The 72,089-nt window shown below is 43.5% G+C and overlaps 1 long non-coding RNA gene and 1 pseudogene across 1 annotated transcript; one reads left to right on the top strand and one right to left on the bottom strand.

Annotated features, from left to right (window-relative positions):
• The first annotated feature begins 1,039 nt into the window (after positions 1–1,039).
• Positions 1,040–1,256, top strand: LOC123022132 (annotated as a pseudogene).
• Positions 1,257–43,789: 42,533 nt separating this feature from the next.
• LOC123021954 lies at positions 43,790–58,651 on the bottom strand. The gene is made up of 3 exons (XR_006414431.1): positions 58,642–58,651; positions 54,898–54,903; positions 43,790–43,845 (listed from the first exon to the last, which is right to left on the bottom strand). It is a non-coding gene; the product is annotated as an uncharacterized LOC123021954 (long non-coding RNA).
• Between the last annotated feature and the right edge of the window lie 13,438 nt (positions 58,652–72,089).

Raw genomic sequence — 72,089 nt, 5'->3', positions numbered from 1 at the left:
GCGTCACTGCATCCTCCCACACGTTACCTGAGCAGACACAACACGGTGATTTCTTGCTGGATCTACATGGAGACATTTCTCAAATGAAGTGTGCGCTGCTTCCTGGGGATGTTGTGCTTAAGCAGAGCCTTTTTCAGCATCACAGCCTGACGGCTTAAAGAGGGAGGCAGAACGGAGCCAAAGGATTGCTGATTGCTCTTCTTCCATCAAGTTCAGCAAAATGCCTTCTTCTGTTTTGAGTAAATCTCCGCATATAAACACATGCAGTTTACAGGTGATGTTCTGACAAATAGCAGTAGTAGTAAGTCAGAGTTCACTCGTATATTTAGAGAGACTTGCTGTATGCAACTCATATAAAGCTCTTGCTTCACTTCTCAGGCATGCGCGCACACATGCACACACACACACACACACACACACACACACATATCTATGCTTGCAATAAGCAATAATAAACACAACCATCTGTTTGGGAGATAAACACACACTCTACTGGGTACAATCAAGTCTCTCTAATATATGCTTTTGTACTTCATTTCCCCCAATGCATTTCTGTAGGCATTTTTTAAAATAGAGAACCGCGTTATAAAGAATTACAAAAACCAAGAGATAATTTAGTCTGGTTCTGGTATTAGTTTGGAAAGTTCAAGTTGGGTCAGTGTATATTACTATATCAACCAAGCATATTTCTTCCCATCCCGAGGGCGCAGGAGGCTGACAGAGAAAGAAAGTTTCCATGTTGCATGCAATGCACACACCCCTCCTGCATGTGGAGCACATGGGGGCTGGTACTGATGGGCACTTGCCAAGGTCCATTATGTACCGGGGGGCCTGTTGCCAGTCCCTGGAATCTCCCAATCCTTTTGCTCACTTTGACTGCGTGAGCAATGAAGAGATGAGGTGAAAGTGCAGGGACCTCCATGAGACTTCTCTGCATCTGAGAGGTAGCATGAAAGGGTTCCAGAGGGCTAGACCAGCAAGTAGGTCATGGCAAGGGGAAAAGAGGGTGTGCGTACAAAGAGAGTGGTCCTGTGGAACCACTGCTTCTCTGCCTTTTGGTGAAGATCAAGTGTAGCATCTGTTCTAATTGGTTTAATATCTGGCAAGTCCTCTGTTTGAGGACTAGATATTGAATGGATTTTTGGGACTGGGAGATGGAATAGGGACTAAAAAAAGTGAAGAATTATCATGACGGCAGCCAGTGATGAGCGGAGTCCCCCAGGGCTCAGTTCTGGGACTGATTCTGTTCAACCTTTTTATCAATGAAATGAAGGAGGGGATAAGCAGTCTGCTGACTAAATTTGTGGATGGTGCCAAAGTGGGGGCGGTGGCCACAATGGAGGAGCAGGTGATCCAGATCCAGAAGGATCTGGACAGGCTGTGGAAGTGGGCGGGGGACAACAGGATGGCATTCAAAGTGGATAAGTGCAAGGTCTTGCCCTTGGGACACAGGAATACGAGGTGTCACAGGAACAGGATGGGGGACAAGTGACTGGAGAGCAGCACTTGTGAAAAGATCTCAGGGTACTTGTTAAAAGCAGGCTGAACATAAGCTAGCAGTGTGATGCAGTGGTTACTAAAGCAAATGCCACCCGTGGAAGTATAGCCAGAAGGGTGACTTCCAGATTTAGGGAAGTGTTGATACCACTCTTAGACGACTCTGGTGCATCCACAACTGGAGTACTGCATCCAGTTCTGGGGTCCACATTATAGGAGAGACATAGCTAGGTTAGAATTGGTTCAGTGCAGGGTCACAAAAATGGTAGCCAGGTTGGGAGGAATGGGATATGAGGAGAAATTAAGGTAATTGGATCTTTTCAGTCTGGAGAAGAGGAGACTCTGAGGGGATCTTTTAGCAACTTACAGGTATGTAAGAGAATGCCATGTTGAGGAGAGCCATGACCTGTTCTTCCCTGCAGCGGAGGGCAGGACGCATTCCAATGGGGCAAAGCTCAAAGAACCAAGCTTCGGGTTGGATGTCAGAAAGTACTTCCTGATGTTTAGGACCCCTAGGACATGGAATGGGCTCAGTGAGGGTGTTCAAGGAAAGATTGGACAAGCACATGAGCAGAGCTGGCTGGAGCTGGACGTCAGACTAGATGGCAACGTGTGTGTGTGGTTGGCTCAGGTGTGATGTGCCTTCCTGTCTGAACTGTTCCGATCCCAGTGCAAATGAATTCTATGTAAATGGCCCAGTCCAACAACAAAACAGAGACATTCTCCTGGTTCTGGATTTAGAAACAACGTTGATTTACCGTTTGGCAAACTGAGGCAGATACTGGGGAGCAGCGATGGCAACTACCTTAGGCTTTTTTCCTATGTTTCTGTGTTTCATCTTTCTCATGATCTTCTGTCCAAACTAGAGTCAATTCTTGTTCCGTATTCTCTCCCTTGCTAGCCTCACGTTGTCCCAATACTTGTCCGTGGTTCTACCTCACCTCTGTTATGATCAGAACATTTCCTGTCACATTGCACAAGGGCACCATGCACCTATTTACCTTGGCTGCAAGTTGCACTGGATGAAGTCTATAGGAGCCAAGCAGCACCTGCACCTCCAAACAGCAAGCTGCACCTGGCCAGGCAACTGGTGGCAAATGCCAAGAAAATTGGAAATAAAACAGAGTTCCTGAGAAACAAAAGGAAAGTATCCCCATGCAACAGAAAACTCCAGTATTTGCACAAATACAACACACACACACATATATTTGAAGCCAATCAGGCAAAGATACCCTCTCAGTGGGCTCATTAACAATGGGATGCTGAGTCTCAATAAGGTAGAAAAAGAAAAATAGAAAACAGGAGAGGAGAAAAGAATGGAGTATCCTGGGAAGGGCATACTCACTCTAATGATGCTATAATATTTCTTGCATTTATTTTTTGCACAAATACACTTCCTAACACACACATATGGGGAAATATCTCTCAGAAATAGGTCTTATGTTTTAATGAAAAGAACTCAGGGAAAGCTATGATTTTCCTTTTGGCCAGAGCAGCTTGGACTCTCCCTGTTTTGTTGCACCTGCAACCCAAAGAATGCATAATGGAAAAGGATGTCAAATCAGCCCTCATCTTCCATTGTTCTGCAGAATTTTGTGGACATGCTTTTAAAGGGTGAAGAGGAACAGAGAATCAAAACAGCTGAAGAGTCATGCTGAATCAGACTGAGTCTAGCAAATCTAGTCTAGCAATCTGTCATGGCAGCCAGCTGTCTGTGGGAAAGCCATGAATCCACCTACCCGTATTCCACAGAAATCATATTTCACTTTCTTCCTAAAAGTGGAAGATGTGCCCCAGTTTAGTATGTATTTATTGGAAACAAACCATTTCTTAATCAGGAGGTTCTCTTCCAGGAGTGAGTGACCCAATTGCTTACATAGTCTTGGGGGTTTACTTGGAAAAACCCCAGGTTCATTGAGGCTTGTCCTCACTGAGGCAGCTTCTTTGGATCTGATGCCCTGCAGGGTTCATATCATCTACAGAGTATCTGGCTGAAGGCTATACTGAGGAGGAGTAGGGTGAGTTGGTTCGAAAGTAGCACCTACCCATGGTTTGGCAATTCGTGAATCTGTCCTGTATTTCTGTGTTGCCTCCTTCCCCTGTATAGCCTTCCACTTTATTATAGCAACCTACGTTTTGGGAAACCATAATTTATATTTGTGTCTAAACTGGCACATTAAGGTTTGTGCAGGTCTTACAAACTAGGACTGGTGAAGAAGATGAAACTCAACCATCCATTGTATGCCTGGACTTGGTTGGCAGGTGTGATGGGAGAGCCCCAGGTATCCAGAAAAGCATTTCGAAAAGAAAGCCAAGGCCATACATTGCACCAGGAAGATCTTAATTAATCCCAAAAATTCTTCCAACTGAAATAGCCTGCTGCATTTTAAGGCATAAGAGGGCTGGCCTGCGCAGGACATAACATTTCATTCCTCAAAATCTGATAGGGGCTGGAAATGGAATGAGCTTCAAGATGCAGCATGGAAAACTGGTGAGCTCAGGACTGCTGATTCAAACACCCCTGTTGTTGACTGAGCAGATAGCTCATGTGAGGAGCCCATGAAGCCAGACCATCTCATTAGTTCCCTGAGATGCTTTTTCATAGATTCAGCCCTAATTTCACTCCTAGGTCTACTCTAGACTCCATCTTAAGACCCAGAGGGCTCCATCCTTGTCACTATGCAGGTATAAAAACTTATTTCCTATGCACAAGACAAATGATGTGTGAGGAATCTGGTCTGGGGTGGGAATCCATCCGATTTCTTTGGCTTAGCAACATGCACTCTGGCTTGCTTTTCCCCCACCCTGAGCTTGTCCCACCGTGAGCATTTCCATGGGAGTCCAGCAGGAGTTCCGCTTCCACACATGTGACTTGAAGGTTTTCCATACTTTGCTCACAGAATTGCATACTTTCTATACTTTGGGAAAAGAACGGCCTCCTTTGCATACTTTACAAAGATGCAGCTAGTGTTCCTGAGCATTTGTAGACTGAATCACCCCTTGACTCACTCGCCAGTTCAAGCTGGATGCTGGCCTAATTTTCACAACCTTACCCAAGAGCATGTAGGGACTTATCCTGATTTATGGAGCCTACATGAGTGCATGCAGAGGCCTTTGAGACAAAACCGTACTTTAACAAATTGACTGAACCACTTTTGGTTTCAGCAGCATTTTGAACGAAAAGGACCTTCCTTCTTTCCCCTCACCACACAAATTGCTCATGTTATGACATTTACATTTGGAATCAATTATGCCTGTCTTTAAATAAAGCTGGTGGAGTGACTTACTCAGGAAAAGAATTTTGTGATGCTGAGAGAAGGCTAGATTGATTTCCAGCTATTAAGCCTGTTTATGCAGCTCTTCCTATTGGCAATGAACCACATTCTAATTTTCCTTGTCTAAATGGTATAAGAAAATGAATGCCTGAAGAGCAAAGGGACAAATGCAGATGGATGTGTAAACGAGCACAAACTGGACTGCTCCTAACCCACCCACCCCACATCAGCACACACAACACACACTCTCCTAGTGCCTTTGTACCTCAAGGAAGGTGTGTGTGTGTGTGTGTGTGTGTGTGTTCAGGGGCATTCTTAATCATTAGAGTGAATGGGCAGACATTCTGGTGGTGTTTTAAGTTTGAAATCCTCCTTGGCTACGGAGGACCAAACCCACATTAAAACAGATGATAGTTGATTCATGTATGGATGCATATATTTCAGAATCACCCTTTCTCCTTACAGACACTGTGGCAGTATGCAGCAGGTTCCATGAGCAATGCTCAGTTCAAAAAATGAATAGATGATGGCCCAAATTATTCATGAAAATTAAGAAATAACAAAACATAGAAAATGTCTTCTGTGCAATAATATATCTGACACTACAATTAGAACATACTAACAGTCATAACTAAAATACCATGTCTGAGTATCGTATTTTATTTTTCTTACGTTGCCATGGAACCAAAGAGCCTGCAATTTCTATACCAGCTGTAGCTCTGTGGAGAGACTTAGTCACAATCAGGGATGCCACCACAGAAAAGACCCTGCTTTTTATTGCATAATGCAGTTCCCCTAGTGGAATATGTGAAGAAGAACATCACCTAGAGCTTTTAAATCATAGGCAGGTTGACACAGGGAAAAACACCCCTCCAGTTCTTTGGAGTCCAAGGCACTGAAGGCTCCTAAATTAAGTGCCGCAGCCTTGAATGGACTCAGGAAGCAAAAGGGCAACTAGTGCAGCTCCTTCAGACTCAGACTTGCTGAAAGGTGCTCCAAGCCACTGGGGCCTCCTGTGGCACAGCTGGGTGAACTGCTTTTGGGGAGTGCAACCTCACCCAGAAGAGCATTAGGGATGCGTGAAGATTTCATTTCTCTTTGCAAATCATGCAAACGTGTCCCATTCACCATCCCAAATGTGAGCAGGAATGGAGATTTTCTACAATGCTCTCAAAATCCCAAATTGGTTGATTTATTATTTATTTAGAGTATTTGTATGCCGTCCTTTTGCATAGCCTCAGGACGGCTTACATAAATAAAATAAAACATACTACAAATAAAATCCAGATCCACCCTGGCTGCAGATTAAATTTGCATTTGTGTTTTAAGATAAGCACACTCTAAACAGAAAAATAAAGTGGCCTTGTGCTTTGTTGTATTTATAAGTGTATTTTATGCTTTATTCTGTGCAGGGAGCCGAGTGCATGTTTGCAATGTGAACTTTCCTCCAGACAACATGAAAACAGATGCAAACAGATGTGGCAAGTTGAGCTTCCAGGCAGGGCTCAGAGAAACTAGGTAATCAAGAAGATCACCCCTAAGGAACCTGCGTATGTGTTTCCCAGAGCACCTATTCAAAGTATCTCGATCGTGTTAAGAATAAGCTTCAGTTTATTGTTCCTCATCCAGTCTGTGATTACAACCAGACATGGGCACAGCACCTGCACAACCTCACAGGACTCAGTTGACAGAGAGATGCACCACTGGTTCTCAACTTCACTTCCTCTCCACTAATGGGTGTATTTCCAGTATATGTCACTTTTGTATTAGTTCACTCATGAGGTCCACTTTAACATGAGCTTTTAAAAATCTGCCTAAAAACACACCTGGCTGTGTAGATTTGTGATGATGATGCTACATTCCCATCTCACCTTTTTTCTTCTTACAAGGAATCCAGAATGGCTCTCTTCCTCTCCGTTTTATCCTCAAAACAACTCTGAGAGGCCCACAATCTCCCAGTGAGTTTTCTGGCCATATGGAGATTCAAACATGGATCTCCTGAACAGCAGTACAACATTTAACCACTAAGCCAGACTGGCAAGTAGGTAAGATTACATTTTTTAAAGTGTGCATTAAGAGAAATGCACATGAAAATGCATGTGGGTTTTCATGCAGAGTTCAGGAGAAACAGAACTCAAGACCAGGGAGAGAAACTTGGAGAAACCGAAGTAGGCAGGTTTGTCCACCTGTAGTACCAAGAAGCACAGGAACATCTGTGAGGGAGGTGATTCCTGTGATGGTCCCCCAAGCATCACCAGCCAAGATGCAGTAAGAACTCATGCATGTTCATCCAGCCAGGTTGCTGGGGGCAGCTTTTCTCCACCTTGTTCCAAAGTAGAATATCGCTGTGGGTTGCACAGACACTCATTGCGAGTTGCACTGTTGCCAACTTTCAAAACTGTCGCAGGAACATCTGTTTCACCTGTAGGATTAAGCTGAGTTGACATTTTGTCCCAGGCCATAAAGCATGTGTCTAGTAAGCACATCTCTTTTAGCAGTTTCTAGCAAAATACACACTTTGTCCCACAGACTGGTCTAGGCGGCGTGTATCCCTGGAATTCTCCATGGCAGCTCCTGAAGCGTCCCTACGTACAAATGCCTTGCGTGAGCTCTCAGCAGCAGTCCGCCCAGCCAGCAGGAAAGCACAGGAGCTGCAATGCTGCAGCGAGCCCCAGTGTGAGATGTTAATGTATACTAATGGAGCACACTGACATTGGGGTTCGTTTATCCAGTAAATCGCTCTCGCCTGACACTAGGAATCATCTAATATAATGATAAAAAGCACTTCTAAAGGCTAAAGCAATTCAACTGACAAACTGGCAATTACTCCCACAGACTCTCCAAAGCTTGTCTTTAAATAAAACATTTGTTAAAACATTCCACTGTGTGTCTTGTGTCACCTGCAGCAAGATGATGAATGCTGCGGTACACTGCAGCACATGCGTTCTGTGCGCAGAAGCTCACACTGCGGCTGGCGTCATAGAAACGCGCACACAGAAATTCGGAGCCACGACATCCTAATTTTGTGATGACTAATTAATGTTACTTAAGAAGCTGGTTTATCCCATTATATACTTTAATTCATCCGATAGATCCCACTAATTTGTAATGAAGATGCTATTAAATAAGACCCCAATTTAATATGAGGATTTGGGCTTTATTATTCAGCACAAACACATTTGCTCCATCTGCCCAAGTTATTTCCTTGGATTGGAGGACGGTAACAATTTACATCTGAGGCTCTCAAATTAACTGCTCATGGCACAATCCTCGAGATGTCTACTCAGAAATAAGCAACACTGGATGTGTGCATTTTATGTAACATATGTATTAGCCACCTTTGTCAGGAAAACGCTCCAAGTAAGTCTGCATTGGATTACAGCCTGATGCAAAACTCCCACCAGCCCTGGGAGGATGTCGCAGGAGACTGGTTCTCCTGCAACAAAGCGAGAGAGAGAGAGAGAGCCCTTCCTTTGGAAGGTGAGGCTGAACACAGATGTTCCTTTCAGCCCCTGTGGAAATGTCCAAGCCACTTGCCTCTGTGTGCCATGTGGTCCCAGCTTTCTGGTATGGCCACCCTGAACAACAGGCCAACGCTACTATTCTTTGATTCTAGGAACCTTGCTTTTCTAGGAATCCCAACTGTGTTTTTTCTGTGTGCCGCCTTGATTGTTTGTTTCACTCTGGCAGGATTTTCCTGGGAAGCAGGACCCTGAATTTCGGCACCAAGGTCCAGCCCCACCCAAACTATCATCCACCCCCATCAATGTTCTCCCAACACATGGACAAAGATGGCTATATTAGCCAGCAATCTAGTTGCCAAGCGATCGGTAGGGCTATTTGCTCATGCTGTGCTCCTTCTCTGCTGCCAATACCAACACACCCACTGCTCAGTATCTCTGTCCAAAGCAAAATACATGCTTAGAGCTACAGTACAGAAAAGTTTTCTCCAAAAATCTTGGGGTAACAGTCATTTCCAAGCCCAAGGTTGGAATGGAAGCAAAAACTGTACTGTTTTCATTTTAATGCAAACTTATCAAATCTGTATCTCCCAAAGCCATACATGAACAGTTTGGAATTCACACTTTTTCTGAGATTTCCACTGCAGTTTTCTATTAGACATGCACCCAGAAATATATATTTTAGTGAAAGTAAAATACAAAATGCATTAATTTGGTGAAATGCTTGAGCAAATGTGTCTATTAATAAATGGGATGCACACTACACAGTGCATACACAGAAAAATGCAGACAAATTTCAATGACATTTTTTAAAAAGCACTGATGTAGAAATGGGATAATGCAAACTTCTGGTTGGAAGAATTAGACACAGAGAAAATCAAACTGATAAATTGTCCATCCCCATCCAGAGATGTCATTGCACAGATGTCATTCTGTATATGTACCATTCCCTGACATTGACAAGAAAGAGGCATTTTCTGTTTACCTCAAACTCTATCAGAAAGTGTCACAGTTCAGCCATTCCCAAGGTGTACCCAAGAAATATGTAAGGGTTTTGGGTTGTGTTGTTTTGTTTTTTCATTTTTGCAAAGCAGGGCCATTTCCTTGCCTCAGGACACAAATAAATTTTAAACAACAAACAAATTAAATCTTCTGAGAGTGTTTCAATAATTCATGGAGTGGCAGGGGACAGCATTAGAGAAAAGAGAACATTTTGGAGTGGGAGATGAAAAGAAGAAGAGTTTCAATTTTAAAATCCATTAAGAGGGTAAAAATCACTGCTTTTTGCTGAAATCTACAGTTTACAGCAAACAACATCTGATGGCACTAAATCAAAGTGCAGAGGGACTTCACTGTAAAACTTCTCTGTGAACCTTTGTCAGTGACTGACCCTTTTCTACCAACAAGGCATAGAATGGAACAAGAATTTTAAGACTTCTTTTACTGGCACTTGTGTGTTGATAAAGATGCAAATGTCCTCCAATATTGATATGTACAGATATATCCAATTTGCTTTCACGTTAAAAACAATTAGGCCAGTCACTTCCATCCTGTTTATGAGGAATGTACTTCTTTTGTTCCATTCCTATGAAAAAAGGGAGGCAAATTAAGACTCTCACTGGCATCCAATGTACCACTTTATGCCTTCCTGTCTGCCATGTAGGTTTTAAGAACTTACCAACACAAGAAAAGCCACACAGTCTCAGATTGTTTTGTACAGGGAGACTATGATCTTGACAGTTTTATTTTCATTTGCTTTCCTAATTAGGCCCAACATGGGAGCTGCCTATTTCACAGCCATTGCACATGCTGGCTTGACATTTTCAGAGAGCTGTCTAGGGATGGGTGAGGAAACCATTTGGGATAGGAATCTATGTGCCAGCACTGCCCCCAATTTGCACTACCTGTGCTTGATGTGGAAGAAGATCAGTTGCACGAGGGTTGCCAGGAATGGAGACCTGCCCATCTGTTGTGCGAGCCGCTGACTCTTCCCTGGACCACCTGCAGCTGTTTGTGCTGCTGCACCTGATGCAGAAGAAGGTTGCCAGTTTCACAGTCTTCTTCTGTGAGCGTTGGCAGGCTGCCTCTCAGCTTGGCTTGCTTTGCAAGAACAAGCCGAACTCAACCCCAAAATCTCTTCCTTGATCAGTTGCCAGTAGCTCAGATCCTATCAGCATACTTTTGAACTGGGGATGTTCTGTTCCAAAATGAATCACTTTATGCATTCTCTTTTTGTTTTCAGCAGATTTCAGAGTGTGTGTGTGTGTGTGTGTGTGTGTGTGTGAGAGAGAGAGAGAGAGAGAGAGAGAGAGAGAGAGAGAGAGAGAGAGAGAGGGAGGAGTGGGGAGAAGAATCATTCTAATTCAGCACCATGGCCAAGGCATGGCGTTCTGAGGAGTCCAGGGGGCCATATTAGGACTCTGGAGAAACCAGATGTGACCCCAGGATTGAGGTTCTGCACCCTGATTTAGGGTGCACAACTTTAAACAAGGACCTGAGAGGGTGTTCATTTTTCCCTCAGTTGGACCTATTTCTATTTGCAAGAGCCTATTAATTCTTCCTGGCTTGACTACAGAATTCAAAACCTGGGAGTGGTTTTGAATGTCAAATGAATCATGCTCTCCAATTTGTGTGAAAGCTGCAGTTAAAGACAGTGGTTGCTCTGAAACGATGAAGGTGGAGATGTGGGGGATTACTCCTTGTTCCCATAGCCACTGCAGCAGGAAAGATAAATTTCTGTTAAGCTGTGAAAGTCAGATGCCTTCCTGATACTTAATTTATTCCTTGGAGATCGAGATAGGTTTTGTTTAAGATCTGGGAAAGGCAGAGAAAGCCCCTGCCTAACTCCTAGCCTTTGATGCTGGCTCCATCCGGCCACCTAAGTATAGCACAGACCACACTGCACTGGCACGAAGGTCACTGATTGTGTGAGCGAATTGGATTTGACAGGAGCTCTCTGTCTGCCTCGGGGCACCAATAACTAGAGCAGCTCAACATCAAACCGACATCAGTAATATCATTCATAATGGACTCTTCGCTGATCATTTACACGGTTTGCTCCTTGCCTTACACATTGTAATTTCCTTGGTTTTTCATTTTGGACCTTTGTTGGAGATCGCAAAAAATCAGAATGGCAGAAAATGACAGGGCTCTTAAAGAAAGTTGCAGCAATATTCCTCTAAGCAGGAAGAAAAGAGAAAATAAATGCTGAAAAGAAAACTAGTGAAACTTGCTGGCTCCAGCACCCGAAGGGCAGTATATCCACTCTTAAATTTACCCTGAATTTTAAAGGGCTAGGGTTAGGGTATCCAGGGTGTTGGACCATCCCCAAAATGGGTTCAACACCATCCCCAAAATGGGTTCAACACCACAAATAGCTCCTTAAAAGTTCAGCCTACAGCACGGAGTGGATAAACCTCCACACTGGTCAGCCTTCACAACTTCAAGCTATAAAAAAGAGACATCGTCATGCTTTACCTAAGCAATCAACTTGTTTAGAGATCATTGCGGCTTTCTTTTGTGTACTCAACCATGTGGCACTTTAAATAGGCCATGTTCAGAACCATGTGCTGAATGTACTTCTGCACTGGCATGTGTGCCCATTCTATGTGTGATGTAATATGAAAATTTAGGAAGAAGCCTTTTATGGGGCCTGATCTTTGCTCTTGCTCACCCAGTATGGCATAGAGGTTGGGGTGTTGGACTGGGAATCTGGAGACGTGGGTTCTAGTCCCTGCTCAGTCATAAAGTTCCCTGGTAGACTTCTAGTCTGTTGCTGAGCCAGCCTAAGCTACCTCACCTGGCTGTTGTGGTAAGGATAAAACAGAGTGAGGGAGGACTGCCTAAGCTACCTGGGCTTCCTCAAAGAGAAGAACGGCAGGAGATGGATGCAATAAATAAACATAAAAAACAACCATTTAATCAATAATAACTGACTGCAGCTTTCCAGCACAGTGATTTCCAACATTGCCTACCGTCTGATCTTTTATTTAACTGGAGGAGCCTGACAACGAATCTGGGCCCCTCTTCCTACACAGTGGATGCTGCACCAAGCTTGATTTTCCTCCTCCTGCACTCATTAGTTGCTTTGATGAACAAAGGCACCCGCTCATGTCCAGTCCAAAAGGCAGTGAATGAATGACACAGGCCAGGCCTTCAAGCATAAGCATAAATGCAACTGAGTTAGATTTAGCTCACACTAAACACCCAGCATTATATACAGTAAATGCTGAAAGAAAGCCGTATGGGATTAGCTGATTTATCTCCATATTAGGCAAATGGCCATAGGCTTGGCTGTGGATTTGTGTATTGTGGATTTGTGTATATTTCATGTTATTCTTGTACATGCCTGATACTTTGCATACCACTTTTTAAATAGAATTGCACCTTTCTGTCCTAACTTTATCTTTTGGATCAACCCCATTCATGGCTCTGCTTGGATTCATAGTTCTGGACATGTAGATCATGACTGGGCTTTTGGGCATCCAGCTGGAAACGTTTCATATTTGGCCGCAGATTCAGGAGTGGTGGAGGGATCTGGTTTACGCCTGTGTCCTGCTGGACCAAAGCAGTAGCAGATTTAGTAACATTCTAGTTGGTAGTGCTCCATATGTGCCATTTTTGCCACTTTGGTTTTCATGATATATGATTTTCATTAAATCTTGGCTGGATTCATCTCCAGAATAGATGCTCCCTCAGCTTGCTGTGGCATCGTGGAGCCTAAATAATGCATGGATGGTACTGTGCACCGCATGACAACCAGCATCTTTGATTTCTGAAGGTCAATGCACTGATCACTGTACAACGTGCAGTATCCCGATTTGTTTTCATTTCCTGAAAGGACCAGAAGAGCTTGCCTCCAATTTAGGAGTCTTTGAACTTGCACAGATGGGTTGCCAGGTCCTTCATTCATCTATAGCCACTCATACAGCATCACGTTCACCCTGAAGGCCCTCTGGACATCAGGATGGTAGGTCTGCAGCACATGCTTAGAATGGAAAGGAATAAACTGAATAAACTGAAGCTCAATCCAGACAAGATGGAGGTCCTGTTGGTCTGCGGATCGGGCTTCGGGGAGGGTGAATTGAACCTAGTCCTGAATGGGGTTGCACTCCCTCTTAGGGACAAGGTCCGCAGCTTGGGAGTGCTCCTCGTCCCAGAGCTTTCACTGGAAGCTCAGGTGACAGCGGTGGCGAGGAGCGCTTTCTTTCAGCTTCAGCTGATCCATCAGCTGCGCCCCTACCTAGAGTACGACTGCCTGGTGACAGTGACACGCGCACTGGTGACTTCCTGCCTTGACTTCTGCAACACGCTCTACGTGGGGCTACCCTTGAAGATGGTCCGGATACTTCAGTTGGTTCAGAATAGAGCTGCCAGACTGTTGACAGGGACTGGGCGTTATGCTCACATGACTCCAGTTCTCCATCAGCTTCACTGGCTTCCCATTGAAGTCCGGGCCCAATTCAAGGTGTTGGTGATCACTTATAAAGCCCTAAATGGCTTGGGTCCTGGCTACCTGAAGGAGCGCTTACGTCCATATATGTCCACCCGCCCCCTGAGATCAGCAGGAGAGGCCCTTCTCCGGGAACCTTCCATGAAGGAAATTAGGAGGATAGGTACTCGGAGGAGGGCCTTCTCTGCGGTGGTGCCCCACCTATGGAATGCGCTCCCCAGAGAGGTCCGCCTGGCGCCGTTGTTATTTGTTTTTCGGCACCAGGCAAAGACCTTTTTATTCAAGCGTCATTTTAATTGTTAATGTTATTTTTATTTTAAAGGTTTTTGGCCAGGGCAACTTATTTTATACAGTTATGTGTATTTTATATTGCTATTTATGTATTTTAATTTTTTTATTTGTAAGACGCCCTGAGGTTTCGGCGAATGGGGCGGCCTGGAAATTTTCTAAATACATAAATAAATGAATAAAGGAGCTGTGGGATGAGTCAACACCTGGGTGGTTGGCATGGAGTTGCGACTGGATGTGGGAGATGTCCACCTCCATTTAGAAGAATTCTGCAGAAGGTGCTCTGACAGACCTCTGCCTGAAACGCTGGAGCACTAGGGGAGCAAACCTTCTGTGATATGTAGCAGCTTTCTATGTTCCTAAGGAGGACTCTTACTTAGTACCTCTTCAAGAAGTGTAAGAACTCAGTGGTAGAACACCTACTGTCTATGCAGAAACGCCATTCCTCTGGAACTCTCAGAATCTGCTGCCAAGTGACAAAGACCAGAATTGCACAACCTGTGGCCAAATGTAACCAGTCAGAGGTCCCGATCCGAGGGTGGCCCACCCCCTTGTCCCCAGTCCCCCCTTGTCTGGTAGTCCCCAGTTTCTGAGCTTTGTCCCCTTCCAGAAGGTGATGAAGAGGCTCTCCGAAGGCTTAGTTACTGCCAGTACAGGCTTTAAAATATTTGGGATTTGGAAGGGGGGTGGACAACCCCTTTTTACCACCCAATACTGAAATGGAATTCAAAGGGGTAATTACAACTATTGTAGACAATGCAGAGCTAAAGGAACTGATGGTCGCACTTGGAGAAAGTATGCTCCTATACTGGTCGGTGAAGGTTATAACAGAGTACAAAGGGTTGTAAGCTGTCCCAAGATGCTCTGCAGGGAACGGGATAGAAAAGTTTTTAATCAATCAATCCATCAATCAATCAACGGTTGTGCTGGCAAGGGAGAGCCAAATCATGTTTGTTCATAGACAGAGCAACACATCTGACCCTTTTGACTTTCGGACCCTGTTTGGACTCTATGCCCAATAAACTTGCTGTTCAGGATATCTGAATAATAACTTTAATTGGCTTAAAAGGAAATATCAAGAGTAGGCCTGATTAGCTGAATGGCACTTGTAAATACTACAGAATTAGGCAAAAGGACACTTATCTCATCTTGTTAAGATGTTGCCCTGAGAATCCTGAGAAACAAAGGTAGCCCATAAGGACCACACACAAAGCATGTGTTCCACATTTCACTATAAAGGCAGCCAAATAATGAAGAGAAGAAATAGAATCATGCATGAAATTGTTTCAAGAAATTTAATTGTCTATACCTGCAGCTTTTAGAATTTCTTCTTGGTTTCAGCATTAGCCTTCTCTCCCTGTCTCTATTTCCCTTTTCAAAATATCTGATTAGTTTTGATGGGATCCTGATATGAAATCAATGTCTGGATCCAGCCCTATTCATTCAGAGCCACCTACTGTTCACATCAGTCCAGGGTAGCCCTGTGAAGGTTCTCATCCAAAGGGAGACACTGTTGAAGAGGGAAGGGGGCAGGCATTTTATGCTTGCTCCCTCTTTTGGTTCTTCCTCCAACCAGATGCCTTACGGCTGCCATTCAAACTTGCCTTGAGGTCTGATGGTGCTGGTGCCGAATGCCAGGCTGGTCTGGGGAGATTTCCTGAGCTCAGATCCCCAGACCCTGGACCACTTGTAGCATCCCATGTCCGACTGCCTGAGTCCGACTGCCTGGTCCACGCACGCCGTGTGCATGGGGCACTGACCAGAAATCCAGCCGCACACGTTGCACAGGCAGCACCCCTCTTCTGTGTCCAGTGCAGCTGCTGTCTGGGAGGGGTTTGCCTACTGCCCTGCATCAAGTAAAAGTGTGTACGCTGGCAACATGCATAGAAAAAATCCTAGGAAATATGGGCACACAAGGTTTGTTTGCAGACCTCTTTGTCCGGGTCAGATCGTTCAGATATGCAGACCGATGCAGAAACAAGCCAAAATGTATTTATGGTCAGCAAAATGAGAACCCAAATGCGTCCTGCGTTTGACTCGATCTTAATTTTCAGACACAAATCTAGATATATTGTTTCCACAGTTCCTTCGGCTTCATGCTAACCTATTCCCTTCGCTTGTGCTTTGGTTGCTTCATCCTTTTCCAAAGGCAATATTTGTATAGCTCTCTGTGCTAACTTTCCCTTTTCAGAGCAACTGGTGACCCCAGTGTGCTTCCACACAGAAGCTCTTAATATGAATTGGACTTCTTAAGAAGCCTCCACATGAATGGGGTGGTTGTTTAAATGTTCTCAAAATGTACTGAAGGTTCAAGAGTACCCCACATACCCTTTCAAAGGTTCACACAGTATTATTTTAGACAGTTGTTTTCCAACCTTATAATCTCCCTAATATGAACAAAGGAGCGAGGCCATATAAATTAAGGTCCCCGAATGCACACGCAGACAGCAGACACAATCCAAGTTCTTAGAATTTCCCATTGCAAATAATTCATGGAATGATTCTCTACAAGGGATGAAAGGTCTCAGCAAGGCTGACATTGTCAAGTTGTACAGAGCATCCTTTGTATGGGATCTCCCAGAGACTTTTGCCTGTGCCAAAAATGTCTTGGTTTCAAATGGAGCTAGTGTTAGTGCATCTGGCTGCACCTGAATCTTCTTGTCAGCAAAATACAGAATACGCCTGTGTCATTCAAGCATTTGTGAGGAGTTTCGCTTGCTGGGCTGTTCGCCAAGCCACTGTTTCTAAGCCCCCGTTTCTAGAAGTCCAAGCTCTGTCTTGGAAGTCCTTGTTTACCACAGGCTGCAGATAGGACTTTTCTGTCGGCAGTGTTAGTGCTGAGCCGATATGTCTCTTCCTTGACTTTGATATCCTGTTCAATGCCTGCAATGCTGAGGGCACTTTGAGGGTCTGCTCAAGGGTGCAGTACGAGGTGAACTTAGCAGGGGAGGAGAATGCTCTCTTGGCTGCTGGAGGGTGCGATTCGACGTGGATTTTTTAAACCACAGTGAGGAGACCGTTGCCTTCACTCTGAGTTGGTTTGCTAATGATGCAAGTCAAACTGGAGTGAAAGAAATGCTTTCTGTGCCTTCTTTGTCCCCTTGTGGCCAAAACGTAAAAACTCTAGCAATGATTCTTTGAGGTTCAGTCATCACTGCTGCCCAGAGGACTCTGCCAGAGGAGGCAGAAAGAAGATAAATGAAAGAAAAGAGATGAATGAAATGAAATTTAGTGGAGACTCTGGCTCCTTTTCTTTGAAGTGAACTGTCAATTTGTTTCTATTGAATGCTCAGGAACACCTTTTGCTCTGAATGGGGCCCATGTGAAGCCACCTCATCACATACAGCTGAGTTAGATGGTGTACTAAGCTCGCTTTTCTAGTCCTTTGAGATACCGGGCCTTCTCAAGCTAACACTTTTACTCGCTTGACTAAATCAGCATACCAATTGTTATGACTGAATGCGAGTTGCAATTATCAATCAGGCCTTCTGCTCTGTATGCAGTTATAAGTGAGCATATCCTTTTGGAAAATTCCCTTTTAAGCGGCATGTTAGCTCAGTGAAATATCAGGCCTTATTATGCACAGCATGGAAAGGGATGCTCAGACCATACTGCCTTGTCTGTAATGTAGATAACCAAGAGATCTCCTCACCCACTTCTGACCTATGGCTCAAGGCCACGAAATCTGATGTACTGCATCCCTTGGTGCAAACCATAATCACCACCTAAAGGCTTCTTCTGAGCACCTCCTTTCAGGGAGACCTGGAAAATAACAACACCGGAGAGGACAGAGCACAGGTTGTCCCAGAGCCCTCTTCACATGAAGGCCTGCCTGCAGCCAATGTTACCGTCTTCTCAGAAACAGGTTATGGTTGTCCTCTGCTCCCAGTCATTTGGGAGTTTTATGGTTATCTATATATTATATTGTTATTTTATTGCATTTTATGTGCTGCTGCAAAACAGCCAGAGAAGCTCAGCTATTGGGCAGTACAATGGAACCAATTACGTTGGGAGTTCATGGGCTCTCCCACACTAGAGAGACTGGATAGGAACGCTCTGAGTTCTGCATTGAGCAGAACTTTGCACCTGATGGTCTTACTGGCACCTTCCAATCTACTCTTCTTTAGAATTTCATTTTTTTTAAAAAAAATTCACCCGTCTTGGACCCCTTTTCTCGTTACAGTCACTTGCTGCAGAATCTTATTTATTGTTGTTCTGAGTTTATTATAATTGGCTTTCCTAAAACCCAAGGTGCATGTTTGTATACTCATCTTATGTATCATTTGGAATCAAGAATTCAAGTATGACATGATCACTTCCCCAGAGAGTTCCCATAATTGCCACTTTTCCCACTAAGTCATCCCTGTTGGTTAGCATCAAGTCAAGGATACAAATCCTCTACTTTCTCCACTTTCTGTAGGAAGAAGTTATCGGCTCCATGCAGGGAAATTGATATTGGTTGTTTTCTGCCTATGCTCAGATATGAAACAAAGAGGCAGTCAAGGTAACAGCTGCCATCTGCAGAAAGACACCATACAGGAGAAATTTCTGCTGCTGGCTGACCTGGCTATGTCACTTGAACATGTTGAGTACAAGCAGATGAAATGGCCTTAGGCATCCAATGCAGAGATTACTTCTTTGGAGGATGAGCTCCCCTTGGGGGTAAATTACCATTTCTGGGATCCATAAAATTACCTTTATTACTCAACCTAATCTCTGGAGCCAACTGTTCCGTCTGCCTCATGTGACAAGTTGCTGCTGTACAACACAGTCAAGTTTGAAAATCGTGTGCAGGGATTTCTTTTCATCCTGCAGGAGGAAACTTACTAGGCTGTGGCTGTTGCTTTGCTCATCTTTTGCCACACAATAAACTGCAATATGTATGTATATATGTAGATACAGCCAACAGAGATATGACAAACCGGAGAGATGAGAAATTCATTTCAATTTATTTTTCAATAGGTTGGTGCTGGTGGTGTTGGTGATGTATTTCAGTTCTATACCACCCAATAGCTGAAGCTGTCTTGGTAGTTCTCAGCAACTGGGTGGCTCACAGCAGTTTATCAAGACTTCTAGGATCGGGGCTGAATGCAGACTTGGATGTAATCTGTGATTGGAGTCTGTACATTTCTGAGCATGAAATGTAATTTGCAAACCATGCAAAATGGGTTGGCAGCAGGTGCACTTTTGGAAAACGTGCCTCGATATGTTTTAATCAGCAGGAGTAGAATGTGTGTATTTCAATGGTGTACATGATTGCTGTGTACATTTGGAGAAATAGGAAAAATGTGCATGGATTTTCATGCGAAAAGAAAATAGTGAAGCTCACAATCTGAGCTTGTGGTAGAACTTCAGGATGGAATTTGGAAAATGTTGGTGAGCTCAGGTTTTGCTGATTAGCATTTCCCTGGATTTAAGAAAGCCAATATATTAATCAAGCTGAGAGGGAATTGTATAGGCTTTTGTACCACCTAACAACTACTGATCTGGGAGCAACAGAGAGATGAGGCTTGGTCTTATAAACTGGGACCAAGTTGACCATCTGGACCTGTGAATTTGAATGGATGGATGTCTATGCCAGTTTTGTAATTCAATTCTGACCCACTCCTGGATCAATATCTGGGTTTTTTAAATGGTGCGAAGCTTGCATTATTTTAATGTATGTTTTCACAAAGTATGAATATTGATATATTTATTAGAGTTCTGTATAGCCCAGCTGGCAAATACCCTTGAGATGGTTCACAATCAAAACCAAACAGGAAACAACAAATATAATGAATACATCAAGACAAGGTCATATAGAACACTAAAATCATTTGCAAAAAATTGCTTAAAAACTTTAAGGAGCCAGGAGTAAAAGTAATAAGGAGTACAGCTGATCAAAGATTAAACACCTGATTTAAAAGAAAGGTCTTCATCTTTCTGAATGAATTTTCACCTAACATGGTCATTTGCATACACCTGTTGGTACATTTTTGAACTAAGGATTGCATTTGGAGAAGAGTGGGAGCTAAAGGAGCTTTATGCCACCAGCATGAGTGCCAGTTCTCGGTCTGGGAGGGCCCTTGGAAGAGATGCTCTCCATGAACCCTCTCCTTCTGTGGGGCAACCTTCTCATCACCACTCTCAAGAGCTGCCCTTGCTCCTCCTCTGTCTCACAGTGGCTACTCCTCGGCTCCCTGAAGGCAAAGATTCCGTCAGGGAGGGTGTGAGCGGGTGGCGGCGCCTACTGCTCCTACTTTTTTGCAACCTTCTCTACCTGGGCCTGAGCAAAAGACAGGCAAACAAGACCTTGCTCCTCACCAGCTTATTTGGCCAACAGTTGCAAAAGGCACCAGGGATGCTGATGTTAAAGGCTTTCTACTCTTTTTCACAAGAATGTCACACCTGCACGAAGGATCCCCTTTCTCTGCCCCCTCCACCGAAATGAGCAACTACAGAGCAGTGGGGCAGATTATGTGATCAGCGGCTACACTGACATTAATGGCATAGTTCATTCCCTTCCACTGAATGCCTCTGAACAGCACTAACTGGCCTGACAGAGCAATGTTATCCATGTTTAACACATCGCCCCATGTTAAAAAACTAGCATTAATGGGATTTGGGGTTATTCTTGACTGGGGGATGCCAGTTACTGTAAAATGTGGGATGAGTTAACTTGTGAGCCTCATTACATCCAATGTGTCTTAATCTCTGGTATGTGCTTACAGCCTATGTACAGTAGAAAAGGCAAGCATGTCATCGGTTCATAATTAGTGATTGCTCTCTCATTCTCTCTCTCTCTCTCCCCCTCCCGCCTCCATCCAAGCCACAAACCCTGGGTTCTGATGGATACTGACTGTGCCCATTTAATATATTAGAACCGCCTTCTAATCCAAACCCTAATAACAGCACTGCAGTGACACTCTATCCCTGGTGCTCTCTTCATTCTCTCATCCAGAGCCATCTATAAGGCAGTTGATTGAAAAACAAACTAACACATTTATTGTCTTTGGGGCAATGTGCTTTCATTAATATTGCTGACAGATTATTTGAGCTCTGTGTTAGGACTGTGAAAGCTGACAACATCTTAATACAATCCAAGAGATGAAGAAGAAAAAGAGAAGGGAACTGCAATTTTGGAACTACATGTGGCAAGAGATCCACTTCTGGGATCCAAGTCTCTGCTGAAACAAGAATTGAATTGCTGTGTGTGGGGGGGGGGGATGGTGTGGCGTGACCTGGCATGGCATGAGAACCCTCTACCTTTTGTGAAGGAGGAGGAGACAGAGGAGGAGGAGGAGGAGGCTGAATTTCCACCTACATCAAGCATGACACACCCCAGCTGGCCCCTCCTTGTCCCTGGCATTAAAGCATGATCATCTGGAGTGTTCAGTTCTACAGGTGAAGCTTCCATGGGATCTGGAACCCTGGAAAGTCTGGTTTCCAGACTGCACAGAGGCATTTGGGAAAGCCACAGGTACGACAAAGCTGATGGGTGCATTGATCCAATGACTGAGCCTTTCTGCTGAAAGTGGGGCCCTATCACTGGCAGTTGAAGTCACCTTGCAAACCACCTTGAGAAGTGCAGTGTGAAAATGTGGGCAAGGCATTCCGCTGCAGTCAACTTCTTTCCGTGTGTCAGACATTTGAAAGATGAAGCCACATATTGGCATACGTAGTTGGACTACTTATGGATATGCGAGAGCAGAAGTGAGATGTGTGGGCTTTTACGAAAATGGTTCCATCTGTCTTCAGTTCATGACATTATACATCTTCTCAAGTTTTGCCTCTAGCTACAGGGTTGCTAATTTCATACTATTTGATAAAGGCTTGCTTACATGGCTTCTCATCGCTAAAGTGCAGCAAATGAAGAATAACATAGAGAGACAATTACAAAACCACCAAAACACAGTTGAAGGCTGTAAGAAGAATGATGGGGAACACCAGCTGACAGTTTGTTAATTTGCCAGTGTAGCTGGGTGCATGGAACCAAACTTTTTTGTCTGTACCACGAGTTATCTGTTTTATTTGCAATATATATTAAAATTAATACACAAGAAGCCGATACATTGTAACGGTGGATAGAAAATCTTGGATCTATATGGTTTGGATCCAAATGTCTCTTGGGGGAAACATGCAGACTGATTAGGGGTGTGGGAAGAGTCCTGAATAGGGTTCTTCCACCCTAAAAAACGCTGGGAGAAATATTGCTTTTCAAGGAGAGTGTTTCTACTAATTTTCTGTCTGAAAACAGGGGTTTTTTTTTAATTTATTTATCATTAAAAGTCTTGAACACCACTCTGATGACTTTTTAGCAACTAAGGCAGTATATAAATAAGTAGAAGTCATTGATTTTAATGAGTCCTCTCTAAGTGTGATTCTGAATCTTGATGATGAAGATGATGATGAAAATGGCCATTAATATATATGGCACTGTACCAAGTCACATTCTTGTGAGCATAAAACCTTCATTGCAAACTACAAGTGTCTGCATGCAATATAAGGATAAAGTGGAGAGGAGAAGGATTATGTGAATTACCTTGGAATCCTTGCAGAAGAAAAAGTGCATATAAATATAATGTATGACTAAATGCATGCAATTGCAGCCATTTATGTAAGCTTTTTGGCATATCCATCACATGGCATTTATACAGACAGACAGCTTGAATGCATGCCTAAGGTCCTGGTGGGGATGCACCCATTGGCTACTCCTCTCCCGTGCTGCCATGGCTACTGGCCACAAGTGGCCAAAAATTTGCCCTCAGAGAGGAAAGTGTTATGCATGTACATAAGGCTTCTCCACCCAATCAGGAGCTTTGATTGGCTATGATGAATTTTTGGACTGGCACCTAGAATAGTGTTGGACTAGCTCTGGGATGATCTCTATTGAACTAAACCATCATCCATGACATTGCTTGGGTGTGTGGTGGTCAATTGGCTCAGAATTCCCACCTCCCTGCAGCCCACGGGGCTGTAACCTTCTCCCAGAGACTTCCTGGTTCTGTTCCCACACTAGACACTGGATTCAACACATGGGAACCCGAGTGTTTATTTATTTATTTTATTTATTAAAACATTTCTATGCCGCCCCTTGCCAAGGCCTCAGGGTGGCTTACAACATCGAATACAAAATACATTAAAACAATGACAGTTAAAATATATACAGTAAAATAAAATAAGCCGCCCTGGCCGAATAAAATTCAATAATATTAACATTTAAAATGCTGCATAAATAAAAAGGTCTTCGCCTGGCGCCGAAAAACAGGGTGTTGTGGGGTGGGGGGACGGATTTTATTTAAAAGGTTAACCCAATAGGGATGGAGGGTCTAAAACCACTAAGACACATAAGGCACAATCACACACGAGTTAGAAGGGGATTTGGAGAGCAGCATAGACACAGTAAGCAAGCAATCAAAGACCCCAGAGGCCCAAAGCCCCATTGACCAACTCTGACACAAAGCAATAAATCTTCCCCAACCTAACTCTAACACAGAATACAATACCAGACGTCCTCTCCCAAGATATAAGGTAGCACAGTTTTATTCGGCAGAGCCTCTAGCAGCAAAAAAGAACCTTTCCTTGAAGAGGATCCCCAAGCCTTCTTTGCTTCCTTCTTTTATCCCCCTTCTCTCATCAGATGACTCATGGGGTGACATCGCATGACATATTCCAGGTGAGGACCATTTTCCCTTATTGCCCCCTGTCTCCAGTTTTCTTGGGGAGTGCCAATTCTCCTGTCTTTGGTTGTAATTTACAGTCTCTCTCCTTTTTGCACTTTGAAGCCCTCCCAGCCCTCCCGCAGCCTTGGCACCTGGGCTCCCTTGAATGAATACCTGGCATTTGTAGCATTTCCCCTGAGATGTTAGTTAACCCTTCCCCAGCAAGTTAAGACTCGAGCCAACATGTTACAGGGTGGGGGAACTTTGGGGTCAGCTTTGAATTTGTCTAACAAGATTAATGCAAGAAGGAAGTGGCACAGTCGCCACGTAGTCCACCTCAGCTCCTTGCTAAATGTCAGCGTAGGACAGGGACTGTACTCACGGACATCATCTAGCAGTTTGAGAAACTGCCCTGAGTACCGCCATAAATGGCTGCCATAGAAAGCCTGGAAACTGGATGCTCAGCAGAGAAAAGAATCCACCAATAGCTGCCCACCATTTCATCTCCTTAGAATGAGTGTGTGGCCCAGAGGCCATTTAGAATAATAGAATAGTAGAGTTGGAAGGGGCCAGAGGGCCATTGGTTCCAACCCCCTGCTTGGTGCTGGACTCCAAGTTAAGCTATCCCTCTCAGAAGGCTGTCAAGTTGCATCTTGATTGCCTCCATCCGCAACCTCCCTAGATCTTTGGTTCCATTGTCATACTACTCTAACAGTCAGATACTTCCGGCTGGAACCTGGTTTCCTGCAACTTGAGCTCTTTATTCTGTGTTCTGCACTCTGGGATGATCAAAAAGAGAATCTGGCCTTCCTCTTTGTGACAGCCTTTCAAGTACTTGTAGAATGCTATCCTATCTCTCCTCAGTCTTCTGAGGCTAAAGAAGGCTAAACATGCCCGGTTCACAGGGCTTCGTTTCTAGTCCGTGGATCACCCTTGTCTGTTTCTTTCTTAAACTGGACACAATGCTCCAATGAGATCTAACCAGTGCTGAGTGAAGGGAAACTCCATGGTATTTGGAAGTAATGCTTCCATTCTAAAATAGCCCTTTTTGCAGCCATATCACAACAATTCCAAGATCCTTCTCAGTTGCAGTATTGTTAAGCCATCTTGTCACAATGCATCTGGTTTCATTTTCCTAGGTATACCGTGATCTCATCTACCAGAAGTATCTTATTTTTTTATGATAGGCAGGCAACACATCTTGGCAGATGCAAGAAAGATATCTGAGGGTGTATTGATGACTAAATCACAAGTGTTCATTTGTAATCAGGAAACATTAATATAGCATTGTTTCCAAGGACCCAGTCCTATGGCCTCCTGGCATTCTCCAAGGTGGTACACTTAGGATTTTTTTTTTTTTTTTTTGAGTCATAGTTCTGAGAAGAGAGCTGTATCCCAAAAGGATCATTTCAGCCTAAGTGCCACTGCCATCCCCTGCTCCATGCTGTTGCTGCCCAGAACCCCCCAAGTTTCGAGTCTTCCATGCATGAAGGACAGGGTCACTGGGTTGTACCCTAAGACTACTTATAAAAATTCCTCTATCTAGTTGTTAGTAATTACTTCCACATCAGCTTCAAATTTTATCCCAACCCTTTCTATGTTAATGTGTATTTCTATTACACTTTATTGCTAGAAGAACTGAATACTTTATATCATGCCCATAAAAGAAATATAAATCACACTGCTCAACAGGAAAAAAAAAGTTTAAATAATTCTCACTCTAATTCCTTCTGCAATCATTGTAACTTACTCTCTGCCAGGATTTCACTCATTCTCCATTTTAGGAAATGCCCAGCAATTTGCAAACATTAGCTAGGAGAAAGAGGGTAACATGTTCAAATAGTGCTGGCTGTAGGAAAGAAATGAACAAGCAGCTACTTTGAAAAACTTGGACGGCAATTAGGGATGTTTGATCAAATGGCAAAATGCTACAATAGGCATATATGTATTTATTTATTAAAGAATGCCAGTATCATCCTTCAATATCAGTTTTCAAGGTGGTTCACATTTGAAACTGTTTTTTTAAGGGTCAATGCAAAAATGCAGACCAAGCATGAATAGCAGTAATCAATGAACCATTAAAAAAATAAGAACTAAAAGTCATTGACAAGACTTTTAAACAGCTTGGGCAGAATCAGAATTCTTTTGTCTGGTGCTGACAATAGAAGGCTAAGTCATGCAGATCCAAACATGAGTTGCAGTTGAGAATCCGATGCATTGTGCAAAACAAAGCCGAGTGAATACATGTGCAAAACGCACACATTTGAAAAAAATGAATGCTATCCAGACATGCAGAGAAGTCCACGTCAGATGATTTGGCCTGCGAAAATGGGTCCACCGTTTAAATGGGCATCCCCAGACTTACACATCATTGTGTAAGTTTGAACAAATGCACATGGATTTCTGTATGGCTTTAAAAACCAAAACAAAACTGACAACCTGCACGAGCTTAAGTCTGATAGATGTGCTTATCCCTCATAGAGATTACATCATGTTATCTGGGCTATTTCTTTGTTTTACCTATTTTATGTTCCCAGGAGGTTCGTTCCATGTTTGAAGATTTTGCTTTGAGTACAAAGTTCCTTCTCTAGATAATAAAAAATATTTGATGGAATTTTAGCTTTGTTTAATTGGCATTGTAGGATTCATACATATCTAGAACACATATTTTCCAAGTCAACTGATTAATGTGGTTTCCAAGAAAGGCAATAATGAGGTGCAACCAACCAGACACAGCTCCCATGAATTCTCCATTGTCTTGGTGCAAGCTTCACTGAACCATGCCTGACAGTTTCCCCCCTCTATTTAAAAAAGAGGAAGGAAAATTGAGTGGGGGGGGGGGACCCAAAGTAATTCCATTTGATCAGAGCCAAACATGATTTGCTCATGTTTAAAATAACCAGTGTACTAGTCTCCTTTTCTGTAATTATGAAACTGTTGTTAGTATGACTGATTGAATTTGAATAGCACTCCCCGAGGGAATGTGCTGTGCCATCAACTTGAAATGATTATGATTATTTGGCCTTTGGCAGTCATGGGATCAAGGCAGCAGCAGGGCAGGACAGCAGCATGCCTACAGCGTCACCTAATGAAATCAAGCACATCTGCATGTCTGACAGAAGGAAAACACTGCAGGAAGAGCTAATTTAACAACGTATTGGAGAGTCCATTGCCAGGCCATGTAAGCAGAGGAAGGGGATGGAAGACTGTACATCTTCCTTCAAACGAAATCCCCTTCTTTGCCAAGGTTTCTGAATTAAAATTACATGGAGATAGGGGAATATTGAGTGAAAATAATTGCAATTTTCTTGTCATGGTGCACAGTTCCCACTGAAGAGAACTGTTCCCACTCGCCCGTACCCTGAATGGACACAAAGGACCATCAAAGCAAGGAAGATGTGCACTGCAGAAAGTTCCCCATGAAACCCAGACACAGTCCTCTTTTTCCAAGGATCATTGACACGGTATCATTGGCAAAGCATCCTGATGCAGTTAATTTTTGTGAAACGGCCACGGTGGCAGGATTTTAGGGAAGCCATAAAGGCTCATTTGTAAATCAGTTTTAAAGAGACAAAAGAGCAGAATGGACTCGCATCTATCCCTCTCAAAGTACCCCGGTAACTGATTTTTTTTAGAGTTCTGTTTTCAGAGAACCAGTGAAAAATGGGGCAGGGGGAGGGTTGCAATCTAGGCAAGATGCTGACAGCTTCCCCTGGGATGTATCAAAGTGCTAAACCCAGTATCTGATCCGAGATGTTTAGTCCTACAAATGCTGTGGTTTGAAATGCAAATTCTGTTCATTGAGCCTCTTCCTTATGTATCTAATTATGATGAGGAAAATATTGAGAATGGCTTTTGCTCACAGTCTCTCCCACCCCATGCTTGTTTCTCCCGCCCTCCTTCCCCCCACGGACTGTCTTAGAACTCCTTGAGGACACAGACCTGCCTACTTTTTATGTCTAATACTGCGAGCTTCCTTTTGGCATGGATGGTGAGATGGAAATTCATAACAACAGCAGCCCCTTTGCAAACTTCTTAAGAGCTGTGACTATCCACCTACAGTCAGTGGCAGGTGGCCCATCCATACTAACACCATCACAACATCAAAACATCCAGAAGCTACTGGAAGTGTCTAGCTCAGTTTTTCAAGGGACATATATTTTCCTGCAGAAAGCCACCATCATCATCATGTCTTAGTGGGTATAAATAAGACAGCAGGACTGGTTTCAGAGGCTGGCATGGTCAGATAATGGCAGAGGGCCTGGAGCTCAGGAGGGACCATAGCCAGCTCCTCCATGAAATTCCCATCTGGTCCTTCTACCATCGTCAGAACTGTGAGCAGCCAGTCCCACCACCAGCCACTGCTTTCATCTGCCCAGATGTCTTTACCCATCCATTCTACTTCCTATGGGAACGGAGCAGCTGCATGACTCCGTCCTGTGCTACACTCCCCAAATGCAAAACTCAAGTCGGTGAGGTTCTTGGGTACAAACAGCTCATGCAGAAGCTGTGTCAGGAATCTAATCAACAGGTTCCTCCAGGCACCTCTTCCAAGGGAAGCTTGGAGGGCGGCAATAAAGGAAAAGGCCTTTTTGGTGATGACCTCCCCCCCACACCCCAGTAATCTCCCCACAGAGCCTTCTTTGGTGGAGGGCCACAAGGATGGTAGCCGGATTGTGGGGGATGACCTATGAAATGAGATTGAGGAAACTGGGACTTTTCAACTTGAGGAGACCCAAAGGGATCTTATAGCAACTTACAGCTAGGTGAAGGGGTGTCACAAGGTAGAGGGTTGTGACCTGCTCTCCCCTGTGGTGAAGGGAAGGGCACAATCCAGTAGGGCAAAGCTAGGTAGTGGATTTTAGATGTTAGGAAGTCCTTCCTGATGTTAGAACCTCTAGGATATGGAATGGGCTTCCCTGGGAGGTGGTGGAAGCCCCATCAGTGAGGGTGTTCATGGAAAGATTGGGCACCCATATGCTGGACATTGTATGAGTGGAGCCAACTTGTGCCAGGAGTCAGACGGGCCCAGGAGGCCTCCTCTGACTTGCTCTGTTTCTAACTTTATTATCTTTTTAACACAAGGTTAAAAGACCTCTCTATACCCAAGCATTTAATGGTATGTCCTGTTAGCTGTTTCAACATATCTACTTGTGCTGAATTTGTTTTAGCTACTTATATTGTTTTGAATTTTGTATATAGAACAATTATGCTGTATTTTTACTTTGCCTGTATTTTATGCTGTATTTTAGAATTTTGAAAACTCTGAATTGCTGGAAACCTCCAGAGAGATTCAGTTGTTGGATGGCAGACAGACAGACAGACAGACAGACAGACAGACAGACAGAAATGTTCTTAGTAAAACTGCTCCTAATTCCTTCTCATCTACAATATCAGAATAACAACAATGGACAATTCTATTGAATAGTTTTAAAGCAGGGATATTCCGTATACGGTCTGCTGGCTAGATGCAGCCTGTCACTGCAGTTCCTACACATTTTTTTAAAAGAAATGTTCCAGAAATGCCATCCATTGTGGCTCCAGAGCACAATGGATGCCACTAAACATATTCCCATAAGCATACAGCCTCATTTTTTGGCACCTGTGGGGTATGAGGCCCACAGGGGGTGCTGGGAGGTTAAAAATGATTCACTGGCCTCCCAAATTTGTCCAACACAGTTGTGACGAGCGCTGGGTCCTAAATCCCCTGCTGTGAGGCAGGCAGAAGGATGTGAACTGGGATGAAGAGGTGTGAACAGATCCTGCTTACACTTGAGGCACCAGACACAGTTCACGTTATGTGCTGGTTTTATATTTTACTGTGTTTGGGCTGCAATTCCATCATCTCTGACCATTGGCCCTGCTGGTTGGAGTGGTGGGACTTGTACCCTCCAGATCTTTTGTACTACAAGGTGGAGAAGACAGCACGGATCCAGGTTGTCTGAACAGTGTCCCCTCTGAAGCTGTATAGTTGTTCAGATATACACTGGTGCCTCCACATTGTTAACTTTGGACATGGCCTTCTCAGGTGAGATGACTCACCTGTTGCACTTTTTCCCATTCATCTGGCACTCACTCATATTTTTACATGCCTTGCTATTATAATACTCCAATGGGCTTTGATCAAGGCAACTTTGCTATTGCTGTTGGGTTTTGTTCATTTATTAATGTGAGTTATTATCTGGCTGCATTCTGCAAAACCCTTAATCCTGACATCTTTTGTTTTATGACTATTCCAAATAATTGTAGTAATCTGCTTTAAGAATTACATTAAAAAGAAGGAATAAAGGTGATTATAACTATTATTCTTACAGTGACATCAATATACATTCTGCTTTACAAAGCTTTACAAACACGCACACAAACACACCCCATTTTAGGCTGGTAGTGTTACACTGGGCCTTATCACAGTTCAGAGAAATACTCTGTACTCATGGAACGGTTAGCTATGAGACACCAAAACACAGCAGCCTCTTAAATCGGTCCATTTTTCCAAGGTTCAGCCACAATTTTGCTAGCGTAACTGCTTCAAGCAGCAACTGTTGTCCGCGAAAGACTGGCCTGTTTATGATCCAAAGTCTTCCTGTCCCTGCTCTCTGATAAGCCCTTTGTTCACCACACCTCAACCAAGGGATCCGAGCAGCGGTTCATAGCAGCCTTTGCCAAGACTGAATTCCTCTCATCTCCCTATGCAAGACAGACAGATAAATGTATGTGACACACATCAGATGCTACTCAGCAGAACTTGCCTGCTGCTTATTCATTGCCTAAATTACAACCACAATGTAGCTTCCCAAAACACGCTGCTGTGGTAGAAATAAAGACCTTGCCTTTTCTTTGCTACCTAACGCATTCAAAGTGGATTCCCTAAGATAACATGTAAGTGCCGGGCATGAAATTTTTACAAGTCTCTTGTTCTTTTCTTTTTGTGAATATGCGGCATGTTCTCTAACGCTGATCTGCTTAAAAAGGATTTTGTATTTTAGTGCTGCTTTTATCTGCCAGTTCCAGGAAGCAGCTGTAAAACTGTTTATAAATGCATTTAAGTTAATAGCACAAAAGTAGAACTTATAGGAAGATTTCTGCTTCTTCTCCAGCTTCTTTAAGAGCTTATTCATCCTCAAGTTGGGTAGGAGCTCCTTCGAGAGTCTTCTGACATAAATTCTGTGTGCAAACAGCATCCAATTTGTCTTATGTGGAAGTCAATTGTTAAATGGAATGTTTTAGAAATGTTGAAGTGCTGTCTGCTGACGTGGTGTTTGGGCACATCAAACCAAGGGGTGGTTCCAGGTAAAGAGAATTGGGATGTTTTTGAAGACCTAAGGTTGGCACATGGGTCATTGGCAGAAGAGCACTTTCCTTTCCACCTTGTAGTAGGCGGGAAACAACTAAACTACCACCTACCACTCAATGCACCTGGACCAAGCAGGCCCCATAGCCCCATAGATCATCCCTCCACCCCTATGAAAGAGGGAGATCATCAACAGTGGCAGAAGAAGTAAAGATGAGGGCCTGCTCGGATTCTGCAATGCAGGTCATGCACGAAATAAAGGGTTGAATCCAAGCGCTACTTCTGCTCACAGAAGAGCTGGTGTATATGAGGCTGAATTAAAGGGGGAGTCTGTCTAGACACTTTTCACAGGCTTCAATTGCAAGCAATATGGGGGAGGGTGTATTACTGGTAGCAGTAGTAACTTGCAGTATTAGGATGGATTTTTTTTGCAACTTAATTGTCCCTAACTTGTAAATAGATGGCATACAAACTGCACTTAAAGGCTTTGAATCTATTGTATCTTTCACACAATAAAGTACCCTTTGCATTCTAAGTACATCCAAGAATATACTAGTATAAAGAATTGAGGGGTATATACATCCAGAGCAAATGCTCATGGTGACTCCAGGGAAAGATCTTGGGTCTGTGCAAGAGGTGTGTGGTTGTGATGCACATCACACACTGGCACCAACTTTCACTCCAGTTGTAAGAGAACTTTTCCCAGGTGCAGAAAACTGTGCCCCTACATCACATTCCATACTATAATTTAAACAGGAGGTGTCCTACTGACTCTTCCTTCTAGGATGTTGTCACAGAGTACATAGACTAAAGCACCCCCAGATTTCAGTCACCTGCCCTTTGCATGTTTTTAAATAAACCAAAACATGCATGGGCCACAAAAGGACACCAGAATGTCCACAGGAATACTTCTATGAAATAAGATTGTACCCCAAACAATAGTCCCCTGCAAAAGGTGCAAAGCAAGTTCCGTACAGAGAATTTGGTGGCTTTAAAAAGCTACATTCTTAGCTAACCCTCATTTTTCACAGCCTTGGGAAGGAATGAACCAAAATTACCTGTACTTGATGATAGTAGAAAGGCATTATGTCAACTGCAACCCCTGGGGGGAAATTTCAGCCAGAACAAAGATTTCTTAGATCCATTTTTCTTACCTGAGACACTTTCTACTGGGGACAAAATCAACCCCATGATGCAACCAGTGCTAAGCTTTGTGTTCTGGGGATGCGAGTTAAGATCCCTAATCTTAGGGATCCGAATGCAGTATTGTAAATATTATAGTCTATAGGTTCATTTGTTTCTTATATTTTGTAAGTGGCATGTGGCCCAGAGAATCTTGGTTATGGGGCCACTCTGAGATACAATAAATAAATAATATAAAACCTATCTATTGTTGCACTGTGTGATCTCATGCATTCGTGTTCATCTTATAGTTCTAGAGGTAGAATGGAATGGAATATCCTTTAATTAAAGTCCACCTTATTTTTGCAGCACAATAAATTGTTCCGGGTCCTGTAGCAACTCACTTGCTGCTGTTGCTTTCCTCCCTTGACCTTCTGTCATTCTTGAGCTGAGATCCTAGAAGGCAAATAAGAAACCAAAAACCAACCTACACCCCTCCCCCGAAAAAAAGAGAACTGAACTGAATTAATCATCACCACTGGAAGCAGGTATCTGTATGGCTCACTCCGAAATACAGACACAGCTGCTGACAAGCAATACAACAGTGTGGAATTTGTTCCAGGCCCCTTCATCTAGGCATGAAGCAACTGTGCTTAAGCAGCATTATGATAAGGTGGAAATAAAATAGGCAAGGCCGTAAATAAAGGCAAGAAACACAAATAAGAAGCAATAAATATGCAAATAACATTCTTTGAAGGCTGCTGGAAAATCTTCTTATGCAGAGGTATCACGCTGAGAAGGTAGCTTCATTTTGCACATTTCAGTGATGGTTTTCTCCCGGCCTTTCATCAAGCAATGGTGCTGCAGTCTAGCAAGTGACAGTGATGCACAAACACCTTGTTATTTCATTTATTGGGGCCTCGCTGCAGAATAAATACACATAATCCTAACCCAGTTTGTTTCTTTTTTTTTGTTGAGGGGGGGCAACAAAAGCAATGCCAAACTTCCAGCAAAATTTCAAGCACATTTAGGGTTCACCATGTAAATATTCATGGCCTATTACGCTGTGATGCCCAAAAGCTTATTCAGCTCAGCTTGGGCCATTTAGACAACAATAACCCTCCAGGGAGCTAAAGGCTTAGATTATTATGTCTGTCTCAGATGCAGGACCATTGATGAAACTCAAGGAACAGCTTCAAGCTGCATTCTCTCAGTTTCTTTGCATACACAAAAGAAATCAACTAAGGGGGCAGGGGGGTGGTTCTAAGATTTTGCTACATTTGAAATAACATACCTTTAAATACTGCTTGGTGGTGATCCAAAACTGATTGAGGCAACACCTTTAGAAGAGGTGGTGGAGGCCCCATCAGTGAGGGTGTTCAAGCAGAGACTGGGCAACCACATGTTGGGGATTACATGAGCGGAGCTGGCTGGAGCCAGTGGTCAATCTAGATGTTCCAGGAGTCCCCTTCTGATTCACTTCGTTTCTATGACACTTTTGTACTGGGATAATACCAACAATTGATATAGTGACTCATCGTGGAGCAGGACCAAACTCCCGTCCCTTTTGTGGCTGTGGAGAAGTAAGAATGTCAACATGGCGTACAGACAGAAGAAGCAGCCCATGAAATGTCTTGTCTCCAAAATTATGAATTTCTATGCTATGTAAATTAATTCAGAATCAAGTCCCCCTCATTCCTGACATCTTGAGTTCAACAACAATAGCTAAAGAAGCCTTCTCCAACGCAATGCCCTCCATATGCACTGGACTACAACTTGCAGCATTCACTAGTCCAGGAACCTTGAAGGAACACAAGAGTCATTCTTATATTGATTCAAGCCATTGGTATGTCTTGCCCAATCAGTGTGGCCAACCTGAGTGGCATTAGCTCACCTGGATACCTGACAGGATTTCTTTCCAGCCTTACCTCTACGGAACCCTGGGGTCTTCCATGTGCAAATCATGGGTTTTACCACTGAGCTATGACATCAAGTCAGGGTAAGCTGTGTTAAAGTCTCTGCCGGGGCAGGACCAAAGGAAACCTTTCCTCTTGAAGTGGTACCACTTCATAGCCTCTGCGAATATGTACATACAGTATAGCAAACATGAGTGCACAGATTTCAGTGTACAGATCATCATACACACTGTAACACAATCGCTGGAGCACTGGGGTTGGTGATATTTTGTACAGATTGGTCACAGCTGAAGCCTTAGGTCTCAAGCTCCATCTGGATTGTAGAAATAGAAAGCAGTCCTGTCTCAGTGCTCCATTCTTCATTTGTCTCCCCACTAGAAATTAAAGCTACTTCCAGTACATTGCATTTCTATAGCCTCAGAGTTGCTAGAATTTAACTTCACAGCTCCAGCTGCACAAGAAGGAATTGGCTCCAGGGAACAATAGACATTGACTTGTCCGTGGCATTGACACACACAATCATGTTATTCTGCTGGATTCATGACAGCATAACATAGCTTAATTGGAAGAATGTTCAGTCTCCCTTTTCATTTCTAAAAGAAATGCTGTAGAATGGATGCTGATTTTTAACTGATGGAAATCCACTGAGTTCTCTAAACACTTAGCATAGACTCCATCATGCCATTGCACAACAGGGTCGTATTTGGGAGGTTTATTCCCAAATACAAAAAAATTCTTTTAGCAAGTTCTCAATACAATTGTATGGAGAAAGAGTAACCATGGAGGGACAAATTGCATGTTTCTTTAATTGTCTAGCAGGTAACTAGCTGAGGATAAGCTTTCTCTTTTTCTGCAAAGTGTATGTGGTCCCAGTTTGAATTGGGACCATTATGCCACAGGAGTGGGTGATTAATCCTTCCCTCTCACCATTTCCCCCCCACTGTTTCTTTTTAAAATATAGGAGACAGACAGACAGACAGACAGACACCTCCACTGATGTTAATGGACACTTTTTCTTTCCTTTTTAACCCACTGTGTTCAACTTGGATTGTGTGAACTGGGTAAACCCTGATCAAAATGAACTGAGATGAATTCCTTGTGCCATTGCAACCTACTCCCTGCAAAAATGGAAATTGCTGGTGGCCTGTTATGAAGATTCGTGGAAGGGTCAGTGTGCAAACCAAGATTAATGGAGGTATCTGAATCAAGGACATTATGCAAGCAACATGATCGTTGTCTTAAATATGTAAAAGACTGCCATAAAGAAAATGGAAACAATAGCTTTCTATTGCTACTGAGGACAACAATGGTGCTTACATTAATAGCTCCCCCTTCCCTCACTTCTGTAGACATTTTTAACCTCCTTAGTGCTCCTGCATGAAGCAATTACTAGACTGAAGTGAAATGTTTATTGGAGACATTTAATTTTCTCTCATTCCCAGCCAACGGTGTGCCATGTGGCTTTTCAGGTGAGCAGGGCTGAGTAGTTATGCCACAGTGATTGCTAATTAGATTGCTCAAGATTTGAAATGAGTGCACAAGTTTAAGCACCTGTGTTTAGGTTGCCTCTAAATTTAGGTTGTTGTTATTATTAGCATTGTGGAAATTCTATAATGAATGAATAAGATCAATGATACAGGGTGTCAACTCTGATATTCTGTCTAAAGTTGAGAGCAGGTCTAAGTGGAAATCATTCAGAAGAACAGCATTTTCCATCTGAGCAGGCCTTCAGAAATGCAGAGGATATACAGGAGTGGCGACAAGAAAGCATGATGGGGACATGCAGTGTCCCGTTTCCAGGATACTCCATTCCACCCCACTGCCTTGCCTCGCCCTGCCTGTGCCCAAATTGCCACGTGCTCCCAACTCTGCTCTTGCTTCTGGTTGAACCCTGCGTTGCCCTTGCTTTTGCCTCTGCTAGAGCTATGTCTTTTCTGCTCTTGGCTTTGCCTCCATCTTGGATTCTGCCCAGCCCTGTCAGTGTCCGACCTCGCTTGTTCCAGATCTGCCATGTCTTGCTGGATCTCAGACCCTGCTTTGTCTTACCAGTACCTCACCTCAGCCAGTATTTGGACTTGCTTTTGCATCTAGTTCTCTAGCATCTTGCAAAGATCTCCATTCCTCTTCAGCATGTTGGTCCTGATGTTCTCTCTGTAGTCACCTGTTGACTATGCCCTGGACCTGCTGTGGGCAAGGCATTTACCTTAAGAAAGCCACCCTGCATCAATCCAAGCAAAAGGACCATTGCTCAATCACAAGGAATGGAGCATGGGAGTCTCTCTCTCTTGCTTCATGCTGTGCATAGTTAGAATTCACCAGGAAGATCCCTGGTGAACAGGGAAAGGCCACATTGCACAAAATGAGATGCAGGAGAAGTCGAGCTAATCAGAGGCACGGAAGAAAACCTTTTAGTGCAGATGCTTCGCATGATGTCTCCATCACCATGCTTCAAAGGGGAGCCCAACTTGCTGGAAACTATGTTGATCAGAACCCAGAAACCATGCTTGATTTCATGCATTGCCCTTGTGTCTCTCTTCACTATCTCCTTTTCTCAGTTGTTCCTCCACGGAGTTGGTCTCTCCTTGTGCCAGGTATCTCCCTTTGTTTCTGCAAATTCTGTAAAAGAGTCTTATGAAACTGGTGAAGATATTCCAAAGGTACCATAGTAGACTCACACTGCCATGCTGTCGGCCAAGCCACTGACTGAGGCGAAAGAGGGTGGCATTTTGAGTCACCTCTGAAACTTAATTTTCTTAAGGTGACTTTGATATATTGCCATGGTGTTCAGGAAGTCAATAATGGGGCTCAATATACGGTCCTAAATGAAGAAAAATGAATAGTGCCTTCTTTGTAGTTCAGCATTCCTGAAACTGGCACCATCAAGATGAGCTGACCTACGAAGCCTATACTCATCCATCATCCTGGGGGATGCTAGGAGCTGTAGTGCCATTCAGTTGGGGAATGCTGATCAAGACAAGAAGGTTGCTAGCATGTTCTGGAAAACCTTATAGACAGAAGATCTGGTTTGTACATATATAGTTCAGTTGAAGGAAAGCTTCTCTGAAATCTTTTTTTTTTTTTTTTAAGATGAGGTCTCATGCCTGTCAGGTTAAATAAATCATATCCTAATAAGTTACGGGGAACCGTGGTAAGAAAAGAGGTTTCTGCCTGCTGATTTAGGGATGCAACACCATTCCGAATTCTGTATGAAGGCTCCAAATATTATTAGCAGTATGATAGGACATTAGATCCCATTTGACCCAGTAAATTTCATTTGGAGGATTATTAAAGGCTGTATAGAACACAGAGAAGTGGTTTGGCATATGAATTTTCAATAGGAAAAGCTGGAAACACCTTCTCACCTGGGGAAGGAGTAGCTGGGATATTATAATTCATGCTACAGCTAACTTATTACAGACTGAACTTGAATCTTGCCAAAATCCCAAGATATGGTATAGTAAAAGATGAAAAATGGAGTCAAATTCACGTTGTGTCCCCGTTGCACAAATTGCCTTACTCATGAGCAAGCCAAGGGAAGCATGAAATGGGCATGTGTAACCCCATGTTCCTTATTTACCAGAGACAGGCACCTATTTTACTGTAATTTATACTCAGCTGTGAGAAGTAAACCATCGAAACTATTTCGAAAAGGTCTAGTTCACCTTTTAGGGAAGCCTTGTTATTTATCTATTTTTAATAACATGGCCTTTAGCAACGCATAGTAATGATGCTCACATTTTCAAAAGTGTGACCCTAGGTATGCTTCAAGAGAATGCTACCAACATTTCCAAGCCACACATTTTTCTGTGCAAACCTGCATAGAATTGCACACTTGCTCTCAATGCTTCTCAAGTTCTTCCTGCCCAGTTTTTGGAGGATCTCCAAAAGGGTGAAAGTTCTTATAAAAGCAAACAAAGATCCACGGAAATGTTCGGCCATTCCTGCTGGGAGGAAGGTGAATATGTTTCATGAGCTTTTCATGTAGGTCATTATTTTCATATAGGTGATATTTTTCACATAGGTCAACTTTGCTCTGTGTCAGAGAAGTGGGAGCAGACAGAGAGCTCAAGAAAAATTTGCCACCTTTAAAGTGCTAATACTCAGATATTTGCATCCTTCAGCAAGAACCCGCCACTTTCTAAGCAGGATGTAGCAAGCTGCCATCAGCTCCTCGCATTTGGTTTAATATTATTCAGGCACTTCAGCGGAAGCCCAAATAATGTGAAATAGATGCTGCCTCCATGGGTTTGTTTTTTTACTGTCCTTGAAGCACATGTTCTGGTAACTCGCTGGACAAGAGTAACTTTCTGTGCTGGGCATTGCAAGAGCCCCAAAGGAATCCAGTCTTGTTATATGCATTCTCCCAAGGCACAATCCCCCAGAACACGTCCATGCATAAAATGCTGCCAAAGTGAGCTGCACTGCGTTGGTCCTCACTTGTTTTCTGCCTGCTGTGTGTAAACCTCCTGTGTCCTGCTGTGCCATTTATTAGAGCTGGGTTTTCTCCTCCAATTTTTTCCCTTGCTTGGTTTAATGTTTCTGGTTTTGTTTTACAATGACACTGCCTTAACCCCAGCCTTTTCCGTTATGGAACATGCAGCAATGTTAAAGAACTCGTTCCGGAAGACTATTATCTCATCTGTTGTCATGTGCATATGGGCATATAGGTAATCCTATTCAGAAGTACCCAATTATATCAGTGCAGCCCCCAACACATGTGGAGGTAGGATATGCTTCTAGCACAACTAGAACTCAGTGAAAGGGGAATGATGCTGCAAGCCCCTCTTTCGAGCAGATCAGGCTTCCAAGAAAACTGACTTTATGACACCAAAAGGTCAAAGATGTAACCAATACCGTTATCCCTCCAGGGATAACAACTGGAAAATAAGGATTTTCCTTGGCAAATACAGATGACTGAAGTGTATGTACCAGCCCTATGAAATCTTGATTAATACTGATGTCATTCTGTTCGCCATATTAAATATATTTATATTTTCCCATTGCTTATAACAACATGACAAGGAAGGGAGAGCAGCTGGTGCATTCAGAACCGATGAAAGGAGAGGACAAACAGAACAGCCATTCTCTCTAGAGAGGACATTATGCCACAGCTGGGCCTCTGTGATCAGGTCCCAACTCTTTAACCTACCACAATGGCAAATTCCCAGGGCCATGGCCGCTGCCACCAGCATGCAGAAATAAACACGTATGGCACCAAAATTAGATTGGGCTGACTTTCTTGCTGCTATTAGAGCAAGTGTTATTAGCACCATCTGACCAGTTGCATTCTTGAGCCCTTGTGGCATCATGAAAATGGTTTCAACTAGAGCAGTGGTGGCAAACCTATGGCACGCGTGCCACAGTGGGTATGTAGAGCCCTCTCTGGTGGCATGCGAGCCAAGTTGCCCCAGCAGCTGAGCATCGGATAATAGAGGACATGCGCATGCTCGGAAAGTAGCAGCAGTGCCAGGCGACGACGTCACGAGCCACAACTCATTAGCTGCGACTCATCCGAGCTCTCACATGGCCGGTCAGTGTGCTGCCAAGGATATATATATATATTTTCTTGGACTGGCTATGAGGTGTTTTTTCTAAACTAAAACCTCAATATTCAGGTTTTATTGTAGTGTTGGCACTTTGTGATAAGTAAGTGGGTTTTGGGTTGCTGTTTGGGCACTTGGTCTCTAAAAGGTTCACTATCAGTGAACTAGAGGATGGTAACAAAATTGGTAATTCAGAAAGTATCTGGGAGGGGAGACTCAGATTCTGTGACTGAGCTGTTTTTGCCAGCAGAGCATAGAGGGAAATGCCAACATTCAGGACAAATAGACAAAGGCAAGCTGTCCACAGGAAAAGAAAGCCATGTGATGAGACTGGATTACATACTACTAGTTTCAGAGGTACGCATGCAGACTAACTCTTGGACAGCATAATTGCAGGGCGAGAGAAGCAGATACATAATGCACTTGTCTCCCTCTTGACTTATACAACAATGTCATAACACTATGCAAACTGCCTTCATAATGTGTCTGAATGCCTGTACATTGGATAAATTACGGAGTATTGCAAAGCCACTTTATCTGAATAACATTCAGACATTTGGACTTTTGCATAACCACAAACTAGTCAACAAGTGACACAGGGAGGTATATGAAGGCAACACAGATGTAAAGGCAAGCTTCTTGGCTCGCTCTCAAGAAATGGACTCGGCCCTGTATTGGCCTGTGTTTATTTCCAGCCCACGCCATCTGGCTTCTTGAAGCAAAGCCCAAGAACTTTCCCTCCTGCCAATGCCAATATCTTGCTGCACCATCCAAACACAGATTCCTTCTTCCTTCTGTCTTCCCATGCTGCTTAAAGGGCTATTCTTTACCCAGAAGCATGGTAGGGCCAACCTTGACTATGTTCTCATTATCTTTTTTCTTTTAGAGTCTGCCTTTCTCCATAATACTTCTTGTGCCTGACAGGGGTGGCCATTTCTGCCAGAGCATAAATGTGACTCTTAATGGAACCATAAAGGGCTCAGGCCAAGAAGACGAGACGAAAAGGAAACAGAATGTTTAAACAGGACATATAAAAGCATGCCCCAGGCATTTGCAATTATTTTCTCTGCCTGTGTTTAAAATTAATGAAAGTAGCCTCAATCTAGTTTTGAAACATTCATATTATGAGTATTTATTCCATCCCTGAATTCTGAATTATGACATTTGATGGAGGTTGCACTTCAGAGGTTCCAGGTTCCCCAGGACTTGACTTTTTCTTCCTTTTCTCTTTTCTTTTCTTTCAGTATGAAAATGTTTACCTTTCAGTCTGATTTGCAACACTTAGTTGAGAACTTGTATTAAAATTTTATTGGTCATATCTATTTTGTGGGGTGGGGAAAATGTAGTGCATGGTTTTTTGTCATGCTTTGTTAAACGCTGGAAGAAAGAGAGAATTTGCAAACGTGCTCCAAATTAATTTTGTAGAGGGGGGCAGTGTTTGTGCAGCCATTTGATCTGATTACAATCTGCATATTGAGTGTGACAATTATAAATCTATAATTAGAGCCAGTTTTCTCAAGAGGCAAATAGTTTTGAAGAGCAGCACTTGTGAAAGGGAAATCTGGGTGCTGGTTGACTGCAGGTTAAACATGAGTCAGCAGAGTGATGCGGTGGTCAAGAGGGTGAACGCCACCCTTGGTTGCACAGCCAGAAGTGTGTCTTCTAGATCAAGAGGGGTATTACTGCCACTCTGCATGACTCTGGTGCACCCACAACTGGAGTATTATGTTGAGTTTTGGCTCCACATTACAGGAAGGATTTAGCCAGGTTAGACTCAGTGCAGTGTAGGGCCACAAGGATGGTGGTTGGATTCCAGAGAAAGCCATATGAGGCAAGACTGAGGGAACTGGGTCTTTTCAGCCTGGAGAAGAGGCGACTCAGAGGGGATCTGTTGGTGACATGTATGTACATAAGGTAGAGGTAGGTAGAGACCTATTTTCCCCTGTGGATGAGGTCAGGACACCTTCCAATGGAGCCAAGCTCAGGGAACCCAGGTTCAATTTGGATGCCAGGAAGTGCTTCCTGACAGTTAGGACTCCAAGGGTATGGAATGGGCTTCCACGGGAGGTGGTTGAGGCCCCATCGGTGAGGGTGTTCAAGGATAGGCTGGACATGCACATGGGAGGCATGTCATGAATGGAGCCAGCTGGAACCAGGGGTCAGACTAGATGGCCCAGGAGACCCCTACTGACTTGCTTTGTTTCTATGCTTCAATGTTTCTCACTATTGAAATAGGCTTTTTTATATTTCCTGAATCGGTTTTCTTTGGGTACACTTGTGGGTTTTTTTAACGGTCTTGGTTATAATTATTGCTAACATTTGGTATTTTCTTCCAGGTTTCATACATTGATGCACTTAAATATGTACGGCTATGACCAGATCTGCTTGTTCAGGGACAGGGTGTAGAAACCTCTGATTTGATCACAACTTTCTTTGCACGATTTTCTCATTCACACAGACCAAGCACGGATCATTGGCATAAATGGAAACTGGAAGTGAGACAATAGGTGAGACAATGCTCAGAGAATCTAAGTGATCTTGAAGTTAATTTGTTCACTATCCCAAATATGTAGTTCTGGAGGCAATGCCCCCCAGTTCCTTATGTTTTGTGTTACCTTGTCTCTTCTTTAGTTTGCACCTGCACTCCCTAGCTTAATCACCTCTTTTCTGCTTGCTGTGCTTTAATTTGCACAAACCAGTTCGCCTATACCATCCATGTAATGGCTTTGCCCCTTGACAGTTTGGATACAGACCATAGCCATTAATTGAGCTTCAGAATCAACCAAGAATTTGCACTTGGTGCCATCAGCAGGAAAGAAAACATGCCCAGCATTTGACCTGCTGCAACACAATGGTTCATTTGATATAGGAATCAGCACAGGGTGCATTTTCTGCTCTCAGTTCTTAACCTCTCCCGTCATGATCTAAATCTTAACTCATCCAAACAGTTCCAAAACTCAGAAGGGTTAAATTTTAAGGACTCCCTTGAATAGCACTCTAGAAAAGAGCATCTTTCTTAATTAAAGAGATATTTGAATGGTCTATATTATTCCTTAATTATCCTCATTTGGTTTTCATTTGTTTTGAAAGCAGCAGTGGCCTTTGATAGCACCATGTGACTGTGATAAATGAAACTTGGCCACATTTCATGTTTGCAGTGGGGTAGCTGGCATTATGAGTGTAATACAAAGAGTGTGGCAATCAATATCACTTCTGCTAATTGAAGCATGACTATCCGAATGGCCCTCTGACACCTGGCAGAATGAGCATTTCATAAAAGCTCCTGTTGGAAGTTCCGTACTTGCAGTTATGAATTTCCCTAATGCCGCCATCCAATTTCCATGGATATCAGTGGGGTAACAACTGGAAATATTGCTGGCTTTTCTCTTTAGGGGTGTACAAAGGAGTCCTGGACCCAAACAGGCCCAGTCTTGCAGTTATAATCCCAAGCGTTTAATGTTACATTAGGGTTCTGTGTATGGTACGGCTGGCTTGGTGAAGCTTTCTGCACAGGGGCATTAACCACAATCTTTAGTGCCTTGCAAGAGTCTGGAAAGCTTCCATAGACCAAGGCTTCATGTAACACATCTCTCAAAGGACTGTCCTGTTCTTGCCAACCAGGTCCAGTGTCGGCAGGTGGTCTGCTTAGACCACCTGTCGAGATCCCAGCACTACACCATGCCTGTGTTCTACTGAGTGCCAGATGGCCACCACTGAAATTGCCTAGCAGTGTATTTTCCTACCACTTTGTGGATGCTATCTTGGTGCTCTTTCCGTGACGGTATTTATTTATTTACTGCATTTACATTCTACTTCTCAGCCCATTCTTGTCTACTGCAATTGCTTACATCAATAAGAGTGGACAAGAAGGGGGATCGACCAACCAAACAACTCTGTCATCAGGATTACAAAGAGGTTCAAGGGAAGGTGCAGGAAGGAGAAAGGAAGGGGAGGGAGTTTCATTTTCTCAAAACCAGAACAAGGTAGTGAGCTATAAAGGACAAAATGCCCTTGAAGCCAAACTGAGCTTTGGCATTAATGGTATTCCTGCTAGAATTAGGGTCACACTTGTTCTGCGGGTCAATAGATGGGGTTAGAGCATACCTTCTTTCTCCTTCTGTATTTCCAGAGCAGCTTCAGGTAGAGTTGGGTGTTCTTTCCTGAAGTGAGAATCCTAAAGTAGCTCTTGGCCCATCCTTGGCTGAAGGATGGGCCAAGTTAGTCCACCCCTTTTTGCTGTTGTTATGTGCTGTCAAGTCATCTCCAACTTATGGCAATCCCATAAATGAAAGCCATCCAAAAATGTCCTCTCCACGATAGCCCAGCTCAGCTGTTCTAAGTCCAAGGCTGCAGATTCCTCTATGGATTCAGTCCGTCTTAAATTAGGCCTTCCCTTTCTTCTTCCATTTTCAACTTTCCCTAGCATGATGCGTTCCTCAGTGAGTTTTGCCTTCTTACGATGTGTCCAGAGTATGACAGCCTCAGCTTTGTCATTTTTGCTTCTAGGGAAAGCTTGGGATTAATTTGATCTATGGCCCACTTATTTGTCTTCCTGTTGGTTCAGATTTTTTTTATAAAGCTCTCTTCTAGCACCATGTTTAAAATGCATCAATTTTCTTCCTGCCAGCGTTCTTCACTGTCCAGTTTTCACATCCATACACTGTGACTGCGAATACAACACTGTGGATGATCTTGACTTGGACTCCACTGAAATGTCCTTACACCTGATGATCTTTTTCTAGTTCCTTCACTGTTGCCCTTCCAAATTCCAGTCTTCTTTGCATTTCTTGACTGCAGTCTCCCTTTGAACTGATGACTGAGCTGAGGTATGTAAAATCTTTCACAATTTCAATTTCTTCTTCCCCTTACCTTGGGGTTCTTCCCAGGGCACAGAGGGTGCATCCTTCTGGTGGCCTTAAGTGACTTCCCTGATAACAGAAGCCAGAACTTGTATTTCCTTTCTGTCTGAGTCCTCAGGATACACATGGTTATCATCAGAGGAGTTCCACTGCTTCACTTCTCTCCTTCCTTCAATGGAAACGAAAAAGAGCAGGGGGACACCAGGGAAACTGATGCAGATATCCAAGGAAACCTGATCCAGCCCTCTTGCTCTCACAGGGAATGGGTAAGCAATCTGGCCTAACCAAAACCCTTCTGCCAGAACGTAGTTGAGACCTCAGGCAAGGGCCGTCTTTCTCTCCCCATCAGTCTGCAGCTATTGCTAGCATGAAATTCCAACAACAATGGAACTCCCAACTGTTAAGTAAGTAAGAAAGTAAGTAAATAAATAAGGTTCCCTGTACAAAGATCTTCCCTGTTTTTTCAGCCCCCTAAAAACACCTACGATATCTCTCAGCTCTGTAAGTGTTGTTTCTTCCTTTAGCAGTGGCTTATGAGAGGTGGTAGGCTCTCCCACTCGAGAGACATTGAAAAAGAAATTGGAAGCCATCTGAGTGGGATGGAGTAACGTGCTGTCCTGCAACAGCAGGGTTGGACTCGATGGCCTTCATGGTCCCTTCCAACTGTACTATTCCATGATGGGCTTCCACTTTTCTTAGCTTCAATGGAAACAGTCCATTTCTGAGCACAACACTGAAGCCCCAAGGGTACATTCCTATCAAGGTGAGCATGAACCCCTGAATCCAGAAGCCCATTCTCATCAAACATGCAGTAGAAAGAGCTTGTCCTGCTCTGGATTTTCTCTAGAAGGACACTGTTGTCTATCTAGCTGAAGCACTTCAGGGTAGGCAAGGAAGCTGCAGTGGCTTCAAGGTATCCTCCTCCATGACTCAACCCCCAAATTTCTCCTTTATCCCCTCAAAGGTCCCCCCTCCAACCTCAGAGAGCAGCCAGTGCAGTGCATCCTACGCTGGCTGTGAGGGGAGAGGAAGGGGCATTGGAGCTCTGCTTCCTAGCTCACAATGCTGGGAATCAGAACTGCCATGGTGACCAGTAACACCATCTGAAGGACCGTCTACACCGTGTATACCTACCCCTCCCCTCAGATCAGCTCAGGAGGCCCTTCTACCAGATCCACCCTCAGGGAGAGGAGAGGGGTAGCAATTAGGCAAAGGGCCTTTTCTGCTGCTGCTCCCCATCTCTGGAACTCCCTCCCTAGGGGAATCCGCCTGCCACTGTCTTTATTTTCCTTTCAGCACCAGGCAAAGATATACCTTTTTAGAATTTTTTTTAAAACGCTTAGCCCCTGAATGCTGTGGCCCTTTTTATACTGTTATCATAAATGTTTTAATTCATTAGTGATTTAATAGGCTTTTAATTGGTTTTAATATGTTTAATGTAAGCCTAGGAAGGCCTCGGCAGTTATAGGTGGCATGTAAATACGTGTACAATCAAACAAACAGACAAACATAATTCTCTCCATGGCTCTTGATGTCCTGAGAGTGAGAAAGGGATTTATTTTGATGTTTCTAAGGTAGAACAATGTTCCACCCCCCATCTTTTATGGTGGTTTTATTCTGCCAGTCACAGGACCTCATTGGTGGCTCTTGTTCTGTCATCTTTGCTTCAGTTCTTGCAGGATGTCAAATTGACAAAGTACTTTTCTGCCAACCCATGGGCATGCTCCAGTAGGACAATGGGAAGCTGTTAAAAGCCATGTGAAAGGGCTTCATTTGAATGGGATCATGGTCATAGGCTTCTCCTGATCTTCTTCAAGATAAGGCATGCTCCCAACTCTAGGGAAATTACAGAGGAGTTTCCTCTGAATTTTGCAAATAACTTAGGTCGTAGCCAAAGACAAAAAAATGATTTCAGCCCATTGAAATACTTTCCTTCCATTGCGAAGTACAGCACAATGAGAAAAAAGCATGCCAAATGTTGCCCTTTTTCATGCCCACTCCCCCGTATCAGACGCTAAAATTACAGGATTGTAAAAGCGCATGTATGCATTAAAAGGAGAAAAGATTTTTCTGCATGCGTAATGCCTTTTCTTCCCCCGTTCCCCATCTCTAATAAAAAGTACCTATTTAAGGAGCATCATTGTATGACAAATGCAGTATTTTAGTGAAGAAAAGAGGTAGCAGATTTCTATAATTGCAAGTGCTGAAGAATTTAGCATCCCATTTCAAAGTAACAGCACTGTAAAGAGCAGCGAAGCCCTGCAGAAAGGGTTTCTGTGAATTCTTTCAAGGGCATGGCCAAGAGATTAGCATTTATCTGAAGTTATTCACACGGCAGAGCAGCAACTTTCATTGGACTATAGCAGGTCAGTCCATTTCATCTTTATAATAAACACACACCCAGCACTTTGCACTTCTTATCATCTTCCTGCCTGCCTCAAAGAAGACTCAAAATTGTCATTTTCCTTTTGCTGTCAGTTTCTATAGACTGGAAGAAATCCAAATATTTTGTCTTTCTCCCTGTGCTACTTTCCAACACAAAGTATATATTTTTCAGGGTGAGAAGCTGGACCCTCTCACATTGGGAAAACCTTCTCTGCACCTCTCTAACTCAAGAGCCAAAAGCAGGCTCAATTCGGCAGGGATTCTGGCTTCACTTTTAAAGTGGGCTATGAAGAGCATTTGCTTTAAAGCCAATGAATTCAGGCTGCCATTTGTGTAAATTGCACAAATGGTAGCCAGATTTCGCACAGATTTCCATCACTTGAAAAAAGACATGCGCATAAATTACTTCCCATGTTGGAGGATCACTTGACTCATGGCCAGTTTGTGGCAGTGCTGGGTCAATAGGGTAGCAAGTGGGACCTAACCTGTCTCTGGGGGAGATTCAGGTGACACAGTGGCTTAAACTGCTGTGCTGCTGGGCTTGGTTGATCAAAAGGTCGCCGGTTCGAATCTGCACAATGGGGTGAGTTCCCGTTGCTCCGTCCCAGCTCCTGCCTACCTTGCCGTTTGAAAGTATGCAAATGCAAATAGATAAAAAGGTACCATTTTGGTGGGCAGGTAACAGCATTCCATGCACTTCAGTGTTTAGTCATGCCAGCCACATGACCATGGAGACTGTCTGCGGACAAACGCTGGCTCCCTCGGCCAGGAAACGGAGATGAGCACCACCCTCTAGAGTCAGGCATGACTGGACTTCATGTCAAGGGGAAACCTTTACCTTTAGCCTGTCTCTGACCCCCAGATGTTGACCTTCCATCCAGAAAAGTGTGTTGGTACAATCAGATGATCAAGTTTGGGGGTTGTATAGAAATTGAAATGAAATTGCTTACTATTATGGGTGTGAGAGGAATCTGCTTTGGGCAGATAGCCTGACAGATTCCCTGGTTTTCAGCTGTCCAGATTATGTATTTATTTATTTCCGATTTACATCCTGCCTTTTTCCTACAAAGGGCTCAAGGCAGCTTGCATCATTCTCCTCCTCCATCTTATCCCCACAACAACCACCACCCTGTGAGGTAAGTTGGGCTGAGAGTCTGTGGCTGGCCCAAAGTCACCCAGTTGGCTCCATGGCTGAGAGGGGACCAGAACCCAGATTTCCTGAGTCCCCATCCCAGGTTCTTAACCACTGCACCACCTGCTCTGCCACGGGCTGGGGCCTGAATTCCTGGTGTGCACACCCTGGGTTTGTGGGGACTCTCCAGCAATGGAGCCCAATGCACTGAGCAGGCAGTGCCATGACTGGCTGCTGGGAGAGGTGGCCGGCACACAGGGAGGGAGGCTGGCCGCAAGGAATGGCAGCTGGGGAAGGTTCCTGGAGGTTCTCAAATGTCTGTGGACTTCTTCCAGGCTTGGCCCTCTTCCTTAGAGAAGGATGAGCACCAGAAGGAATCTAACAGGTAGGTTCTGGAAAGGGTCAGTATATCCCTACTTACTATTACCTCTTTAGTTACCCCTAAAAATATGCCTGCTTTCAGACTAGATGGAAGCTGGTTTCTGTAGGTAGAACCCAAACCTAACCTCAGCACATTAGAACTGGGTATTTCTTCAGCTCTTTGGATTTCAAAAGAGGCAAACCTGGTCAAACAAAACAAAGAGCAAACAAAAAGGGATCCATCCCAAAGAGTCCCACTGAAGTGGTGCAAGGAGGAACTGATCTCCAGTGCCGTATTCCCAGGTTCCTGGGGCTCTGCATGGGTAGGGCAGTCTACACAGGACCTAGACAATCTACACAGGACCTAAGTTACCTCTCCCACGAAGAAGGTCTATGGAGACAGGCAACAAGGATGTGACAGCCTGTGGGACCACAGGGCCTTCCACATTCTCCTCCTCATGTGATTTGAGCCATGTGTGTGCAGACAGTGGGGGGCAGACTTTGCACAGGGCTGTACAATTAAAAGTTGCGCCAGAAAGTAATACAAATATGAACCATACGTACGGATTCTGGAAGTCCTACTGAAGCAGGAATATGGTACACACAGTTGTTTACAAGGCTGAATGGATATGAAGTTCGCAGCCAAACAGGAGGCTTGAGTGGAAGGAGTAAAGGGTTGAAATAAATTGGGGCTGTACTTGTACCTAGTGCTAAATGAACCCCATTAGAATCAAACAAATATTTGTTGGACCACAATTCCCACCACCTCCAGATAGCATGACCCATCAAAGACATGTTATCTTAAATACCATTGGTTTCAAAGGCAAAGTGATGGAACAGAGGCTTAAATCTCTCCCTTTGTAATTTCCAAGGCTTAATATGCTTAACCTTAGCTGGATCATGCCCTATATATTTTAGATCGAGAGAGAAGCATCCCCGTCCCCAGAAGAGTAATAATTTATTACTGTGTCATGGAATTAGCTGATACAGCCATGCAGCAAGTTGAGATCAAACTATAATGTACCTCAGGCTATATTATTTAAATCAAAATGTTATCTGCAATAACACGGAGAGAGGGAAATAATTTTTAAAAGTGCATTCTGAAAAATTTTTAAATTGGCTTTGTCAAGGCACAAGGGAACTTGCTTTTTGCTGCATTAACACTGATTGCTTGATATGGTATCTCCACAGAAGCCATGCAATTAGAGTGTTACAGAATCCATTGAAGTGTGGTATATGTATAGGGACAAACAGGGAAGTTCTTTATATGTGAGAAAGACAAACAACAGAGAACCTTAATAGACTAAAAAAGCATAGATCGTTCCATTTCTTTAATCAAGATCTTTAAAGAATTTCCCATTATTAATAAGTGACTTCATACCAAAACGACTGAATAGCTACTGCTGTGTTGCTCTATTATAAACGAGTGTGGTGATGCAGGGTCAGATCAACATCTTATTAGGAATGTATGAATTGGCAAAAAGCCACTCCATGCATGCAGTTTCTGTTCTGTCATTGCCCTTCGATGGACTTGAAATTTGTACAAATACACTTGTATGTATTTTTATACATGTGCTTGAGTGAAGAGTAAGATTTATAAAATGAAAGTATCAAGGACCAAGCTATAAGACTCAATAAATGAACCCCTTTAGTTGATTTAGTTGATTTATACTTGATTATGTACAATTGATCCATTCCTGGTTGCAATTCTATGGGTTGCAAGTCCCATGAAACTGCGTAAAGGCTTATAACTGAAAATTATAAGGAACTTATTACTGAGCCTTTACAATGCATTGTAGAATTTGTTAGATAAATTGATAATTAAACAGGAAAGCCTGCCTGTGAATGCTAGGAGCAATGCCGCAAGTTACCCCACTGACGTGATCAGACCGTTTCTTGGTGAGGTTCATACTCATGGCATTACTTACCTCCTGCAGAGATAGACGGCCATTCAGGTGGTCCCCTCCTCCAGGAGAATGAGGGAATCCCATGGATTTCTAAATGCTCTTGTGGCTTTCCCAGTGGATAGAACTGGTGAACAGTGGGGTGCAGAGGGCTGTAGATCTGCTTGCACTCCTGTGTCTTCCCCAGTGCTGTAGAGGCTGCTGTGCCTCTTAATATACTGGAGAACTGTTGGCAGTGAAACGGAATGCATGCAGCAAGCATGCACAGGATACAGGACTCAAGGCAAGGATGCCGGAACGTGCTGTAGATCACAGAATCGCACCTCTTGCACTGTAGTGCACGCAGCTAAGACGACCGCTTGGCTGCCTGCATTACTTCCTTGGCTAACCATCCAGCAGAGCTCTTCTGGGTGCTCTGAGGGCCATTAATACCCTCCTCACTGGACAGGGCCCGACCCCCTCCATGAGGCACCCTGGTTTTTTGCATTGCAATTTGGGGACAAACTCTCTGGTTTCCTTAGTGACCATCCTTAGCTTCAGTCAAGGCCTCTAGTGCCACCACCTGCCCTATTACGTGGGCTCAGATGAAGTTATTGCGCTCCAATGGTGTGGGCAAGCTGTTTGAAGCAGTGCTCTCTCCATCCATGCCCTTCCTGCCCGAGAAAAGCTAGCTGAACGATCCTACCTGAGTGGGTCCAGATAGTGCATCTTTGTATGAAGGGGTGGTTCCTGCTTGGGAAGGCAGAAGTGCAACCACGCCAGAAAAAACACCTGCTCTGGACCCAGCCAGCTACTGCTCAGCAGCAAGTATGACTTTTTTTTAAAAGAGAATGCACTTTTAATGTTTTGCTTTTATTCCTTTATTTGTTTCATCCTTGTTCTGTTCACCAGCAGTGCCAGATTTACATATGGGCTGAGCGGGCTGCAGCCCAGGGCCTCAGGATCTAACTGGGCCTTGGCCTCCTGCCATTTTTTAAAAATGACCATTAATTTGATTTCATATGCAACAATAAAAATCAGGAGCATACCTAGGTAAAAAAAAATCATTTCCTAGACTAAAAAGAATGATCTACAGTCAACAGTGTCCCAAGACCGGTTGTCTGATCTAAGCATGCTCTGCATAGAAAAAGATAAATGGTGACTTACTGGTTGCCATGATATAATTGATAAGTTTGCATCCCAAAAAAGCTTGGAAGAAACTGCTCTGACTTTGTTTATAGTGTAATGCTATAACATAGCTATGACTCCTCTATAAATGTTCTGTATGAACATCTTCATGAAGCCCGTACTTTTGTAAATGCAATCTTTTTATCAGTGCTAAAATTCCAGCAATGTTTTACTTTCGTTGAGTAGAGAAAGAAGAGAATGAGATTTTGTTTCTTATGATCCGATTCTATTAAGTTTGGGCCTCCCAAGGTCTCCTATCCCAGGGCATCCAGTTGCTTTAATCTGGGGCCATTCACCACATCCGTTGAATTTCTCCAGTGCAGATTATTTTTGTTCCAGTTCATTTTTTATAATCATTTCCCAAAATTGGCCAAGGTCTTCACACTTAGGAATCAAAAGCTTGAGCTTCTAGGAATTAAGTTGAGAAAGCCAAACTGGCAGGATTTTCCCGTTTTTTCCCCAATAGTGTTTTTCCCATCAGTATTGTTGAGCCTGCCTCTGTCATGATGAATTTCCTGCGGCAAACAGAGATGATCCCAAGAGCAGGAGAACAGCGCACATGGCGACAGCAAGCAAGCCATCCTTCCATACTCTCCCCAGCATCTCTGACCTGGCATTGCTCAAGGGCCTTGGGGAGTGATTCAAAAGGCAACTCAGCCCCTTGGCTGCTGCAGGCACAGCTCTCAGAACAGGGCAAGGGGGAAAAGTCATCCTTCCATGGGATCACTTGGCCTGCAGCTGCACTGGAAAAGAGACGGACAGGTCTTTCTGATCACTCCCCAGTGCGCTGGCACAGTGCCTTGCCAGAGCATCGACAGTATGAGGACTGCCTCTTCCCTTCTGCAGAAGCCACATGGCTCTTCTTCCAGCAGCCAAGAGCGACATCAACTCAATGGATTCTCTCGGACCCCCACTCAGCCTATGCTGGCAACAGCAGCCGCGAGCCTTGCCTCTCCCCCTCTGGTTAGTGGCTCTGTGCTGACCTGGACGGTTTAGGACCAAAACTGATGGGACTTCAGCTTCCAGTATTCCTGCCTTTTGGCCATGCTGGCAGGTGCACTTGTGGAACCGTCTGTGCAGAGCATTCATTCCATCAGTCTGACTTTTGGGGGCTCTTCGGAGATGTTCTGATGGACAGAGGTGGAATTTGCTCTCTGAATTCATTAGGTGCATTATGCATAGCTCAGACTGGCTTGAGTCAGGCTCAGTCGCCCCGATCCATTTGTGCCTGCCCTCTCCTTCCTCCTCTCTGGGAAGAAATGAAGAATTTGGGTTTGAAGAACTTAAGAAAAGATGGGAGTGTGCCAGTTTCAGTTCATCCCAACTTATTAAAACTTAGTCTGGTATTGCAGCCTGCTCCTTCTCATTGGCAAGGCAAGGAATGCCTGCTCCAAAATAGCAAGGCAAATAGAAAGAAACACCGCTCCTCTAGATGCCTTCAGAATTAAATGTCAAAAAGTAGGAGGAAGCTAAGAAAGGAGACGAGGGATTTGGCACATATGTGTGAAAATAAATTTGTATGAACCTTTATTTTATCTCATTAGAAGATGAAGCCTTATCTCGTGGAAGCTGCTACAGGGAGAGGGGAGGGGAACACAAAAATTTCCATACCTAACCTGATAGTGTTACCACACAGATCTGCCTGGTTGGCTATTAACTATTCTGCTGAGTCATGCTCACTGCCCTGTGGGAAGCAGACTCTGCTAACCTTTTATCTTATCACCTAGAAAAATGAAAGTGGAGCCCAGAAAATCGTTACTTGCAGATGGTCTTTGGAGATGAGTGCTCTGGGGATATCAGAACATGGCATTAAACCTGTTGTTCCCAGATCCTATTCTAGAGGTTTGCCAAGATAAAACCATCAGGGTGGGAGCCCCTTCAGGACCTCCCCTCAAATGCACATTTACATAAATGAGCACCCCCAAGGGGTTGGATGCAAGCAGGATGATGAACCAAGATGTGTTTGAGAGCACAGCGTTTATTTGCGTGAGAGACTGTTCACAGTTGCAAAGGAAACTGTGGGAAGAGAGGTGCTGAGAAAGGGACCTCTGTGTTTCATCCAGAGCTGGCAAAGGAGACTGATGAATCTCCAAGGTGGGTTAAGAAAAGAGAAGAATGTGGAGGTAGTTCATATACTGAAAGTCAGCCACAATTCCCATGCTTACGCAAAGTCGTCCATTTCGGAACAAGAAAGCAAATGCAGCACTACAAAATGAGGAATACTTGGCTCAACAATACGGCAAATGAGAAGGATCTTGGGGTTGTTGTAGATCACAAGCTAAATATGAGTCAACAGTGTGATGCAGCTGCAAAAAGGACAGATGCTATTTTGGACTGCATTATCAGCCCATATCACTTCCATAACATGTGACATACTAGTTCTCCTATACTCAGCACTAATCAGATCTTACCTGGAGTCCTGTGTCCAGTCCCGGGCACCTAAGTTACAAAAAGATGCAGAAAATCTAGGAAGGGTACAGAGGAGGGCAACAAGGATGATTCAGGGACTGGAGGCAATGTTCTATGGGAAGAGACTCCGAGAACTGGGCATGTTCAGCCTCAAGAAGAGAAGACTGAGAGGAGAGATGAAAAGTACCTGAAAGGCTGTCACAAAGAGGAAGGACAACATCTCCTTTTGTTCATTCCAGAGTGCAGAACACAGTCTCGAGTTAAAAGAAACCAGATTAAGACTAGACACCAGGAAGAATTTCCTCACTGTCAGAACAGTACAACAATGGAACCTATTACTTGAGGAAGCTGCGGGTCTCTCTCACTACAAACATTCAAAAAGCATCTGAAGAGTCCTCTGACTTAGTGTCCTGCAACAGCAGGGGGTTGAACCCAATGGCCTTCTGGGCCCTTCCAACTCTGCTATTCTAAGATTCTATGAAAGGCTGTCATCTTTCTTGTTCTCATTTCTCATCTACTTGTTTGAACTATGGAGATTACTTGTATGTACCTGTTTGGCCTCCAGTCAGTGCATCTCAAAACAAGTATTACTCAGGTAGAAAAAAGGGGCAGAAAAGGGCAAATACTATTTTAGCTGCTAACTTGTTTAAAAATATACCATTTTAAAAACTTTGCATTTTTCAACAAATGTTTTTATTGTATGATGGTCATGTTTGGAACTGTTGTAAACTGTCCAGAGTTAAATAAGTAAATAAGCAAAGGGGTTTTTCTACATAAGGGTGTTAATCTCCTGTATCTGGGTTTGTTGGAGAACTGCACTCTGAACCTTATAGGGTCTGTTGAAAGAACAAGAAAAATTGCTTCTGCCACTTGACGGGCCCCTCCCATTAACTACCTGAGATGAGTGTTTTCCTCTTATAGCCCCAGGAGTGGATTCAATTTCAGAGAATGCCTTGAGGACGGCAAAAGTGTAGGCCAAAGGTAGTTGGGCCAAAGACAAAAGGTTTGGGCCAAGATTGCCAAAATATACCATTCTGTTTTTACCAGAAGCTCTGGCTATCTAAGAGGAACCATTTCCACTTTTGTTGTTGTTGTTAGTCACGAAGCCGTGTCCGACCCACAGCGACCCTATGGACAACATTCCTCCAGGCCTTCCTGTCCTCCACCATCCCCCAGAGTCCACTTAAGCTCACACTGACTGCTTCAGTGACTCCATCTAGCCACCTCAGCCTCTGCTGTCCCCTTCTTCTTTTGCCATCTATTGTTCCCAGTATAAGGCTCTTCTCCAGGGAGTCCTTCCTTCTCATTAGGTGGCCAAAGTATTTGAGTTTCCTCTTCAGGATCTGGCCTTCTAAAGAGCAGTCAGGGTTTTTAGAATGGGGGAAAACTTCACCAAGGCATGGAAGCCATCCAATGATGACCAGTGCGGGGGAAAGGCTGGGACAAGGGCAGGGACATGATCAGGGAACATATAAATAGAGAGAGAGCCTCTCTGATTGTGATTTTCAGGGTGTAGCACAGCTTTTGCTCCACTGCCTGCCAATTTGCAGACCTGGAATTTACACAAACGCATTCATACATGATTGTGCAAATTTGTACTCCCAGAAATGTGTAAATCAACCAAAGAAGTGCAAATTTTAACACATGCATTCATAATTGAGGGGGGATACTTGGTGATACTTTTTTTAAAAAATTACTTTTTTTCCTGCATCTAAAAAGGGGCCTACTGGTGCATTTGCCCAGCATTGGAAAAGTGAAGAACCACCTACTGACAAACTGATTTTAAAAAAGATCTTAGACTGTGCCAGACTGACTTTGTCTCTGAAGGAGAAAGAAGATTCAGACTTCTATCAAACTTGGAATTCCTTTTCTTACTGGCTAGAGAAACGGGACTATGCATAGATTTAAATATGTTTATGAATTACCATAAAAAGAAAAAGTTTGGGGGGCTGACCCAGTAGTCTGATGTTTTTTGATGATTGAGGATTTTTTAGTTTCTTTCTGTTAGCTTTGTTAGTTAGTAGAAAATAACAGTAAAACTTATTTAAAAAGGGGTCTCCTGGGCCATCTAGTCTGACCCAGTTCCCTCAGTTTTGCCTCATATGGCTTCCATTGCAATCTGGCCACTATCCTACTGGCCCCGTGCTACACCAATTCTAACCTGGCTATATCATTCTTGTAATGCAGAGCCCAGAACTAGACACAATACTCCAGTTACAGGCACTCCAGAGTCATATAGAATGGCAGTAATACCTCTCTTGACACAGAAGTCACATGTCTGGTTATGCAACCAAGGGTGGTGTTTGCTTTATTAACTGTCACGTCACACTGCTTCCTCTGGACATGATTCTGTCCTGCCTCATTGCACAGCTGCAGCAACCGTTGCTCCTAGGCAAGCCAGCAGGTTGGAATCAATATTCCTCTTAGATAAACCAACGGCAGTCTAGAGAAAATGGGGCTGGCTGAAATGAGTAGAAGAACATGAGGGACTGGGTTGGAAAAACCAAGGTATGCATCTTTAAATGCTAAAGGGGATATTTCAGGTTGGCAAGCAGATGGCTTTTATGTCACTGCCTTATAAATCAATAGCTGATTAAGTAAAAAGAAAAGCTACTCACAGGATTAAGTGACAGAAAGAAGTCATTTTAGTGATGCACTATTTGGAATTATTGCAATATAAATGGTGCCCCACAATGAAAAATCATGAAAGGACGAGCTGGCTCCCCTTCTGCTGTGTTCTGAGCAGGATGGCAGTGAAGTAATAAATCCTTTTCATTTGTTTCCATTCAGGTATTCCCCACTCCTGCATTGCTATCACCATCTTCATATGGGAGAGAGATATCTGGGACATGTGTACAAACACATCACTTCACATTAACTGACTTTGGTGCTAAAGCTTGTATTTACCTGGTCTGAAACTGAATTATGTCCAACTCAGAATGCTCACCTCCTGTGTGGAATGAGTGTTCTTTTCCTGCACCTGCTTTCTTGCATCAGTTTATAATTTGATCTCAGTTTACAACCTTCCCTTCCACCCACCCCAGCCCTTTGAATGCTGCTATGGCAATTGCCCGGCTTTGAAGAACTACTAGATGAGGTCTATCATGGTGAGTTGAGTGCACTGGGAAAACTAAATTACTAGGGAACCCAGCTCCTGGAATCTTTCCATTGCAGCAGTACCAGAGTTGCCTTGTGTCATAAGCCAGAGTTCCTCCTTTGCACATTCAAAAGCTACAGACAGTTTTCTTTGCAAAGTGTTCTTTATTGACCAAAAAAGCACAAAGCACTCAGAATGAACCTCTTAGCATGCACGAAGTAGTTTATTGAACCCAATCTAGTTCTCACCTCCAGTAACTCTCCTTATGAGCATACCTGGGCCCCACTGGGAGGGGGCCTTCGGAAAGCTAGCACGATTCCTCTCTGCATGCCAGTTCTCTAATTGGGCCACCTTCCTCTCTGACATCATGAGGTCAAGAGCTGGAGCCACCCACTCTGTGTCTCAGAAACTCCCCTGCTCTGAGTGCCTTCCCACCACTTGGTCATTCCCAATGACTTCCTGCCCACCTGGAGTCCGGCCGTGAGATGAGCATTTCCGCTTCTCTCATCTCAGTGTCTTGTCATGGCCTACAATCCCACCCCACCCCACCCCACCCCACCCACCCTGTTCTGTTTCATATTCTGATTCTGATTCCTCTGAAGTCCATCCAGTAGTCCTTGAGAACAAGCACCTAAAGCAACCATCTTTCACACTTCCAACAGAAAAACTGAAACAGAAAGATCTCTGTCATAACTGGCCAATTAACTGATTAAAACATAACATAACTGGCCAATTAACTGATTAAAAAACAAATGTCTTTGATTTAGTGTCTACAAATCCCTGATCAACAGGACAGAAGTCAAAGCTAAACAAAACAAAACAGAAGTCAAAGCAAAGCAAAACACATCTTTGTAGTAGAACTTTTGCAACTTGTGGGGGGAAAAATCTTAGAAAAAATGTGTTTCTTTTTCCGTCTCTATTTTACTAAGGAAGCAACACCTCTCCTTTTTATCACAGACATAAAATTTTACTATACATTAGATACTAAAGGAAAGAGGTAATTGCATTCCGTCAAGTATTATATTCCTACATTACTTGGGTTGGAATAGTTCTGAACATGATGCAGAGAAGCCTTCGTGATTGTCAGAGTCCGAACAGTGATGCCTTATGTGGTTATCTGAATTGCGCAGATTGTGTCTACTATGTCTGAGGGATGCCTGCTGACACCTTTAGGCTCTACCCCTGTCCTAGGGCACCCTGTAGTCCCTTGAGTAGGGATTGTCTATTCCATTCTCCTGAGCGGGGACAGCAAGTCAGGTGTATAACTCTTTCCCTCAGCTTCCTAATCTCCCCTGGCTTTGAACTGTACAAACTGCAAAACTATGCACTTGGGTTATTGAAATCGCTTTTACCTGTTAGAAAAACTAAAAAGGTCAAAACTTTGGGCACATCATGAGATGACAATGCTTCCTGGAAAAGCAAACATGCTAGGGAAAATTGAAGGCAGAAGAAGAAAAGGAAGACCTAATAAGAGATTGATTGATTGATTGATTGACTGACTCTGTCAAGGAAACTTCCACCTTGAATTTAGAAGAGCTGAGAGGGTTGTTATGGATGAGACACTTTGGAGTGCTTTTGTTCGTAGAGCTGCCACAAGTTAAAGACGACTTGATGACCCCAAACTGCTACATACCCTTGATTCCTCAAAATGCTCTGGTGGAGTCCCAAACCTGTTTGTTGACTTCTCGACTTCATCAAGTGTGCAGTGTATTCCACCTTGTGCTTCACATGCTCAGAGCTCTGAGCTTCACAAGCTTAGGCTGACTACCTGGTCCATGTTAACTCAGTTAAAGCTTGGCAGAGCAAGGGACCCATATCCAAACACATCTCATTCTATGGCACAGTCCCTCCACATTTGCACAGAAGGTCCCTCTCTGCTGGATGGGATAATTTCCTGGGAATTGTATTGCAGTATTGTATTAAAGTATTGCAGTTTTAATACTGATGAGCGATTAACAGTGCAATCCTATACAGGCTACTCAGAAGTAAGTTCCATTGAATGCAATACGAATTACTCTCAAGTAAGTGGATATAGGATTGCAGCATAAATCTTCATACTCTTTGGAGAACTAGAGAAGCCCAGCTCTTTGTTCTAATGAACACACCATTGCTGATAGTGTCAGTAGAGGCAATTTTGCAGTCGGAGCCTTCCTGAAATGCATGCCTACATTTAGTTACAAATGCTGAATATGTAATAGCAAACCATAAACCACATCACTTGGTTTGATTACTGGACTGGATAGGTATCATTTTATGTTGGAGTGTCATGGCATTTGTCAGGAAATCAAAAGTTTCAATACATTTGAGGCAATAATAATAATTTATTTCTGTGCCACCCAATAACTAAAGTTCTCCGGTTGGTTCATAACAATTCAAAACAAGTACAATAGTAAAATAGAAGATAACATACAAATACAATACTAATGTGTACAGACAATAAAATACAGCATAAAATTCAAATAGAAAATTTAAAGCAGCTTAAAATACAAAAGCAATCGCCATAAAAATGAGGTCCCTTAAAACTGCTGACATGTCCTTTTATATGCCATTAAATGCCTGAGAATAAGCAAAGATGAGGTCTTCCAAATGTGAAACAACAAATTACTATACCTGGAAAAGCTTCTTTTTTTTTCTTTTTTTGGTGAAATGCAAACACCACCCTGCTTGCTTGGCCTCTTTTCTTAGTCACAACTCCCAAGAGTGGAAATCAGCAGACCTGGCTTATTCTGCGAGATGAATTGCCATGAGATGCTATTTATCAAACTTGGAATAAATCACTGGCTGAGTTACCCCACTCCAGGTCCAAGCAGGAGATCAGTAACGATGTGCAACAAATGTAACTATATGGGAAGCACAGTGCACACACTGGCTCAGAGTCTGCAGAGCAGAGGGAAGCGAACCATTTTTCACTTTGATTGTGTTATTAATCCCTGCCTGTATCCCTCCAGCAGGCCAGAAGCTGCTCTGGATATCAGAGTCAGTGGTATGTATGAAATCTAAATCGTATCCCATGAAAATTAGCCTCTGGAACTTGATAAGGAGCTGGTTTGGGCCCAGAAGAGAGATTCTGGCCAGAAACAGATTCTAGAAATGAAACCAATGTGCATGTCATAATTGAAATGAAAAGTATTGTAACAGCTTAGGACCACTGGATAGGGGAAGCTGGTGCACAAGATAATGAAGCAAAAGTAAGGCACATACAATGACTCTGGACACCATGTTTTAAGAAGGACATGGCCTATCAAGCATATTTAGATGATGAAGGATTTGTAGACAAAATCCTATGAGCAATGGTTGGAAGAGCGGGGAATCTTTAGCCTGGAGAAGGTAGCATTAAAAAGAGATATCATAGCTGTTTTTTAAGTATCTGAAGGGTTGCCATCATGCAGATGATGAAGAAAACATGTTTTCTGTTGCTCTAGTTGGCAGGACTATGATTGATGGGTAGAAATTGTAAGGAAGCAGATTAGAGATAAAAATTAAGAGAAACTTCCTAATGGTGAGAGCTGTTCAATGGTGGAACGTTCTGCTTTGGGAGATGGTTGTCTCTCTTTTCCTGGAACTGGAAAGCAGAAGGAAGACACATCCTGGCATCTCCCATCACCCAGAATATGGGAGGCCGATGGCCCTTATGCTTTGGAAGAAGAGAAGCCAAGTTGTCCCATCCATCAGATACAGGAAAGGCTATGGGAAGGGACAGAGCAGCAGAGGCTGAGGAGTGTGAAGAGTGGCCAGGAAACTGGTGAAGGCAAGGTAGGAGCTTGGGCAGAGGATGGGGGTGGGGTAGGAATAGCAGAGACGAAGGGAGAGGCCCAGGAGGAAGAAGAGGGTGCGGGACCAGCAGACTCTGAGGTCTATAAAGCTGCACTCAGCCGATAGGTATGTAAGGGGTTGCCACATGCAGGTGGATAGAGACCTGTTCTCCCCTGCGGAGGAGGGCAGAATGCATTCCAATGGAGCCAAGCTCAGGGAACAAAGGTTCGATTTGGATGCCAGGAAGCACTTTCTGACAGTCAGGACCCCGAGGGTGTGGAATGGGCTTCCACTGGAGGTGGTTGAGGCCCCATCGGTGAGGGTGTTCATGGATAGGCTGGACGTGCACATGGTGGGCATGTCGTGAGCGGAGCCAGCTGAAGCCAGGGATCAGACTAGATGGCCTAGGAGGACGCTTCTGACTTTCTCTGTTACAGAGAATGAACAGGTATTAAACTCACAGCTGCCATTTTCAGCAACAGTAACATGTTTGCCACAATCTCTAGTTCGATCCTTTAGAGGAAAGGTCCCAGAGTTGTCACTGTTTTTGTACTCATTGTGTTTAAAGGACTAAATCAACTAAATACTGTGGTGAAGCCACAGCTGTTGGAACTGTTTTGTTGGTGTTATTACATCTACATTCCACCCGGCTTATTTATATAAGCCATCCTGAGGCTCTGCGAAAGGACGGCATATAAATATTCTAAATAAATAAATAAATAAATAAATCTATATTCCCTCTTGCAAGGTACCAAAAGCTGCTTACAGGGTCTCCTCTAAATTTTATCCTCCATTTTATGTACTCAGTCCTGGAATAGCATATTTATTAGCCATGTTTATACTCAGTTTTCTCTTGTGAAAGATTAATAATGTATGGTTTTGAATTTCATGAGTTCTCTAAGTGTCATGAGCAAGAATCCAAAGAACCGTCACTCATTTTTGCCATTGTTTTAACATGGTGTCATTAATTTATTTCATTTATTTATTCAAGCTTTTATACACTGTCACAGTGGCCACATGGCTCTCAGGACAGTTTATATCAATTTAAAATACGATTTTAAAAAGACATAAAAATCCATGTAACATTATAAAACAAATTCAATAAACAAGACCGTTAATTCCATCAGCAGGGACACCAACCACGCTGACCTCATACAGTGTCCAGGCTTGGATACATTTTATATTTTTGAAATATCAATTACAATTTTAAAATTCATACATTAGAATACTGACTTAAAATTAGATTAAAATTGTCAACAATTAAAATACTCCAAAAATGTTAACAAGTCTTTGATGCTGAGATGTGTACAAGGTTAGTGCCAGGTGCACAACTCTGAGGAGCCAGTTCCAAAGATGTGGCACCACAACTGAAAAGGCCCTACCCTGACTGGCCACATTCCTAGCTTCCTTTAGAGGTGGGTCCCAAAACAGGACCTCCAATGACAGTCTAAGGGTCCAGGTAGGCTTTTATGGATGGAGATATTCCTTTAGAGATGAATAGCAACAACAACATAAGTGCAACAAGAACTTACATCCAAGTAAATGTACATAACATTGCACTGTTCCTGTGTCGGTAGCCCCATTATGTCCAACTTTCATGTCTCAATTCAGAGGCGAGCGTCCTGCTTTGTTAAACCAGGCTCAGCATTAAACCAAACTAAGGGGCAAGTCTGATCAACAGATGGGGTCAACAGCACAGTGTTACCAGCCCAGAAGGAGAATCCTAAGAGAAGTGCCTAAGGCATGTCCAAGGTCAAAGCACAGGGAAACCAGGAGGGCCACAGGTTACCCACATCTGGTATGGAAGACTGGATTCACACATAGTCATACTGAAGAGCAGAAGTCAATTGACTGTAAGCTGGGACTAAGGTACATCCTCTTGGTTCCAATTCATCTATGACTGTTTTTCAAGTGTCTTGGAAAGAGCATCTGAGAACTTGTTTGCCTCTAATCAGCTGAGAGATTGTGAGTTCATGGTTGATGGGCAATCTGATTCAGACACTCTCAACTAGCTCCAGTATTTTGTTTTGTTTTGTTTTTGCTTGAGGAATTGCAAAATGACTATCTCTGCCACACATTCCTTTCTGGAAAGAAACAGTGTTCATCATGGGCTCAGATTCTGCATGTTATTAAATGAATTTACATTATCTTTTACCCTTAGGATTCTGATGAAATTAAATGTTACAAGTATTTTCCATGGGAATACACATTTTAAATTCATAAAGGGTCCATGTAAAGGAAAGCTTTTACTTTCATATGCTAAATAAGCAGATATATCCCGTCGCATATATTTTATATATCTGTCCTCAGCAGTAAGGTCTCCTTGCTGTTTACCCTTTTCTTTTTTTATTTTGTTCCTGTCCTGAATTTACAGGGTAAAGAGTAGAGCCCAGTCTCTGCTGAGGATTGCATTATCTATCAGTGGCCACCCAACATTTTGTGGCCAAAGCCAACGCCCCATCCTGCCCTTCTAAAGTCAAGGCAAGAGTCACAATAAATATCACCTATTGCTATCACTCCCGTATGAAACATAAAGGCAATAAATGTACAACATGTGATCTCCAGGCTATAAATCTATTTTGAAGAAATTGAACAGAGTGGCCCACACATCAAGTGCCACTCGCTGCATCCTTTTCAAAATCCTCCTTCCCTAAAGCAGGTGGAACACTTTCCAGGGCTGCCTCACATCGTGTCCACCAACAGCTACTGGAAGCGGCATAGGTTTACCTACAAAGGAAGGCTGTCCTAAAAGCCCCATCAGGTGGTTGGTTCTGGCAGGGAAACCTGCCCCTCAATCAGTAGCTCTCCCTGGCTGGGCATTTCTGTCGTCCATTTTGGGGGCTGAGCCTCCCTGTTGTTGGGCTCAGCTAAAAATCCTGACTCATCAGGGAAGACAGACAAAGTGGACTTCATAACACCAACTAATGAGCAAGTGTTTGTTATCAGAGTTCCATGACCTAACTTGCTTCCATTCCTGCTGGGTGCGGTGCCTGTGGGAATATGCCAGAGTTCCCTGTTCCCCTGCTTCTTTGTAAGTTTCATGGCTGCAGCTGGACTTACTAGGATCAGAAAATTTGGTGCTGTTTATTGAAAGACTTCATGGCATTAGCTGCAAAGACTGTATAATCAGGTGCTTAGCTTAACCCTCCTTTGTTCAGACAATCTTGCTCAGGCTTTGCTGACCATCTGCTCCAGCTGATAGAAGTCTTGCAGATTGATTGCATGCTAGCAGTATAAACTGATGCACCGGATCAATAAATTTTCTTGTAAGAAAACCTAGACTTGGTATACCACCTTTTGTGGGATTCCAAAAAATCCTGAAGCATCTGCAGGAGCCACAGTCTGGTTAATAATTTCAACCACCCCTTTTAAAATGATATTAATTTGTAGCATGTTCTACAGCCAGACAATAGATGTAGAAGGTCTTCGGTAGGATTATGTGTACACACAGGGAAGATGTACAGAGCCACCTCAGTTGGACTGGGACTGCAGGACTACAGGAGAGAGGAATCCATTGTTTCCCAAATCCCTCCCAATCTACCACTGGGGAAAGCATAGTAGCATGGTGTATATTCCCTATGGCACATCTCACCCCTATCCTATTCCATCTGTTAATCTGGAGGGAACACCAGGAAAACTAGGTGGCTGTTGCAGCAATAGTACAGGACCATGGACAGCTCCAGTTAGAGTCATGGCAAGTTCATTCTGACCAGAACTAGTAGGCTAGGATGTTGCTCCAGCAAATGTTTAGAGTCAAGTGAAGGCTTAAATAGGCTCCAGACAAGTCAGGATTCCATGCAGAATTCCCTCTGAGGAAACTAATAGTGTTACAAGCAGCCTTCCTGTGTTCATCAGCCTTTGGCTCCAGGATAGTCAGTGGACCCCTAGCTCAAAGACTGAGCAGTAGAGTGATTTATTCGATCTATGGAGGAGGAGGAAGTACCTGTCCCTGGGATTCTCTTCCCAAGGAGGTATCTTCTAGTGTTTTACCGGAGAGATTCCTAGTGTCACTTTTCTTTTTCCATCATGTCCTCAGCTTGATCACAGGGGAGCTGAGCTCTGGGTCATGACAGCTTGGTTTAGTCCTAAAAGGTGCTTAGCTTTATGTAGATCTTTCCTCTCTGTGTGTATTTTAATAAACTTTTATTTTAAAAAGGAGTGATGCATTTTTTTTCTTTTGCTTCTAAATATCACATTTTCATTTAGAAGTTATTTTGGGTTAGAACTGCTTGATTTAAACAAGACCGAGTCAGAAATCTGAGTAAATATTTACAATGAGGTGAGTCAACTTCCCCACTCCACAGAGCACAGAGAGGGAGAGAGAGAGTTGGTTTGGATTCTGTGAAGGGAGGCAAAGTGGGGTATAGAAATGTAAGTATTGCATTTTTATCCAGTCCTTCCTTGAGGGGTGCTGGAAAGTGGAAGATGGAGGGAAGGTTGAAGAGCCTTTTCCATTTTTTCCCTTTTCTTTTTCAAGTGCTCCCCAGCTGATCAACAAACCCAAGAGTAGAAAATGGCACTGGATTCTGGGTAAGGTTGTTGCAACCCTACTTGTGGGTTTCCTGTGGGCAGTTGGTTGCCCAGTGCGTGGACAGAATGATGGACCTTTAATCTGATCCTGTGGGGCTGTTCTTATGCTCCTAATCTAAAAGGATCGTTGCATCACAGTGGTTGTTCTGTCGTACGGCATGAAATTCTTGATCTATTCACAGCCCTGACTGCAACAGAAGATAAGCTGTCAGCCTGGGGAAAGCTCAGCTTGAATGGCTTTCTCTGACTGCAACTCCAGCAAAAGCACTTAAAGAGTTGGGCAGTGTCTCAGAAGGTAAGATCCATGCCATTTAGCAGTTTATGACTCAAAACCAGCACCTTAAGGGTTCACTCTGAAACTCAAAACAGCCCGGTTCAGATGGACTCTAGTGTCATTCCACTGACATAAAAAGCAGCCTGCTCTCTCTGCAGTTGCAAAGAAAGGAACGGCTTAGAAAGAACATGCTGTACTAATTTGATCTTGAAATGGCAAAGACGGGAACTGCAGCAACCAAAGAACTATCACATTCACCTCTCTAGCGGACAGCTTGCAACAAAAGGCAGATGAATTCCCACTCTCAAGAGGTTAACCAAATCCCCCAAATCATAATCTTTAGCTGTCCATTTGGTGGGGAAGCAGGGGACTGTAAAATCAGTGTTTATCCTGATTGTTTTCTCAGTCTTTCTACATTTGACACATGTATTAAAGATCCATGGGGAAAATATTAGGATTCTGTACGAAGAATTTATTGGGTGCTTGTGAACCCTCACTGATGGAAGTTTCATTATTGTTTATTATATTTATATTCCATCTTTTCCCTCCATTGAGGAACTCAAGGTGGCTACATGAGGTTCCCAGGTGACCTTCCCTCCAAGATCCAGGCCAGCCCCAGCCCTGCTTAGTTTCAGCATGCTGGATCCCTTATATGTCTTCAGACCATATTCTGGACATTTGCATTATGTTGCCATCCTCTGGCACATTTCCCAAATTTTCCAGCATGCATGTGTGTTTGTGGCAGGCAAAGAAAATCTACTATTACATTTTAACATGCAACTAACTGGAACAAAAGCCTCATGAAAAGACAACGATTCATTATACTGCAGTTATACCCCAGAGCCATTTTGTGCGTAATCATTAGAATAGCGGAAAAATACCAGGCCACATGTGTATAAAATGCACCATGTGTATAAAATGCATTTTTAAAATCTGCAATGAAAATGGAAGCAGAAGCCTCTGAACAGCACCATTTTAACCCTTACTAGAGAGGTGCCCATTCCAGTGCTTTTTTTGTCATAGAACGCACCGGAACTGATTTCCAGCACCGTTTTTCAACAGATTTTCCAGGTTTTAAAAGTAACTTTTGAAAATTTGATCCACGTGGATTTGAATCGCCCTGTCAAACGTAGCAGGTCAACGGCAAAATCATTAAAACGGTGCATGCGGGCTGCTTGTGTGCCGAATCCAATGTATGCGTGCTTCATCCACGCTGATTGTGATGGCGCTGCTCAGCTTGTGATGGGTCGTGTGGTTGCACACTGAGCTTACTGTGGGCAGCGACCATTATGTTTCGTTACACAACTGACATGTGTGGGTGTGTGTACAGTGATTGACTACGTGCGAAAGGTAAATAATTTCATGAGTTCTGGCACCTTTTTTCTTACAAAAAAAGCACCGACTGTTACTACTCCTCTAGCACTCTGCAGCAACATAGCTGGAACGTTAAAACCCACATAAGCTAAAAGGTCTCTGGGGGGGTTGAGTGAACAAGCTCAATAATCAGAGAAGAACCTTCGTGGATGATCTTAAGGCACAGGTGCTCCAGGTTGCCCCTCTGGATGTTTTGACTTTTAGCTCTCATAATCCTTCACTGGTTCTGCTGCAGAGGGTAATGGAATTGTAGTTCAAACCATTCAGAGGACTGCCCATTTCTGACTTAAGGTATATGGGAGGAGAGATGATTCTCCAAGATGTAATTTGTTCATGTTTGAATAAAAACCATTGGCATCCTTTTGGCTTTCTACCCGTCCCACACCTGATAAAAGCAAAACAAAACAAAACAAAAAATCAAGTCTATTCATATTGTTTATGAAGGAATTTGCCAATTTTTACATGTTCTTAGCAAAAGTACCTAACCAAATAAAATTCCCACCATTCATGTTATTCATTTCCAATGAAAATAAATAGGGGTGGTTGGACTTCAGAAATGCAGGGGTGCTTTTGTTTTTCAACAACTGTAAGATCCATCCATTTGTGGAGTCCTTCTTCATAACCACCCCTGGTTACCCCAAGCAGTTTACATTTCAGCCAAACAGATGTTGCTGCATCAATTGTTAAATCGTTCTGAATAAGAAATCCTTGCTGATCTATCAGTATCACCCAGAGATCAACCGGTAGATCCAGATCTGCTTTCTGCCGAGCCCTGCAAAGGAAGGTGACTAAGAGGAAAGTGAATTAATGTGTTTTCTGTTTAGGGAACACAGTTTTTATTTTTTTATTTTTTCCTTAAGGCTCTTGGCATTTATGTTTGAAAAGGATAGAGACTGTCATAGAAATGTCTAAACCCTTTTATTTCCATCTAGGCTAGCAAGAGCTTATCATTTAGATATGTTTTAAAGCCATTTGCAGGAAGAGAGGAACGAAAAAGGTTAAATGGGTCGTTTGAGATGCCATTGAAATGGTCTTCAGAGGATATGCTCACATGTTTCCATGAAGTGGCAACATTTCCAGTCATTTCATGTTCTCCTGCTTATTGTTGATTGACCTTCAAAATAAAATGTCAGATATTTTTAATGGATCCAAAGCCTAGGAAATAATTTGTTGAGCATTAAGAATTTTGAGCAGAAATTCTCTTGAAGCTTTCCTTTTTTCTCATTCTTCTGCATTTCCCCCCACAGGTAAGACCTCACAGAGTTTTTTTGGGGGGAGAGGGCATTTTGTTTTCATGCTTAAATGTCATCCAAAAATCAAATCATTGTTGATCCTTCAATAAATAAATCACATATGCCGAGAGTATCAAGTTTCTGAAGGGCAATTTAAAATAAAAACAAAAAGGAGGAAAATGAAAAACCTTAAGTGTATGCCTTTGAAACTATCCATGCATATTCCAGTTTGTTACATCCAACTGTAAAGTTCAATGGCTTGAAAAATTTTAATGAGAACAGTCATTCGGGTAGAATTGAAGACCTTGGAAATGAGAATTTTAAGTAGGTGTCCTGCTTCCGTGATTGAAAATGTGAGTCCCAGTCTAAAAAAGACACTGCCCTTTCTACCTTGAGAGTAAATGTATGTTTAACAGTGCAGCCCATACATGTCTACTCAGGTGTAAGTTTCTTTAAGTCCAATGGAACTTCTTTCTAGGTAAAGGCAATGGAAGACATTACCCAAGATCCATACACAGCATTTGGACTAGAGCCCCAGCACCTCCTGAAGAGCAGGATTTCTTCTCTTTTTTTAAGCAGAGGTTGCAAGTACAGAGTTGGGGCTTAGTCTGTTTGGACTGCAACCTGTGGGTTCCTTTCTATGCAACATGAGAATGAGGCAGAGGCTTCCATTTAGGATTTCTAATATGTTAGTGAGGACGGTGCTTACAAGGAGAGTCTTCCAGGCACTTCAGTGCCACGATGGCATGAGGTCAGAACTGAAGACCGTGTGGGAAGTGGCAGTTCAGCCAGGAGGACAGTGCCAGGTGACACAAGGCACCAGAGGCGTTCAGCCTCATGCTAGTTTGAAGGGGTGTCAGACTGTAGACTGCCAACCTTGAGCATCTCCACTGCCAGTTTGCCAGCTTGCTCCGCTGTGGCAGCCCTGATATGATGATAGGGTGCGAAACACTTGCTATCAAGTGTGGGGAATTGTTAAGCAGATTGATAGCGGCGGGAGGGGGCTGAAAATATGGTGCATGTGTAGGTGTTTCCAAACCTGAACAGCTTGGGCCCATTTCAGGAAGAGAGAGATGGAGGCTGAAGTGGCTTTTGTACATGGTTTCCCTTCCTCAGCGACAAACAACTACTGTCAAGCAAATGTGGATACACATCTCAATGCAGACTCATACAGCAAGCAATTGGACACTCATTTCCATTCTATGGCATGCATAACAGAGCAGCTTTCTACTGGCTGGTAGGCCCTGGCAGAACTGGTAGTTGCAACCAGTTTAGCCTTCATCCCACCCGCATTAAGAAAGATAGTCAAATCTGGGGTAATTTTTAATCTGAGGATCATGCTGGGGGGGGGGGGGGGAGGCCCAAAACAATGCCGGGGGGGGGGGGGGGAGGGGCCGGGTGGGGGGGGGCGGGGGGGGGGGGATGGGTGTGATTGTGGCCATCTCCCCCCCCCCCAGCACAACCATGATTGTGCCCATGCAGGGAAGGCAGGCACAATCACGATCGTCACTCGATGCAGAGTTTGCAACCTGCAGCAAAATTTTTATGAAATTTCTGTTTGTGACCCAATTTGGTCATGAACTGAGGCATCTGTGAGCTGAGGTACCACTGTGTATGTAAAACTTTTTTTCTGGCTGAAATTTCCCCCACCCCCAACCCTACCCTGGAGGTTTCAATCAACGCAAGAATAGCTTTTAGCACTCAGTAATTTGTTTTATTCTTTCCAATGCTATGCAAATTCAGAAAATCTGTATGACAACACTTGGCCCATTTACCTTTTCCCTGTAAAACTTTTAAAACATCATAGCTGGCTTTCTTTCAATGGATCTTAATTTAGTTTGCTAAGAATATTGGCTTTAAAAGAGACCATGATTATCTGCACTGGACTTTCTTTTCTTTCTTCCATCTATTTCTTGGGATATAAAGGCACTCCGCAGGTCTTTTGTCTTGTTCAGCATGACTTTTATTATAATCTTAAGACCTTCTTCACCTAAGGCACAACTGACATGGAATGTATTGATGGTAGTTGTGGAAATGGGGGCAACTAACTTAGATTACTTTAAAAGATGATATGATGAAATCATGACAGCAGCAAAGGGCAGCTAATCATGATGATGGTTTGCAACATGTGACTTTGGATCCTCTGTGGTCACTGCATACCATTTACTGAGCTGTTGCCTTCATAGCCTCCTTGAGGGCTCCTTGGGAGCATCTAGATGGCCATTGAAAGACGCGGGATATTGGACAAGGTGAACCTTTGGTCTCATCCAACCAGGCAATTGGATATTCTTAATCTTGGGCTCAGGGTCTCACATACGGGAAGTATCTCATTAATAGGACCTACCTTGTCATTTAACTTAATGGAAGAGGGAATCTAAGCTCCTTTCTGGTGGGGAGGAGGAGGGACCAGAGAATCTTATTCTGGTCTTTCCTCAGCTGTAGCAATTGCCAGGCCATGTCACATTCCAGGAACAGCATCCCATCCTTATGGAAAAGCACATCTACTTCAGTAGATTAGTCTTCAGCAACATGTGTAAACTTGTAATGAAGGACCTGGAATGCTTAGAGAGGCCTCTTCTGTTACATGCCAGTCTTGACCTTCTGGAACACAGTGAAATCCTGGCTGTAGCTCTCTAAACAAACATCATCTTCCAAAAAATAAAAAGGAAAGCAACCTTTTCTAAGGAAGCTGGATAAATGGGCAACAGTGCAGCTGTGTAAGTGTCAGCTTGTCCTTTTACCTATATAATCATAATAATTGAAGCTTCCACACTGGGAATACAAAAATAGCAATTTATAATATAAAATTTTCCATGGCTTGTTAGTCATAGAGAGTGGGGATGGACTTGGTTTATGACAATCTTGTGGGTACGCTTAGTGGAATAAGCATCAGATTTCACTTATATGCTTTCCACTTTAAGAGCATAAGAAGAGTTCTTCTGGATCTGACCTAGGGGCCATCTAGACCAGTGTTCTGGTCACATGGGGTCTGCCAAGCAAGGCAGGAGCATAACAACACCCACCTACCCACGTTTTGTAGCCAATGGTACTCACAGGCATATTGTCTCTGATTCTGGAGGTAGCCCAAAGCCATCTGGCTAGTAACATGGATTGCTTTCTCCTCCATGAATTTGTCCAATCCCCTGTCAAAGCCATCCAATTCAGTGAGTACCACAACAACAGCAATTCCACAGTTCACCTATAGGTTGTGTGAAGAAGGACTTTTATCTGTCCTATATCTCCCATGGGACAACTCCTTTCAGTTCTAATATTATGAGAGAAGGAAAAACATACCTCCCTTACTGCATTTTCCACACTGTGAGTAATTCTGTACACCTTGGTCATGCCACCTCTTGCCCACCATTTCCTAAGCTACCCGATCCCAGATGTTATATCCTTCCCTCATACAGGATTTGCTCCCATCTTTTGATCATTTTAGTTGCCCTTTCCTGAACTTTATGAATTCTACTATATGTCCTCTCAGGTGCAGTGGCCAGGACTGTACAGCTTAGGAGATCACCAGATATACGTAGTCAGAGCCAGTAACTTGCAGTAGAACTTGGTTTCAGCACGTCAGCATATGGAACTGGGGTCGGGGAGCCATAGCCTGGTCTGCTATGGCAAGAGCTTTGTAGCTGAGTTGTTCTACAATCCACACAGCTACCACCAAAAGCAGCAGTCCTGCCTATGTATCTGTCCCATCTGTGGGATACATACATGCATACTTCGTGGCAGTGGTGCTCCCTAGAGGTCATGCTAGATAAGAACCTCCACTGGTCCAGCCAATATTAATGGTGGGCCAAATGGTGCACCTTCTACTCCCACCCTTCTTCCCCACTTCCTGCATCCTAGGATATCCACTTGTTATATTGGTATGCAGTTGGTATATTTTGGTATATTGGTATATATTGTCAGTGCCTGTAAGACAAAACTTGGGTAAGCTAATGAGTTGCTGCCCAAAGCACAGTAAATCTCACTGGTCAAAGCCTGATACCCTCCAAATGCTTTGGACTGTAGCTCCTGTAACTTCTGACCAGTGGCCATGTTATCTGGAAATTGTAGTTCCAGGGATGTTGGAGAACTCCACTATGAATTCAAATGAGTTCAGGTGCTTTTATAATTCCAAT

This window comes from Varanus komodoensis, unplaced genomic scaffold (assembly GCF_004798865.1).
Source record: "Varanus komodoensis strain SLA01 unplaced genomic scaffold, ASM479886v1 scaffold18_3, whole genome shotgun sequence".
Lineage (NCBI taxonomy): Eukaryota > Metazoa > Chordata > Lepidosauria > Squamata > Varanidae > Varanus > Varanus komodoensis.
The sequence above is the reverse complement of the archived record's forward strand: the minus strand, read 5'-3'. Positions and strand labels throughout refer to the sequence as shown.